The 61,931-nt window shown below is 38.9% G+C and overlaps 1 protein-coding gene across 2 annotated transcripts; it reads right to left on the minus strand.

Moving 5' to 3' along the window:
* Positions 1-13,932: 13,932 nt before the first annotated feature.
* FBXO9 (F-box protein 9) lies at positions 13,933-60,577 on the minus strand. 2 transcript variants are annotated; one of them, XM_053904798.1, is made up of 14 exons: positions 60,336-60,577; positions 58,525-58,709; positions 56,443-56,526; positions 41,309-41,464; positions 38,043-38,100; positions 36,580-36,679; positions 33,275-33,405; positions 32,425-32,539; positions 29,631-29,749; positions 29,324-29,414; positions 28,093-28,188; positions 27,671-27,764; positions 24,291-24,442; positions 13,933-14,542 (listed from the first exon to the last, which is right to left on the minus strand). In XM_053904798.1, the coding sequence occupies exons 2-14, from the start codon at positions 58,525-58,527 to the stop codon at positions 14,434-14,436; spliced, it is 1,308 nt and encodes a 435-aa protein (XP_053760773.1). In that variant the 5' UTR covers positions 58,528-58,709; positions 60,336-60,577; the 3' UTR covers positions 13,933-14,433. The 2 variants fall into 2 exon arrangements, with proteins under 2 accessions (XP_053760773.1, XP_019312966.1); XM_019457421.2 differs by lacking the exon at positions 58,525-58,709.
* Positions 60,578-61,931: the final 1,354 nt, after the last annotated feature.

Raw genomic sequence — 61,931 nt, forward strand, 5'->3', positions numbered from 1 at the left:
AGGAGCCTGCTTGGGATTCTCTCTTTCTCACTCTTCCTCTGCCCCTCCTCTCTCTTGCTCTCTGTCTAAAATAATAAAAAACTTAAAATTATATATATATATATATATATATAGTTTAATTATATTTAGTTTATATAGTTTAATTATATATATATAGTTTAATTATATATATATAGTTTAATTATATATATATATATATATATATATATATATAGTTTAAATTATACTTGAATTAGGCAATACTAGTCTAAGTCATTGGTTCAACTCCAGTGGGAATTCTAGCATGTTTGAGTTTTGATGTGAGTCCTTTAGAACTGGGCTCCTGGCTCTGCTACAAGTAGGTGTTCTGGAGTCAGGCTTACTTCACTACTCAGTAGCTAGGGTAAGCTTGAAGAAGTTTAAATAAACTCTTTTAATGTCAGGGTTCTTAAAATTTGTAAAGTGGGAACAGTAATACCTACGAATTATGAGCATAAACACGATAACCCCTATCAACCAAAGCTTTTTGCTCCATACCTAACACATTTAAGTTCTTAAGAAAATTTAAAAAAAAATTTTTTTTAACGTTTATTTATTTTTGAGACAGAGAGAGAGGGAGACACAGAATCTGAAACAGGCTCCAGGCTCTGAGCTGTCAGCACAGAGCCCGATGCAGGGCTTGAACTCACAGACAGTGAGATCATGACCTGAGCCAAAGTCGGACGCTTAACCGACTGAGCCACCCAGGTGCCCCTTAAGAAAATTTTTAATGTTTATTTTTGAGAGAGATAGAGCATGAGTTGGGGAGGGGCAGAAGGAGAGAGGGAGACAGAGGATCAGAAGGAGTCTCTGTGCTGACAGCAAAGAGCCCAATGCAGGGATTGAACTCCCAAACCATGAGATCATGACCTAAGCCAAAGTCAGATGCTTAAGCAACTGAGCCACCCAGGTACCCCTAAGCTCTAAAAATTTTTAAACAGCTTTATTGAGGCTTCATTTACAAATAATATTCTTAATACTCTTAGTGAACAATATTAAGACTAAAATTTTGTCTAGTGCTTCCTACTGCTAAGCCCTTTGTATGAATTCCCTCTAATTTGTGCGAATTCTACTTTTACCACCTTAGGCAAACCAGGTCACCTTGCTAGATCCCCATTTCCTCGCCTCTACACTGGGATGATCAATAAATGATTTCTAAGATCAATTCCAGGTTGTTCTTATTTCCTGGTTCTATTTCTTCTTTCATCTCCCGAAGATGTGTAATTTTGGTTTGTTTTTAAAATTTTCTTCTACTACCCATACTTTTCTGTTTCCTCTGTGTTCCTTTTCTCTGTTGAGTAAGTTTGCTTCTCTATCTTTTGTGTTAGACTTTCCCTTCACATGTCTTGTCTCCCCGGCTTGTCCGTTGATATTTGAGAATGAGACACTGAATGCTAACTGGAATCTCTGTGTGTTGGGTGGGGTGTGGAGGGTGGTGTTGACTGAGCAGTGAGGGATGAACATATTTTGTTGAGGCAGCTCAGTGTCAGTATCTATAGGTCTTCATATGGAGGATATTTATCAAAGAGGAAGCCTCCACATTCCTGCTTGATGGGGGTAAGCCTGGTAATTTGAATTCTAGGGGCTAACTAGGGATCCTTCCTGCCAGGTCAAACCGTTTCAGTGTGCTGCTTTACCTTCCATTGGAGGTCAGTTGAGTTGGTTTGCTCTTTTTAGCTTCCCCTACTTCCAGCCAAGGTCTCGAGTCTCTGTGGAACAACAGCAGTAATAATAGTACATACAATGGCTGCCACTTATTAAGTACCAACTCCATCAGGCATTGTCTTAAGTGGTTAACATGGAGTGTATCATTTATTCCCCTCCACTCTCTGGGTAGGTACTATTTTTTGTTCGGATATGGAGAGTTTAAGTGGCTTGCTCAAGGTCACAAAGCCATGGATCTAACACTTCTACCCGGAGCCCATGCTCAAAGCCACTATGTCATTTGTCCACCTGCTTTCTATTTCCCAAATACTACCCTCTCTTGTCCATTGATGGTGCCTCTCCTGTTCTCCTTGTCTTTGAAATGTATGCTTTATTTCCTTACTGTCACTTTAGGAGGGTTTCAGAAAAGAGTGGGGACAAATGTGCAGGTTCATTCATCATATATAACCCGAGACAGAAATCCCTTTTTTGGATATAGGCAGCTATCACAATTGGTCACACTGACTGATGGATGGCCAGTGTGAGACTAAGGCCAAACCTGCTGTCCCAGCTTCTGCTTCTGACCCCAATTACACTTTGTAGCCACAGATGCCTCAGGGAGCCCTGGCTCATATATATATTGGTATCATGGTCAAGTTATCTGGAACTGTTGCTGACAGAATCCGCCACTGAGGAAATGATTGCTAGGTTGCAAGATTCAGAGCATGAGACCATCAGCTAAAGAAGACAGAACTGGAAGTATTTTACTGTGGGAGTGAAAAATCACACATATATATTAGAGGCCAGAACAATTAACACCAAAAGGTAAATAGTAGATTTTGTTGGGTGATGTGACTATAGGTGATTTATATTTTTGTCTTTGTGTTCATCTATTTTCCAGATTTTTATGCTGCATGTGTTATTTAACAAGAAATGATTAAGATATTTAAACACATTCTCCCTTTGATTTAGCATTTCTACTTCTTGGAAGTATCCTAAGGAAATAATTAAGGATGTGTGTTAAGATTTAGCCACAGGAATGTTCATTCCAGAAACATTTATACCAGCATTAAGTTAGAAAACAGAAATGTTTAAGGGGAGATTAAAGTTGGATTATATAGCCATTAAGAATATATAATGAAATGTACATGATATTACTATGTGAAGAAAGCAAGCCTACAAAGCATTATGTACAATACAGTCCCAGTTTTTTATTGAAGTATATTTAAGATACAATGATATATTAGTTTCAGGTATACAGCATTGACTCAACAGTTCTATACATTACTCAGCACTCACTGTGGTAAGTGTAGTCCCTCACCATCTGTCACCTTTTGATATTATTACAATACTATTGACTATATTCCCTATGCTGTACTTTTCATCTCCATGAGTGGTTTATAACTGGAAGTTTGTACCTCTTAATCCCCTTTATCTATTTTACTCAAACCCCTCCCCCCACTTACCTCCCCTGTGGCATCCACCAGTTCTCTGTATTTAAGAATCTTTCTCATTTGTTGGCTGGTTTGGCTTTTTTTGTTGTTGTTGTTTATCTGTTTTGTTTTTTTAGATTCCATATATGAGTGAAATCATATAGTATTTGTCTATCTCTGACTTATTTCACGTATCATAATAACCTCGTGTTCATCCATGTTGTGGCAAAGGATTAGATGCCATTCTTTTTTATGGCTGAGTAATATTCCATCATGTGTCTATAACACTTCTTTATTATCCATTAATCTATTGACAGACTCCAGTTGCTTCCACATCTTGTCTATTAAAAACAATGCTGCAGGGGCAAATGAGTGGCTCAGTCGATTAAGTGTCTGAGTCTTGATTTCGGCTCGGGTTATGGTATCACGGTTCATGAGATTGAGCTCTACCTTGGGCTCTGTGCTGACAGCATAAAGCCTGCTTGGGATTCTCTCCCACTCTCTCTCTCTTCCCCTCAACCTCCCCCACTCTCATGCGCTCACATGCTCTCTCTCAAAATAAACAAATAAAAACTTAATGCTGCAGTAAACCTAGAGGTGCATATATCTTTTCTAATTAGTGTTTTTGTTTTCATTGGGTAAATATCCACTGGTAAAGTCATTGGATTATATGACATTTCTATTTTTAATTTTTTGAGAAACCTCCATGCTGTTTTCCACAGGGGCTGCACCAATTTGCATTCCCATCAACAGTTCATGGGGGTTCCCTTTTCTTCACATTCTTGTCAACACTTGTTTCTTGTCTTTTGGATTATAGCCATCTGACTGGTGTGAGGGGATATCTCATTGTGGTTTTGATTTGTATTTCCCTGATGATGAGTAATGCTGAGCATCTTTTCATGTGTCTGGTGGCCATCTCTATGTCTTCTTTGGAGAAATGTCTATTCAGGAAGATCCTCTGCCCATTGTCTAACTGGATTATTTGGGGTTTTTTGGTGTTGAGTTTTAAAAGTTCTATATATATTTTGGATATGAACCCTTTACCTGATATATCATTTTCAAATCTCTTCTCCCATCCCATAGGTTGCCTTTTTGTTTTGTTGATGGATCCCTTTGCTGTGCAAAAGCTTTTTAGTTTGATGTAGTTCCATCAGGTTATTTTTTGCTTTTCACCCCCTTGGCTGAGAAGACATATTTAGAAAAATGTTGCAAGACTGATGTCAAAGAAATTACTGCCTGTTTTCTTCTAGGATTTTTATAGTTTCATGTCTCACATTTAGGTCCTTAATCCAGGTTGAGTTTATTTTTGTGTGTGGTGTGAGAAAGTTGTCTACTTTCATTCTTTTGCATGTGGCTGTCCAGTTGTCCCAGCACCATTTATTGAAAAGACTGTCTTTTCCCATTGTATATTCTTGCCTCCTTTGTCATAGACTAATTGAACATAAAAGTATGGGTTTATTTCTGGGCTCTTTATTCTGTTCCACTGGTCTGTGTGTCTACTTTTGTGCCAGTACAATATTGCTTTGATTATTAAAGCTTTGTAGTAGATCTTGAGATCTGGGGTTGTGATACTTACATCTTTGTTCTTCTTTTCATGATTGCTTTGGCTATTTAGAGTCTTCTTTGGTTCCATACAAATTTTAGAATTATTTGTTCTAGTTCTGTGAAAAATACTATTGGTATTTTGATAGGAATTTCATTGAATCTATAGATTTCTTTGGGTAGTATGAACATTTCAACAATACTAATTCTTCTAATCCATGAGCATGGGATATCTTTCCATTTGTGTCATCTTTAATTTCTTTCATCAGTGCTTTACAGTTTTCAGAGTACAGGACTTTTACCTCCTTGGTTAAGTTTATTCCTAGGTATTTATTATTTTGGGTGTAGTTGTGAATTAAATTGTTTTCTTAATTTCTCTTTCTGCTACTTCATTATTAGTATATGGAAACACAAGCAATTTCTGTGTGTTAATTTTGTATCCTGCAACTTTACTGAATTCATTTATTACCTCTAATAGTTATTTGGTGGAGTCTTTTGTTTTATTATGTATAGTATCATATCATGTGCAAATAGTGACAGTTTTTGTTGTTGTCATTTTAAATGGTGACAGTTTCACTTCTTCTTTGTCAATTTGGATGACTCCTTTTTTCTTTTTCTTGTCTGATTGCTATGCTAGGACTTTAAGTACTATGCTGGATAAAAGTACCAAGGGTGAATGTCCTTGTCTTGTTCCTGTTCTTAGAGAAAAAGCTCTCATTTTTCACTATTGAACATGATGTTAACTTTGGGTTTGTTACATGTGGCCTTTATTATGTTGAGATGTGTTACCTCTAAACCCACTTTGGTGAGAGTTTTTATCATAAACAGATGTCGAATTTTGTCAAGTACTTTTTCTGCATCCACTGAGATGATCATGTGGTTTCATTCTTGGTTTTGTTGATGTTGTGTATCACATTGATTAATTTGTGAATATTGAACCATCTTTGCATCCCCAGAATAAATCCCATTTGATCATGGTGAAAGATCCATTTAATGTATTGTCGAATGTGGTTTGCTAATATTTTGCTGGGGATTTTTGCATCTATGTTCATCAGGGATATTGGCTTTTCTTTTCTTTTCTTTTTTTTTTAGTGTCTTTGGTTTTGGTTCTAGGGTAATGCTGGCCTCATAGAATGCATTTGGAAGCTTTTCTTTCTTCTTCTTTTTTTTTCAATAGTTTGAGGAGAATAGATGTTAACTCTACCTTAAATGTTTGGTAGAATTCACTTGTGGATCCATTTAGTCCTGGACTTTTGTTTGTTGGGAGCTTTTTGATAACCAATTCAATTTCATTACTGATAACCAGCCTGTTTAGATTTCCTATTTCTTCCTGATTCAATTTTGGAAGATTGTATGTTTCTAGGAATTTATCCATTTCTTCTAAGTTTTCCAATTTGTTGGCATATAATTTTTCATAGTAGTGTCACAATCCTTTGTATTTCTGTGGTGTCAGTTTTACCTTCCCTCTTTTGTTTCTGAGTTCATTTTTTTTGTATCCTCTCTTTTTCTTGATGAATCTAGCTAAAGGTTTTTCAATTTTGTTTCTTTTGAAAGAGCCAGCTCTTGGTTTCATTGATCTTTTCTCTTGTTTGTTTGTTTGTTAATTTAATTTTATTTTTTAATAAATTTTCATTTTTTTAATTTTTTAAAAAATTTTTTTTAACGTTTATTTGTTTTTGAGACAGAGAAAGACAGAGCATGAACAGGGGAGGAGCAGAGAGAGAGGGAGACACAGAATCTGAAACAGGCTCCAGGCTCTGAGCCGTCAGCACAGAGCCCGACGTGGGGCTTGAACTCATGGACCGTGAGATCATGACCTGAGCCGAAGTCGGACGCTTAACCGACCAAGCCACCCAGGCGCCCCTCATTTTTTAAATTTTTAATGTTTTTTATTTATTTTTGAGAGAGAGATTGAAAAAGACAGACACAGAATTTGAAGACAGGCTCCAGGCTCTGAGCTGTCAGCACAGAGCCCATCACGGGTCTGGAACTCATGAACCATGAGATCATGACCTGAGCAGAAGTCAGACACTTAACTGACTGAGCCACCCAGGCACCCCTGTTTTTTTAATTTTAGAGAGAGAGCACGTGTGAACAGGGGAGAGGGACAGAGAGGGAGAGAGAGAGAGAATCTTAAGCAGACTCCACACCCAGCATCACGCCCAACGCGGGGCTCAACCCCATGACCCCAAGATCATGACCTGAGCCAAAATTAAGAGTTGGAGGTTCAGCTGACTGAGCCACCCAGATGCCCCTCTGTTGTTTGTTTTTTTGGTCTCTATTTCATGTACTTCTGCTCTGATCTTTATTATTCTCTTCCTTCTACTAACCCTGGGTTTTGTTTATTCTCCCTTTTCTAGTTCCTTTAGGTATGAAGTTAGATTGAGATTTTTCTTGTTTCTTTTTGCCCTTTAAAATTTTTTTATGTTTATTTTTGAGAAAGAGAGCAAGACAGAGTGCAAGTGGGGGAGGGGGGCAGAAAGAGTAGGAGACACAGAATCTGAAGCATGCTCTAGGCTCTGAGCTGACAGCATAGAGCCTGATGTGGGGCTCGAACCCACAAACTGCAAGATCATACCTGAGCTAAAGTCAGACGCTTAACCAACTGAGCCACACAGGAGCCCCAGATTTTTCTTGTTTCTTGAGGTAAGCCTGTATCACTATAAATTTTTCTCTTATAACTGCTTTAACAAAGATTTTGGAGAGTTGTGTTTTCATTTTCATTTTTCACTGGGTATTTTTTAAATTTCCTCTTTGATATTTTCATTGGCTATTGGCTATTTAGTAGCATGTTGTTCAGTCTCCATGTATTTGTGCCTTTTTTTAAAAAAAAAGTTTTTTTTTAAGACAGTCTCTTTAGCAAATGGTGCTGGGAGAACTGGACAGCAACGTGCAGAAGAATGAAACTAGACCACTTTCTTACATCATACACAAAAATAAAGTCAAAATGGATGAAAGACCTAGATGTGAGACAGGAAACCATCAAAACCCTAGAGGAGAAAGCAGGGCAACAACCTCTTTGACCTCATCCGCAGCAATTTCTTACTCGACCATATCCAAAGGCAAGGGATTTAAAAGCAAAAATGAATTATTGGGACCTCATCAAGATAAAAAGCTTCTGCACTGTGAAGGAAACAATCAACAAAACTAAAAGGCAACCAATGGAATGGGAAAGGATATTTGCAAATGACATATCAGATAAAGGGCTAGTATCCAGAATCTATAAAGAACTCACCAAACTCAATACCCGAAAAACAAATAATCCAGTGAAGAAATGGGCAGAAGACATGTATAGATACTTTTCCAAAGAAGACATCCAGATGGCCAACAAACACAAGAAAAGATGCTCAAAGTTACTCATCATCAGGGAAATACAAATCAAAACCACAATGAGATACCACCTCACACCAGTCAGAGTGGCTAAAATTAACAACTCAAGAAACAACAGATGCTGGCAAGGATGTGGAGAAATGGGAACCCTCTTGCACTGTTGGTGAGAATGCAACCTGGTGCAGCCTGCAATGATGTGGAGGTTCCTCAAAAAATTAAAAATAGATCTACCCCATGACCCAGTATTAGCACTCCTAGGAATTTACCCAAGTGATACAGGAGTGCTGATGCATAGGGGCACTTGTACCCCAATGTTTATAGCAGCACTTTCAACAATAGCCAAATTATGGAAAGAGTTAAATGCCCATCAAATGATGAATGGATAAAGAAGATGTGGTTTATATATACAATGGAACACTACTTGGCAATGAGAAAGAATGAAATCATGCCATTTACAGCAACGTGGATAGCACTGGAAGGTATTATGCTGAGTGAAATAAGTCAGAAAAGGACCGATATCATATGTTTTCCCTCATACGTGGATCTTCTTAACAGAAGACCATGGGGGAAGGGAAGGGGTAAAAATAGTTAAAAACAGAGAGGGAGGGAGGCAAACCACAAGAGACTCTTAAATACAAAGAACAAACTGAGGGTGGATGGTGGGGAGAGGAGAAAACGGGTGATGGGCATTGAGGAGGGTACCTGTTGGGATGAGCACTGGGTGTTGTATGTAAGCCAATTTGACAATAAATTATATTAAAAAATAAAAAAATAAAAATAAAAGGTTTTTTTAGTGTTTATCATTTTTGAAAGACAGAGACAGAGCCTGAACGGGGGGGGGGGGGGGGGGGGGGGGCAGAGAGAGAGGGAGACACAGGATCTGAAGCAGACTCCAGGCTCTGAGCTGTCATCACAGAGCCCAACATGGGGCTCGAACCCACGAACTGTGAGATCATGACCTGAGCTGAAGTCAGATGCTTAACCGACTGAGCCACCCAGGCACCCCTGTATTTATGTTTTTTAATTTTTTTCTTGTGATTCATTTCTTGCAATTCATTATGTTATATGAAAAGATGTATATGAGGGGCTCTCTCTGCTGTCAGCATGGAGCTCGCTTCAGAGCTCTTTCTCTCTCTGCCCCTCCCCTACTTGTGTGCACACATCTCTCTCTCTCTCAGAAATAAACATTAAAATTTTTTTAAAAGATGCATACAGTTTCAATCTTCTGAAACTTATTTACTTAATTAAATTTTTATTTTAGAGCACATGAGTGGGGGAGAAAGGCAGAGGGAGGGAGGGAGAGGGAAAGACCGAGAGAGAGAGAGAGAGAGAGAGAGAGAGAGAGAGAGAGAGAGAGAGAGAATCCTAAGCAGGGTCCACACTCAGCACAGAGTTTAACACAGAGCTCTATTCCACTACCCGGGATCATGACCTGAGCCCAAATCAAGAGTCAGACATTCAACAGACTTAGCCACCCACGCACTTCAGTCTACTTAAATTTATTAAGACTTGTTTTGTGACCCAACATGTGACCTATCCTGGAGAATGGTCCATGTGCACTTGAAAAGAACATGTATTCTATTGGTATTGGATGGAATGTACATCTCTGTTAAGGCCTTCTGGTTTAATGTGTCATTCAAAGACACTGTTTCCTTATTGATTTTCTGCTGGATGCTCTAGCCATTGAAGTAAGTGGAGTGTTAAAGCCCCCTACTTTTATTATATTACTGTCAGTTTCTCCCTTTATTTCTGTTGACATTTCCATTATGTACTTAGGTGCTCCAATGTGGGGTGGACAGTTATTCACAATTGTTCTATCTTCTTGTTGGAAGAGCCCTTTATCATTATGTAATAATGCCCTTCTTTGTCTCTTGTTACAAAGTAATTTTGTCTGATCTAAGTATTGTTACATTGATTCCTGCCTCCCCATCCACTTCTATTTACATATATTTTTCCATGCTTTCACTTTCAGTCTGTATGTGTCTTTAGTTATAAAGTGAATCTTTTGTAGGCAACATATAGATGGGTCTTTTTTTTTTTTAATCCATTTAGTCACCCTGTTTCTTTTGATTGGAGCATTCAGTCTTTTTCCATGGAATTATTGATAAGTATGAACTTATATTATTATTATTATTATTATTATTATTATTGTTATTATTAATTTGCAGGTACTTTCTGTTCCTTTATTCTTCTCTTGCTCTCTTTCCTTGTGGTTTGATGGCTTACTTTAGTGTTATGCTTGGGTTCCTTTCTCTTTTTTGTGTATCTATGATATGGTTTGATTCGTGGTTACCATTTCATTCATATATAATGTCTCATGTGTACATCAATTTATATTATGTTAATGGTCACTTAATTTCAAGCACATTCTAAATTTTTATTTGTGTATCCCCTAACTGAATTTTGTGTAAATAACCAATTTTACTACTTTTTGTTTTAAACTCCATACTGACTTTATAAGTGATTTTATCTGTTACCTTTACTGCATGCTTTAACAGTGATTTTTTTTTTTTTTTCTTTCATCATTTCCTTCTAGCTATGGCCTTTTCTTTCCAAAGGATTCTCTTTAATGTTTCTTGTCAGGATATTCTAGTGATGATGTATTCCTTTACCTTTTGTTTGGGAAGTTCTTTCTCTCTCCTTTTATTCTAAGTGATGGCCTGCTAGATAGAATATTCTCAGTTACAAGGTTTTGTTTTTTTTTCCTTTCAGCACTTTGAATATATCATTCTACTCCCTTCTGGCCTGCAAAGTTGCTGCTGAAAACCAGCTGATAGCCTTACAGGGTTTCTCTTGTACGTAATTTTTTTTTCTTGCTGCTTTTGAAATTCTCTCTTTATCATTACTTTTTGCCATTTTAATTATTATGTGTCTTGGTGTGGACCTCCTGTGGTTCATCTTTTTTTTTTTTTTTATGTTTATTCATTTGTTTTTGAGAGACAAAGAGTGGAGCACAAGCAAGGGAGGGGCAGAAAGAGAGGGAGAGAGAGAGGATCTGAAGCGCTGCACTGGGAAACAGAGTCTGATGCGGGGCTTGAACCCACGAGCCACAGGATCATGACCTGAGCCAAAGTCAGATACTTAACTGACTGAGCCACCCAGGTGCCCCTCCTGGGTTCATCTTGCAAGGGGCTCTCTGTCTTTCCTGGACCTGGAAGTCTGTTTCCCTCTCCAGATTAGGTAAGTTTTCAGCTATTATTTCTTCAAGTAAATTTTGTCGCCTTCTGTTTCTTCTCCTTCTGGGATCCCTATAATGCAAATGTTATTATATTTGATGATGTTGAGTTTCCTTAACCTACTCTCATTTTTTATTTTTATTTTTTATTTATTTATTCTGTTTAGCTTGGTTGCTTTCCATTACCACCTTCCAATTACTGATATGTTCTGCATTCTCTAATCTGCTGTCAGTTCCCGCTGGTGTAATTTTTATTTTGGTTATTGAATTCCTCATCTCTGGTTCTTTTTTATTATTTTTATTCTTTTTGTTTAAGTTCTTCCTGAGTTTATCTGCTCTTTTCTCAAGTCTAATGAGTATCTGTATGACCATTACTTTGAATTTTTTATCAGGCATATTGCTCATCTGTGTCATTTAGCGCTTTTGCTGTGATTTCCTACTATTCTTTCCTTTCAGCCATATTCCTCTGCCTCCCCATTTTATCTTAGTCTTTGTGTTTATGGATTAGGGACGTCAGCTGTGTCACCTGGTCTTCATAGTAGTGGCCTTGTGTAGAAGATGTCCTGTGGGGTCCTGGAGCACAGTGTCCCCAGTCACCAAAACCAGGTGCTCCAGGGGTGCCCCTTGTGGGGGCTGAGTGCACTGTGCTGTCGTGGCTGAGTGGTGTTTACCTTCTCCTAGTCAGCAGCAATGAGCCACTTTGCCGTGGGCACACGGCAGAGTTTGGTTCTTGCACTGTTGAGGGGCCTAATACCGGTTTGGGACTTGCAGGTTATGTGCTCAGTAATCAGGTGTCTGCATTCAGCCTTTCTGCTGCGGCTGCGGGCCCTCAGAAGGCCGGGTTTTCTCCCTGTGGTCCACAGAGGCTCTCATTCACCAGCAGGGCCGGACGTCAGAATAAATGTCTGCAGTTCATCCGTCTGCTGCAGTTACGGGTGCACCAAGCAGCAGCGCTTTTGCCTTGCACAGCCAGCCAAAAGGCTCTGCTAATGGAACTGTAGGCACACCGGCATGTGGGGTTCTCTCTCCCTCTCCCCGTGCCAAGAGTCACTTTCGAGTGGTGCCAGTGCCTGCCAGAGCTGCTTCGGTGGGCACCTGCTGAGGCAAGAGGGTTAGGTGATGCAAGGTTTGCAGGGGAATTCAATTCAGGGGTGGCACACAGGGGGCCAGCGAGGTAGGTGGGGAGTTAGTGCTGGTTCCCACCAGTGTCTATCTAGTCTAGGGGAGGGAGAGCCCCTAGCACTCCTACCTTGTCCTCCACTAAGGTGTGAGAAGGGGGCTGTGGAGGAAACACAAGAGGGAGAGAAGCTGTCTCCACAGTTAGTTCTTAGGCCAGATTCCCTAGAAGGGCATCTGGACATCTGAGCAGTTCAAGCAGGATATAAATGCAATTTCTGGAAAATGTTTTTTTAGGAGTCGACATACTGCTCTGTCAGCTTTCCATAGTATTGGTTTGTCCAAATAGAGCAAAGGAAGGACATTCCTGAAGTTGAAAGGCTTCTGCGACAGGACTTGCAGAGAATAGGAGGAAAAGGTTACACAGCAAAAATTCCTCCTGGTTAGTTTTCTTTGGGTGGTAGGATTGCTTTTTGATTCTCTGTATATATTTTTTTATTTTAATTTTTGTTTTAATAAAGCACAGGAGCAGGGGAGAGGGGGCAGAGGGAGAGAATCTTAGGCAGGCTCCACACTCAGTGCAGAGCCTGGCGTGGGGCTGATTCCTACAACCCTGGGATGGTGACCTGAGCCAAAATCCAGAATTGAACGCTCAACTGACGGAGCCACCCAGGTGCCCCATTGTTTGTACATTCTAATATTCTCACAATACAGGTATATTGCTTTTGTATTGAAAACCTATGTACATAAAATTTGAAAAAATAGTATTTTCAGCTGCAAGGTAAATACGTAAAAGTTGCTTTAGTGGTCACCAGAGGGAAGCTTTGAACTTGGTATCCACTGGCTATATGCAGCAGGTCTTCTAATCCAGGCATGGGTGGCAAAGCAGAATCGACTCCCACTCTCCTTAGGAATCTATTTTTCTAGCTCTATTTGATTACGTCCAAATCAGATGTCCTCTTAACCTGTATGTCAAAACTAGTAGTCACATCATAAAGAGCTGCCTTCTCTAAGGCATTTTGCTTCTCTCTCTCTTTTCTACCTTGAGGAAAACATCATTTCTCAGATTGTTACACAAAGCCAACCTAAGCAGAAGTCTCTTCTCACACACACGCTGGATGCTTGGTTTTCATCTTTAACATAACACGTAGTAACTTTCTCCCACACTGAATTGTAGGAACTTGGGAAGCATCTCTTAATGTCAACATGAACTTGAAAGCAACTGGCTGCAGATGCTGATTTCTGAAAGGACGGGAGTCTTCAACCCCAGCTGTGTCTGAATGTCCAACAACAAAGCTGATTCCAGGAGAGTTCTGCCACACACAAACTCTGAGACCACACAGCAATGGCATCATCATCAGGGAGGTAACACAGCACAGTGGCTGACTCTCTCCCCACTTTAATTCTGGACAGAGTTGGGCGTGGGTTGATATGATCATCTGCTGCTCTTTTAGGAACAAAGGTGCCCAGCTGAGTTTGTTGAAGGGCTCCAGGCCAGAGTTCAGTCTTTCTCAATGTCACACATCTGTAAGGTGCCTAGATGAGGCTGGAGTATGGAGAGTGACAATCTGTGGCCACATACGGAGACCACAGATACAAGGAGGCAGATTCCTAGACCTTCGCTGGCTACCCAGGGCTATGTTTTATTCCAACATTTAAAAAAGGCCATCTAAATACATTTTCTTGAAAGAAATGTTTATTATGTTTATTGGTCAAACAGTTTCAAACAAATCCAGAACAAGTTTTCACATTTTGAGCCTTTAGTGCAGAGAGACTATGTCATGCGTGAAAGAAATGCTGGTCCAGTGGAGCCCTTCCCTGATGCAATTAATATTGGGATGATCAGGCAGAAAGAGAATTATGTGACAGAGCTCTGCTCAGAAATCCTCTTGAAAAAGAACAGGATTTAAAGCTCATTTTAAGGTTTGTCACAACATAAATGTGCTTAAACAACTTGTAATCTCAACTTCTTAATTTCAAAACAAAATACCCCAGGTATCAACTATCCCTTTAAATAAAAAAAATAATCAATTTATACTCTTCTTAAAAGAACTCTAACAATGTAAAATAAGTTCCAATTCCATATATATATATATGTACATTTATAACTTAGGTGCTCTTTTGCTCTATATACTTTGATTCATGCAACAGTGACAGAGGACTGGACGGGAGGCCCTAGAGAGGCCTCTCCGAGAAAGCAGTGTAGCTCCTCACTCTGGCGAAGAACAAAGGGGTGTACATCTTGTCAATCTCAAAAGCAGTGACTGCAGTCTCACCAGTTGATCTGCAAGAAAGCACAAAAACACCAGTTACAAGGAAGTTGCAACTTATTTAAAATTCTTCCATCTTTATAGGGGAGGGCTTATCTTATATTTTAGTATTTTTAATTCATCTCAGTAAATTCTACATAACAGAGGCATGATAAAAGAAAACCACAGGCCCCAAATGGTGTCACTTAGACCGAGTTCCCAAACCAGGGCCTAATACATAAGCGAAATGCAATTTCAAATCAGTCAGGAATTTTATGATGGGCGCCCATGCGTCTGCCACATGGGCCCTCTCCATCCCCCAGAGGACGACGTAATCTGCATGGGAAGACTCCCTGTTCTTTCCCTCTAAGTGAAAGCAGCATTGCCTGGGACAAGCCTTTTCCTTTGTTAATAACCTTCTTGTCCCCACCCTCCTACAAAAACCTTCCATTTTGTGCAACTCCTCCGACCTCCCCTCTAATTGTTAGATGGGATGCTGCCCAATTCGTAACTTATTTAAATAAAGCCAATTAGACATTTAAAGTGTACTTGGTTGAATTTTTGTCATTTAACACATTTGGTGGCAGCAACAGGATCCCAGGTGAATTTCCAGCAGCACTTGGGGACAATGAGAAACAGGTATGGTACCTGTGACCCTTTGAGTTCACTGCCTTTCTCACCATTTTCAGGGCTGTGGGTAAGTTCCTCTCAGTTCTGAGTTTTTTGTTGTTGATGTTCAAGCTCCCCATCTAGCTGGTTTTCCTTTACAGGGCAGGTCAGCTTGAGGTGGCAGAAGGGTCTGCCTGAGCCAAGCCCCTAGCCTTGCAGACCACAATTTCCTGGTAGAAAAGCAAGGTTCCTCAGGAATTGGTGGTGGTGTGCACAGGGCCTTCTTACAGGCCGAAACACTGAGGTGCACGTTTGCCAGGATGGTTTTGTGCAGAAAAGGCTATCAATAGTGGGGATCTTGGAGGCCAAAAAGCCGCACGAATTGGTGGGTATGGGTGGAGCATTTAAAGGCTGTTAGAGGGCTCCCCACCTCAAGAAGTCTCCTGGGATAGAAGTTGGTCATGGAACAGGTTAGACAGGCACTAGGTCACCTACCAACCTCAAGAAACCTTCCAGGCAACAAAGTAGACTGTAAAACACACAGTTCCCAACCCCATGGTGCATCCCTTTTAGGTGTTGTTTCAACTTGGAGAAACCCAAAGTCCTAGCTAATGGGATCCTTAAATCCTAATAAGTCAAGCGTGCCATGTTCCAGCACACCTGCTTATTCCCTAAGAACTCTAGTCCCAGAAGTTTTAGATATCCAGCAAAAATGGCAAAATCCTCCTAAGCTTGTTTTGTATCTGAGGAACTTGGCTTGGTAACCATCAGGTTGGGTGCCCGAAAAGGCAGCTGAACACAAATGTGGGTTAACTCCGTGGCTAGGGTCCTACCAAACTGCCACCAGCCCTCAGAGGAATTACAACCTAGAACTACAATGGCCAGTATGGGGAACATGCCTATTAGATAAGATCATTTAAGAAGTACACTTGCAAGCAAGGGTTTCCAAATTAAACAGGATGGGAGACCTGTTTTCTGGCATGCAGAGGCTTTCAAAAGGTTTTAAAATTCCAAAATAGTTTCACTGAAAGATTTTATCACAGGAAGTTAATGAAAAATTAAACACAGAAAAGGTAACTATCTAAAACAAGACTTTTAAGACTGACATGACTCCTACTGCTTCCTCTCTGTCTTCCTTTGGGTACTCACTCTAGTCTGAATTTTTTCTTCCACTCTGAGAAGGCTAATAAAACCATAAACAAAATTCTGCCAAGTTAATGGCCTTACAGGTTCCCTGTTATCTACCTTCAATATCTACCTTCAAAGAAGGGCCCTCATGTGAACCTCTCTCAGAGTTGATGAAGCTGAGGGATTTTTCTCATAAGCTGCTACATTATTCTTTAAACAGTCAAGGGTAAACTGGCAGATACAGATACAGATCTTGCCAAAGTGATCCTAGAAAAACTGGCAGAAGCCAGAAAAAGGTGAAAATTCTTACTGGAACCAGCTCTTCCAAATCTGTCTGCCCAATTAAAGAGAAATAAAATCACACTGTCCCTTCCCTTCTAAATCCAGACCCATTGGTTATTGATCCCTTCTCTCCCAGGGACGGCTATTGCCTCCTTGCTGGTCTTGTTTTGTGTAACTGGTCTTGGTTTTCTGCCTGCCTGGAACATACAGGTTGTTGGTTCTTTCTTTTGGCCATCACTGTGAGTGGTCCTAGATTTGGGAAAGTTGATATCCCCTGCACTCTCTTTGGTGACCCATCTTATACCCGAGGGAGGCTGTTCAGTATTGCCAAAAATACTTAGAATTATGTACCGAGAGGGAAAAAAAAGCAAATTGAGGGCACTGTAGTTGGATAGATGGAGCAACCTATGATTTCATTTAAATTACAATCCAATTCTTTGAAGAACTGAAAGCAACTGGTCCTGATGTTACAAATCTTTATAAAACCAGAAATGTAGCTCTATAGGCAATCATGAGTTCACCTATGCCTCTAGCAATCCCCAAACTTGCCCTGTTTATCTCAAACAGCTTGTACATTATTGGCCTTAAGAAACCAAAGTTCCTCTAAAAGGAGCTTGCATTTTCCCCTGTACCTTTTAAATCTAAATGTTCAATGTTCTACCTGGTCTTCTCCAGAAGCTCTTTAGTCCATCTCGTTAAAATGAAAATTTAAGGGAGATAATTCTTATCAAGAAAAAAATAAAACAGAAAGATTTTTTGGAATTTTAATTACCAAGGACAAGCACAAAACTTAATATCCAAAGACAGATATTAAAAAAAAAAAAAAGCTTTACCCCCTAACCGGGTAACCTTAACCTATTCATCATCTACCAGAAAAACAAACTCACATCCAACTTTCATTAACTAGTAAATCCTGTACTGATTTCATAGCAGAAATTTCAAAACCAGCTCTAAGTCCCTGAGCCTGTCTGTTCACATGTGTCTACAAGTGTGTTATGTGTTACTTTCTATCTCCGCATGGTATTGCTAAAATGAATTTCTAAAAAAGCTCTACGTAGTTGGTTTGAAGGCAAGTGCCTGTAAGGATGGGTAGTCTGAAACTCAGAAAGAAACCCAAATGTTTAAGTTCACAGGTTTTGGGAAAATATTTGATACAAAAACTAGATTATGGTTGATGGCTTAATTAAAACAAACATGTTTTTAGTTATCAACATTAAATATAAAACTTACTCTACTTGAGTTTACTAGCTATTTTAAGTTCACGTTCTCTCTTATAAGATGTAGCCACACAAAACATAATAGCTTAGGATAATGGCTGACTTTAATGTCTAATGTTTAATAAAGTTCTTGTAGGTAATCTAAACATAATTCAGGATATTTCAAAAATAAAGACAAAAGTTTACAAATGAGCTTTTCAGCAATATTTTCCCTAAGTTTTTTATTTTTTATTTGGATAGTCTAAAACCTTGAAGTTTTACTGAGTTAGGTTAAATAAGTTAAAGTCATTAAATATGTAGGTCATTTCTAAATAAGAGAAAATTCTAAAACAATTAGTAAACATAGGCTTATCTACTTTTGGCTTCCTATTACAGAGAAACAAAAAGATATTTAAACAAGCTAATGCTACATTAAAAAATTTAAAAAGGTACATGCTTATAGAAATTCTAAAATATATTCATAAATATGCAAATTAAAAAAATCTAAGCTCACTTCTTAGTTTTCACTAGAAATTAAGGTTTCTTAAGGGTTAAGAATTCTAATATACGTAATTAAAGCCACTAAAAATAATTAGGGAAACATCTGTATATGCCAGGAAAAGTAGGATGTGTTTTTAGTAACAAAAGGTATGAGAAATGGAGATGTGTTTTTTGTTGAGGAAAAAGAAGTTTTATCCTAAAATGAAGCTGGTTGTTTAAAGGGAAAAAAAATTTTAAAAAGGACAAAAAGTGTACAAAGAAGTGGTGGGGCCCTTGGGTAGCTCAGTCAGTTAAGCGTCCAACTTGGGCTTAGGTCATGATCTCACAGTTCATGGGTTCAAGCCCCGCGTCGGGCTCTGTGCTGACAGCTCAGAGCCTATAGCCTGCTTCGGATTCTGTGTCTCCTCTTCTCTCTGCCCCTCCCCTGCTCCTGCTATGTCTCTCTCTCTCTCTCAAAAATAAATAAAAAACATTAAAAAAAAAAAAAGTTTGTAAAAGGTTTGCAGAAAGAATCTTTGAAAAAGAATTTTAATGTGTGGTCAAGCTGGTTAAGATTAAAACTTATTTTAAAAAATGAGTTTTAGGGGTGCCTGGGTGGCACAGTCAGTTGAGTGTCCAACTTGATTTCGGCTCAGGTCATGATCCCAGGCTTGTGGGATCAAGCCCCCTGTCGGGCTCCACTCTGAGTGTGGAGCCTGCTTGGGAGTCTCTCTCCCCCTCTGCCCCTCTGTTCTCATGCTCTCTCCCTTACATAAAAACTAAATAAGTTTTAACACCAAAATAAGATGGTGCAAAATTAGAGTCTGGCTTTCTGTTAAGAAAAACAAAGTTTTCTTGGACTTTGGTCTGCTTTTGATAAGTTGCAAAAATGTCTTTACCTTTTAAATATTAAGTTTCATAATGATTTGTAATCCTATTTAGGCAAGTGCTTTAAAACCCTTTTTAAAAATTTTTGAAAAACTTCCAAAGGACCTGTTAAACTAATGAGGCTTACTTAGTATGTAAATTACATGGAAAGCATTGTCAAATGAGTTAACACTAAGCCTTCTCTATGTTTGTAAAATTGTGGCACATATGGATAAAGTCTACTCTGCTTCCATAAAAATGGCCCCTCATCACGAGACTCTTGTCATCCTGATGTCCTTGTGACATGGCAGCAGCCTGCTTCTAAACTGGAGAAATGGAGCTGAGTAAGCAATGACTGCAAATGAAACCAACACTTGGGCTATGGGAAACCCAAGATGGCCTCGTTCTTTCTGGCTCCCTGGCAAATCCCATTTTTTTTTTTTTTTTAAGTTTATCTATTTATTTTGAGAGGAAGACAGCACAAGCGAAGGAGGAGCAGAGAGAAAGAAACAGAATCCCAAGCAGGCTCTGCGCTGTCAGCACGGAGCCTGATGCAGGGCTCAAGCCCACAGACTGTGAGATCATGACCTGAGCCGAGATCAAGAGTTGGACACTTACCTGACTGCACCACCCAGGTGCCCCACAAATCCCATTTTTCAATTGTTGCATTCCTACCACAGGACATTTAAAAAGACTCAAATTATAAACAGACATTGATAGACTGGTTTTGTAATTTTATAGATGTTTATCAGCAATATTTGACCTGACTGGTCACCACCACTCCCCTCCTCCCAAAAATCTACTTTTGTTCCCAGAAGCCTTAAACCTCCACCCTCTGGACTCAGAATACTTGCAGCTGGACTTCATTCAGTTGCCACTTAGAATGGGTTATCAAGAAATGTGTTTTTGTTATTATATGGGTGGTTTCTAGATGGGTCATGACTGCTGTAAGACAGATGCCCTCGCAGGAAAAAATAAGTAACATTAAAAAATGTGTTTCCCATTTGGGGTATACCTTCCACTTCATCTCCAGTGATCAAAGCAGCCATTTCACCTGACTAATCATAGGAGCCTTAATGAAAACCCTACAAACTTCTTGGAATTCTTAATGAAACCTTACAAACTTCTTGGAATTCTATTAGTACACAACCTTCTGCTGAACCCCTGTTGTCTCATGCTCATATAACCAGCTACTACAAGTCTCTAATGTCTTGTGTTCAAGCCTGACATCAAAAGGTTCAAGAAGCTTCTGGATCCCAGTTCAGAGAAACCTGTTGATCACAGTTTAGAGCTTGGTGACTACATAAACGTCAGAGGAAAACAACCCTCCAGCCCCACTGGAAAAGGACCTTACCAGGAGTACCAGATGCTCCTGACCACTGACCCTGCTCCAAAACTAAAAAGTATTAAGCCCTGCGTACACATCACACAATTAGAGAAGGCTCCACCTGACACCTGGTCCTGTACAGATGCTGGAGATCTCTGTATCAAATTGACAAGGAAAAGACGTAGCTGACATCAAGGTAGACTCCTTCCTTCCCAGATGATGGATCAACACCTCATATGCTAACTAAACGTAAACGCCTTTCTCCTCTTCGCCTTTCCTTCACTCTGGCATTGGCCTGGAAAGTTAACACCCTCATCTGTATCTCCTAGGCCATTGCTAAGGGAGATGGGGTGTATAACCTCTGGAATTTCTCTAAATTTACACTGTTGAATTAAAGAAGACCTATGAAGAGACATTCATGATTCAGATTCACTCCTTTTCACAGGTCCCTATTTTCTTGGTTAGGGATAAATATAAATGAGGCTATGATCAAGAACTTCTTAATTCTCAAAAGTATTGCAAAATCTGCTGCTAAAGCAGTAGCACAACAGAGATCCTTAGACTCTCTAGCCAAAATTGTCCTTGATTATCTTTTAGCTGAACATCTTGTGTTGTGGCCAACACCACCCACTGTGACTGGATTAAGAACACTTAGGGGGAAGTTAAAACTCAATTATATAAGATCACTGAGCAAGCCCCTGGGCTTAAAAAGATGACTCCTTCAGCAGGGTCTTTGACTTGTTTTTTCTTGGTTTGAGTCTTGGAGACCATGGCTCTAAAGTATACTCCCACTATTGGGTATTATCCTTATAGTAATAATCCCTTTGATGCATTATCTTCTCTCAAAATCTTTGAATGTATGTTCACAGCCACTGATCAGCAAGCAAATGATCTCCTAAGACTGGAATGTGAACCTGAAGCTGTGACCTAGCAACATCACAGAGATTAAGGAAAAGAATCAGGAGCTATAGGTACCACACAAAGGATCTACAAAAGCTGTGAGAAGTACAGAATGGTAATTGACAGTTGGTGCTAATGCCTTAAATTTTTATCACATCTCTCAGTTAAGCTGAGAGTCTGATCAAAAGGGGGAACTGTTAAAGGGGGAACTATTAAGAAAACCACAGGTCCAAAATGGCATCATCAGAATGAGCTCCCAAACTGGGGCTTAATACGTAATTTAACTGCAGTTTCCACCTCCCTCAGAAATGTAGTCTTAACTGGTCAGTCAGGAATTTTCTGATGGTACCAAGGAGTCTGCCACATGGGCCCTCTGCAATCCCCAAAGTAAGATGAGGTAGTCTGCATAAGACACCTGGCTTTTCCCTCTAAGGGAAAGTGTCCTTGCTTGAAACAATCCTTTTCTTTTGTTAATAACCTTCTTGCTTGGCTCTCCTATAAAACCTTCCATTTTGTACAACTCCTCAGAGCTCCCCATTCATGAATCTTTCAATAAAGCCAATTAAATCTTTAAAATTTACTTGGTTATTTAATAGGCATATTATTAAAAAATTGATAAATTTAGGGGCACCTGTGTGGCTCAGTTAAGCAGCCAACTTCACAGCTCAGGTCATGATCTCACGGTTTGTGAGTTCAAGCCCCATGTCGGGCTCTGTGCTGACAGCTTAGAGCCTGGAGCCTGCTTCAGATTCTGTGTCTCCTTCTCTCTCTGCCCCTCCCCTCCTCTTTCTCTCTCCAAAATAAATAAATATTAAAAAAAATTTTTTTTAACTGACAAATTTAGAAAAGTACAAAGAAAAATCACTCATAATTCCATCACCTAGACATAGCATATGAATTACAGTTGACCCTTGAACAACGCAGGGTTAAGGGTGCCAACCTCCCACACAGTCAAAAATCTGCATATAACTTTTGAGTCCCCCAAAACAGAACTATTAATGACCTACTGCTGACTCGAAACCTTTCCAGTTACAAACAGTCGATTAATACATATTATGTATGCTATATGCATTATATACTATAATCTTACAATAAAGTAAGCTAGAGAAGAGGCAAAGTTATTAAGAAAATCATAAGAAAAATACATTTAAAGTACTCTATTTATTGAAAAAAATCCACATATAAGTGGATTCATGCAGCTCAAACCCATGTTGTTCAAGGGTCAACTGTACTTCCTTCCAAGGACCTTAACCTGTCTATTGAGCTTTTCTATTGAGATCATACTGTTAGTAATCCTGCTTCTAATTTAACATTCTGACATATGCATTTCCTCCTATCAATAAATACACTTCAGAAGTCATTTTTAGTTCCTGTGTAATATTTCACTGTCTGCCTATATCACAATTTACTTAATAACAATCCCCTTTTTTTGGAGATTTAGGTTGTTTTCACTGTTTGGTAATTAAAAATAATATGATATTTTTTTATTATATCCTTTGAACAAATTTCTAAGAATAGAAATTCTAAGTTAAAGACTATAGACATTTTAAGGATCTTGTTAAAATGTAATTTATAAAGAATTATAGTCCTATAATAGAATTTAATGACTTAAATATTTGCATGATCAACAGCATGATCACAGTTCAGAGGGAGAAGAAGCAGGTGACAAGTTAAACTACTATAGCCTTTTATTTGTCTCCAAAAAGGTGAGAAATAAACAAAGGCTGAAAATTCAAGTGACTTTATAAATACTGTAAGGAAATCAATGTTATCATTAGCAGTTATAGATGACACCTATCATGTCCTTTTTCTCCTAAAACGTGATGCTATTTGTTTGGTTTTACTCTGGGTTTGGTATCTTTCTTTAAAAAGAAAAAAAAAATTCCACTGCACAATTTTACTAAGTGAAGCAAAAGAGGAGGTATAGGACTGGTAGGTAAGAATTAAAAGAAAGAAAAATGCTTTCTTAGTTCTCAGGACCTTTCATATGAGTGGGGGGAAAGTTCCTTGTAAGGTGGGAAAAAGACGCAGAAAGTTTTCGACCCTGTGAAAACTCAAGGCTATGAGGTAGGTTAATAGGAGATGACCTCAAAACTTGTCTCTGAGAATTCTGGATTCAATTTTGGAACGGAGAACCCTCGACCACACACCAATATTCCTTTAAACCTAGCAACAGTGAACCTCAACATCCACACAAATTGCTCTTTCTCTTATCTCTGTACTGCTCCTTTCTCACACACATTCTTCTGCTCATTAACTATTTCACACAGGTAATCCTAACATGAAGAGCTTTAAATTAGGAATGACCTGATAGTTTTGGCTTTCGAACACAGATCTTTTTAGAAGACTTATTACTCTTCTACCTACCATTTTATTAAAATCAGTGTATAATCCCTGAGAATAAACACAATGGAAATAAGTAAAAAAAATGGTAAGACTGAAACCCAGGGGAAGAAAACAGATCTAGTGTTTTAAAAGTGCCTTGAGTAAGTCAACGAGTAAGTAATGCACGGATGGCTTTGAGTGACTGAGTACCATTCTGCTTGAGGAGCTCGACTTTCACTTCCAAAGTGGCGGCACCGGTTCCCATTCCCAGGGGCAATGGAAAGAGCTCCGCCTCCTGGTCCACTCTCAGTTTATCTCCTTTCAGCAAGTTTCTTGGTTTGCAGTTGTTGTTTTGGTTTTTGAATGCCTGACAGAATAACACTGCCATAGAAAAGACTGTCATTTTCTGGGCAGGTGACCCCCACCCAGAAAACGGAAGAACATGACCAGCTTGAACCAGCAGCACTAACTACCACACTGAGAGTTCTCTAGGTAAGTACAACAGACTTGAGCGCATCTATGGGAGCACGTAACACTCTGTAACGTAATGCTGTTTTACAATGTAATGTCAACTCTGGAGGAACTTGAAAGCTATGTGAGGGTTTTCTAAGCCTGACATGAAGTACACATTTATTGTGTAACTCTAGTATTTGTATCACATTCACCTACTTGTATGTAACATGACAAGAATGATGTATCCAGATGAGTTTGTTGAACCTCTGGTGGCCACTGGAACACAGCTGTAGCCCCACATGAAAACTCTGATCTGCTTCTGGTACGGGGACACGACGGAAGTATCTGTATTTATAGTCAAGTGGTTTCTGTAAAAGAAAAAGTATGTAAGCCATAATGAAACCTCAACTCACTGACACGTAGAAATATCATAGGAATACATTATGCAAGAGTGATGCTAAAAGTAACATGGCATCTGCACAGAGCAGAGGTGTCCTGAGTATCAAATAAGAATGTGTATGAGCGCTCTGACAAATGTTAAAGCACTCTAAAGTAAGGTTTTCTATCATCGACTTAGTTAATCATCACAGTAACCCCAAGTGTTAAATATGATTGTACATTGCTAGTTAATGGCTAAAAGAATGAAGACCTAGGGAGGTCAAACAAGTTAATCAAAATTACACAGCAGTTGCAGCGTTGGAAATGAAAACTGCTATCTTCTACATGTAAGCCCAGTACTTCTTTCTACTGAAAACACAATTTTTAAGGAGGCAAAGGGATGAACTGGTGAAAGATGTAGAAAAAGCATAGAGTAGAACTTAACTTTTGTGGTAAGTCAATGAAGAAATAGATGTGGACAAGGTTCATTAGAATCACACTTTTGCAAATACTATTGCTAATGACACAAGAATGCCATCACTATACATGGTTTCAGTGTATCATATTCTGAAGAGAAAATTGGAACTCAATGTAGGCAGTTCCTAAACTCTTTTATTAGATAAAACCTAAATAACAAGGGCCTCACATTTTGACCTTAGGAAGCTCATGGCCAACATCACAACCATAGCAGCCACCTCTGCCCCTCAGACTGCTGCCCAGATTCCTGTAGCCTACCTGAGGCAGGCAGAGAAGCCGGCAACAGATGGCCACAAGGTGAAGGGACTCCGATGAAACCCTGCCCTAACTATCTCAACACATGATGCCAAGGAAGAGAGGAGGATCTGATGGGAGGAAAATGTTCAAAAACTACATTAATTATAAAAGCATTAGGCAAGTCTTTATTCCAACTACGTCACAACCGACTACTCAGGTGTATGGACTCCTTGGGCATACATTTTTAAAACCAGGACTGAAAAACACATATGGAGAAAAGTTGTGAAAAAAATTAGGCCCTCAATGTATTAAAGACAGTTAAAAGTAATCTGGAATGTAATAATTCAATAGTCACATTTGCTTGGCATTTTTTTCCTTATATAAACACAGGAAGATGGCACAAAAACAGACACATAGACCAATGGAATAGAATAGAAACCCCAGAACTAGACCCACAAACGTATGGCCAACTCATCTTTGACAAAGCAGGAAAGAACATCCAATGGAAAAAAGACAGTCTCTTTCACAAATGGTGCTGGGAGAACTGGACAGCAACATGCAGAAGGTTGAAACTAGACCACTTTCTCACACCATTCACAAAAATAAACTCAAAATGGATAAAGGACCTGAATGTGAGACAGGAAACCATCAAAACCTTAGAGGAGAAAGCAGGAAAAGACCTCTCTGACCTCAGCCGTAGCAATCTCTTACTCGACACATCCCCAAAGGCAAGGGAATTAAAAGCAAAAGTGAATTACTGGGACCTTATGAAGATAAAAAGCTTCTGCACAGCCAAGGAAACAACCAACAAAACTAAAAGGCAACTAACGGAATGGGAAAAGATATTTGCAAATGACATATCGGACAAAGGGTTAGTATCCAAAATCTATAAAGAGCTCACCAAACTCCACACCCGAAAAACAACCCAGTGAAGAAATGGGCAGAAAACATGAATAGACACTTCTCTAAAGAAGACATCCGGATGGCCAACAGGCACATGAAAAGATGTTCAACGTTGCTCCTTATCAGGGAAATACAAATCAAAACCACACTCAGATATCACCTCACGCCAGTCAGAGTGGCCAAAATGAACAAATCAGGACACTATAGATGCTGGAGAGGATGTGGAGAAATGGGAACCCTCTTGCACTGTTGGTGGGAATGCAAATTGGTGCAGCCGCTCTGGAAAGCAGTGTGGAGGTTCCTCAGAAAATTAAAAATAGACCTACCCTATGACCCAGCAATAGCACTGCTAGGAATTTATCCAAGGGATACAGGAGTACTGATGCATAGGGGCACTTGTACCCCAATGTTTATAGCAGCACTCTCAACAATAGCCAAATTATGGAAAGAGCCTAAATGTCCATCAACTGATAAATGGATAAAGAAATTGTGGTTTATATACACAATGGAATACTACGTGGCAATGAGAAAGAATGAAATATGGCCTTTTGTAGCAACGTGGATGGAACTGGAGAGTGTGATGCTAAGTGAAATAAGCCATACAGAGAAAGACAGATACCATATGGTTTCACTCTTATGTGGATCCTGAGAAACGTAACAGAAACCCATGGGGGAGAGAAAGGAAAAAAAAAAAAAAAAGAGTTTAGAGTGGGAGAGAGCCAAAGCATAAGAGACTGTTAAAAACTGAGAACAAACTGAGGGTTGATGGGGGGTGGGAGGGAGGGGAGGGTGGGGGATGGGTATTGAGGAGGGCACCTTTTGGGATGAGCACTGGGTGTTGTATGGAAACCAATCTGACAGTAAATTTCATATATTAAAAAAAATAAATAAATAAATAAATAAACATTAAAAGAACAAAAACAAAACAAAACAAAAAAAAAACCACAGGAAGAAGGAAATTATCTTTAGCTTATTTCCAGTATAAACTGATTGATTCTCGGGGTTCCTGGGTGGCTGAGATAGTTTCGCATCCAACTTTTGATTTTGGCTCTGGTCACAATCTTATGGTTCATGAGTTTGAGCACCGCAACAGGCTCTGCGCCGACAGTGAGGAGCCTTCTTGGGATGCTCCTCCTCTCCCTCTCTCTGCCCGTCCCCTGCTCATGTTCTCTGTCTCTCAAAATAAATAAACTTAAAAAATTGAATTCTCTGTAAACGTATCCTTGAGAAAGAATCATCTGTGTGAGCTAACTTAAGAACAAAATCCCTTATGATTCAAAATGAGAACAGCTAAAAACATATTCAGGTATGATTTTACTAGTTATTTCATAGGATATTTTGGGTTTACATTTTCATGTGTAAAAAGCCTGGACTAGAACAAGAAATCATTTAGAGAAAAACAAGCGAATCCATAATTCAAAATACCCCACATTTTAGAAAACCTTCCAGCTCTGTTTAAAGAGATGCTATAAGTCAACATACATTTTGTGAAACGTATAAATTATAAAACACAATTTTGTTATCCTTTCTAATCAAGAATTCTTAAATGAGTAGGGTACTGAAATGAAGAGAGAACTGCCAATTCCACCTTGTATACTCACTTCTTCTTTTTTCTTAGTTATCACAGCAAATACTTTGGTCTGATTGTCTGTATCTTGTGACAAGCGGTAATGACCCAGTAGAATTGCATCAGTTCTAAAAATTAAAAAATACAAGTTAAGTCCATTAATCAGTTATTGTATGTATTTAAATAACCTAGGAAGTAATATATTACAATAGTAGTTACTCAACTTGCCCGAGAAGAATCAACTAGGATGTGAATAAAGCTAGTTTGGTAAGGTTCCAAAGACCTACTGAACTGTCCTCTCTAGAGCGATGCCCAGGAATTAGTATTGTTCACAAGGGCTCTTGCGGAGTGCTGTTTTAATCATGCAGTACTAACTTAAGGAAGCACTGGATGACATTAACCTGCAGGTATCCATATAAAATGTGGGCTGGATAGAGAACTACAGAAAAATACTACCTGGTATTCCTAGTTCTTAAACGAGGAACAATGGACTGAGGCTCCTCAGGGGTTGTCAACATCATCATGTGGCCATCAGGGAAGAACCTTATGTACCTGTGTAAAAAGAAAAAGAACACCAAAAAACACCACACACACACAAAGTATAAAACATGTCCTTGTTTTCTAGCCCTAAACCTGTTCTCTGCTGTGAAATCAAAACAGAAATACCATGGGTCAAAAACTGACAAAACATCATTAAAACAAACACTATTGACAACCTGTGAGGCCAGCACAATAGAAGTGAAGGCATTTTATTATCTTTCTCAGAGGGAACTGTTTAACTTTCAGTTTTACTCCTGAATAAAAATATTCCTCTATTAAAGCACTTTTCCTAAAGCACTAATTAATATAAAAAGTGAGCTCTAATGATAATACACAGTAGTTAACAGGTCTACTTATTCCTCTTTTTTATGTTTATTTATTTTTAAGAGAGTGAGATAGTGCGAGGTGGGGGACAGAGAGAGAGAGGGGGACAGAGGATCCAAAGCAGGCTCTGCACTGACAGCAGAGAGCTCGATGTGAGGCTCAAACTCATGAACCACGAGATCATGACCTGGGCTAAAGTCGGACGGTTAACCAACTGAGTCACCCAGGTGTCCCATGTCTACTTATTTCTCAATGATGATAACATCTGATGGATAGTAAAGATGAATAATAGCAAAAGCTATGTGAAAAGGCAAATGAATGAGTACACCAAAAGCAAAAAACAAGAACTCTAGAACATAAAACAATTCTGGGGCACCTGGGTAGCTCAGTCCGTTAAGTGCCTGACTCTTGATTTCAGCTCAGGTCATGATCTCACGGTTTCTTGAGTTCAAGCTCCACATCGGGCTCTGTGCTGTGTAGAGTCTGCTTGAGATTGTCTGTCTGTCTGTCTGTCTGTCTGTCTGTCTCTCTCTCTCTCTCCCCCCAACACTGTCTCTGTCTCTCTCAAAATAAATGAATAAACTTTAAAAAATTTAAGAAAAGAAAAACATAAAACGATTCTTAGATTTAGAGGCTAGGAGGAATTAAATCATGTGCATTAACCTATTAGTTCTTCAAGTGCAGGTCCTATTATAATACTGGATAAAAATACTGAGGGTCATTCTATAGATAAATGCAAAAGCCACAGAGAACAGCTTCCTACTAATGAACTAATACTTGGAGAGAGAGAATTTTTCACTCACTCAGTTTACTACAGTTGTACCTGTAATATTCCACTTGGTGCCAGGCTCTATAGAAACCATCAAGAGACTGTTCCCCTTGACGAATATATGTCGTTTTGCTGATATACACTCCTATAAAAAAGAAAGTTGTTTTTTTTTTAAGTAGGAACACAAACAAAAATTTTATAGTTACAAGCACATAACATGTTTCTAGTTTTAATTTTACTGTGGTTTCCTTTAAATATGATCAGAGGACTAACGTCTGTTACAGAAAATGAAGACTATGTATTTATCAAAATCAGCAGGACAGACCACTATTTCTTCTCAGTTCTAAAGAGTTCAACTTACCATCAAACCGGACACGGGGCCTTTCTAAAAACATCTCTCTCCAGGATGTGTATGGAACAAGTTTAACACAGCTTCTGCCCCAAACTTTCAAGCAGGCCAAACGCCATATTTCAGGGTCTCTAGGTGATAAAACATAACATCAATTTATAAAAAAGGCTAAGTCCATCTATGCAGATACAAGAAATATCTCTGCTACTAGCAATCATCTTCTATTCAGCAAGAACTTGTTGAGCTCCTACAAGTCACTGTCTGGGTTCTGGAGATAGACTGATAGACATGGCTAAGGCCCTGCTGGTTTATTGGTGGGAAAGCAAACAAAACTAAGAAAACAGAAAAGTTTCAGGTAGTGTGCCCAGTGTAAGAAAAAATGACGCAGGGTAAACAGACAAGAAATGCAGTGGGGAAATAGAGACAATTTCAGATATAGTGGCCGGGAAAGAACCCTGGGCAGAAGCCATAGCAAGTGCAAGGCCCTTGGGTAGGAGTGTGACTGGCACACTCAACAAGGACCATGAGGTTGCAGCAAACTAAGCAAGGTTAACAGACTACATGATTAGAGAGGCAGTCAAGGGCAGGGGAGGTAACAGCTTGCAGGCTATTTAGGTGAGACAGATGCCACTGAAGAGCTCTGAGTATGATTTAATGCTTTTACCGGGTTTTGGGGTTTTTTTCCAATTTAAGTTTATTTATTTTGAGAGAGAGAAAGCATGGGCAGGGGGCAGAGAGATGGGGGAGAGAGAGAAGCACTAGCAGGCTCCACACTGTCAGTGCAGAGCCTGATGTGGGGCTCAAAGTCACAACCCGTGAGATCATGACCCTAGCTGTAACCAAGAGTTGGATGCTTAATCAACTGAGCCACCCAGGCGCCCAGACTTATGCTTTTAAAAGATCACTCTGGTAGTCTGGAAAATATGCTCTAGGGGTGTCACAGTGGAAGCAGGCCACTGCCGTAACTCAGACCAGGTATAACTGTGGCTGACCAAGAAGGGTACTTGGAGAAGGGTGAAATGGTCAGACTGGAGGTCTACTTTTAAGGCAGCACCAACAAGACTGTTATGGGGTTAGTGTAGAAAAACTAAGCAAAAGATATACTGAATATCGACAGGATTCCGATACAGCTCAAAATACTTTTAACTCTATCTGTAACTTGAAATATTCAGTTTTAAAGATGTAAAAAACCACTTGTATCTGAGCCGGGCTGCAAAAAAGGATTAACTACCTCCCCAATTTTTTCTTTTTATGATTATTTTTATTTTATGAAAACACACAGAAGTTTTATCCCTGAAAATTCCCTTTATAATTTTTTTAATGTTTATTTATTTTTGAGAGAGAGAGCGACAATACGTATGGGAGAGGCAGGGAGAGAGGGAGACACAGAATCCAAGGCAGGCTCCAGGCTCCAAGCTGCCAGCACAGGGCCCCATATGGGGCTCGAACCCACGAACTGTGAGATCATGACCTGAGCTGAAGTTGGATGCTTAACAGACTGAGCCAACCAGGTGCCCCTATAATATAATTTTTAAAAAAGTTAATAGATTAACAGTTCTAGAGACTCCAATTTCAAAACTGAAATCTACTTGTTTAATAAGAATTTGTTAAATGGAATAGCACACAGAATCACCAAAAAACAAAGGCATCAGGCAATTCAAATATTTTACCCAAAATACAAGACTCCAAATGAAATTAGGTTGTTAAAAAATAATAAAGTTTAAGAAGTTATAAAAAACTTCTAGATGCTAAGGACAAAGTATGTATTTTTATGTAAGATATCCATGAAAGATGACCAATCTCAAATAATTTTATACTAAGCTAGGATTATTCTTTATGTAGCAATATTTTAAAAGTATAGGATGGGGGTGCCTGGTGGCTCAGTACATTGAGCGTCCGATTCTTCTTTTTTTTTTAATGTTAATTATTTATTTTGAGAAGAGAGACTGCGCGAAGGGGAGTGGCAGAGGGAGAGAAGGAGAGAGAGAATTCCAAACAGTCTCCATGTTCAGGGTGGAGCCGGTGAGCATCAGACTCTCAATATTGGCTTGGGTCATGATCTCAACATCATGAGATGGAGTCCCACATAGCATCACAGAGTGGAGCCTGCTTGGGATTCTCTCTCTCCCTGTCTGCCCCTCCCCCACCTCAAAATTAATAAACATTAAAAAATAAAAGTATAGAATAACTTTTAATGGGCCAAAAGAAAGTTCTAGTGCAATCTAAGTTTAAATCATTACTTAAAAAAAAATTTTTTTAATTTTTTTATTTATTTTTGAGAGAGAGAGAGAGAGAGAGAGCCAGCAGGGGAGGTGCAGAGAGAGGGAGACACAGAATCCAAAGCAGGCTCCAGACTGAGCTGTCAGAACATAGCCTGACACAGGACTCGAACCTGTGAACTACAAGATCATGACCTGAGTCAAAGTCAGACATTCAACCAACTGAGCCACCCAGGTACCCCTAAATCATTATCACTTAATGGGTTTAGAGTTATTCTGAAAATGACTTGAGTTTATTTTTCTAGTGCAATTTCTTTTCCAAATCAGCGAGACTAGCATGCAAACTACCCTGTAGAAGTAATGTGTGTGACTACCTCTGTTCTACGTAATAGTCTATACTCTGGAAACCTAGTGCATTCTACCTTTAAATGCTAAGTGGTTTGAGAAAATCACACAAATACAACTTAGGCCAAACTGTTCATTCTAAATTTTTACCCAGAACATCAATCAAGTTTTTTATCAAAACCAGCAAAAGACCATAATTTTTTTTCACCACTGCCCAAGTTGTTTTAAAACAGGTGAAGTACCTGGCACAGATATAGAATCCTCTGCACACCTGTGACAGCTGCTCTAATGATCTGAGATCCAAGTCACTAGACACCACCCATCGGAAGATGTACATCAGGACCTCCATTGGCAGCACTGCAAAAGAAACCAACCGTTCGGCGACTCTGTTATTTTACCATCTCATTCTCGGTGCAGGTAGCTCTCCGTACTCCCACACATTTGTGAATCACACCCTTAGTACTGCTCAGAGCTGTGCACGCGTGTATTTAATTATCCAAAAGTAATAATGGTTTCTAACATCAAGACACAAATCTTTGTTTTTTTCACTATAGAGCGAATCAGAAGTCACCTTTATAGAGCACCCTTTCCCTCAAAGGATCATTTTACCACCAAGATATATTAAAATACAAGTGTTAGAAAAATAGTCTGATACACACACACACACACACACACACACACACATAAAATCCATATTCCATTCGCTAACACTAAAAACTTATTTTCATCTCCTTGAATCTGGAAAATCCCATAACTAATTAAATAACATTTAACATATGAAAAGAAAAACATTCATTTTTGAACATGTGCCTATCTCAGGCTAAAATGCCTGGTGACACCAATATTCCTCTAATTTTCTTGGACTGCTTCAACACCCTCTTAGATCTTCACTGAACCAAGTTGGACCTCCTTGAATTGTGCTACAAACTGCTTTCTACTTGAGGTTTTGCAAACAGTAATTGTAACTAGCTCTCCCAACATATCTTGAACTAAAGCAATTACCTGGCAAGTTATCTGACCTTGTAAGTCAGGAAACCTTAAATCTCTGGTGAAAGTGTGCCTCGCCGAGTTCTAACAACCTTGAACTCATACCTGATATGTGAGTCTGACTGCTCTCCAGCTCAGGCTGGCACAGTTTGAGCACAGACTCCTGAAACGTGAGCTGCTGCTGGAAGCAGGACAAGAGGTCTGCCATCTTGCTGTCGTCATCATTATCTTCCATGCTGAAAAAGGAGGGAGGTGAATAAACTAAGTGCCTCAGTCCACAACAGAGCTCAGAAACTGAGTTTTCATAGTAGTTTTAAAATCTGCTTCAGAAAAAGTCATCTAAAAGTAAACTATCTTTACTTTTTTGATTTGAAAAAAGTTTATTCTGCCTTGCAAAGGAGTATCATACCCAGTCTTTTGAAGGAAAAAGCAATTTTCATTCTCACCCAGGAAGAACTAGAATTCAGAAGGGCAGGGGCGTGCATGGGTGGCTCAGTCGGCTAAACGTCTGCTTGGTTTCAGCTCAAGTCATGGTCTCACAGTTTCGTGAGTTCGAGCCCATGATGGGCTCTGCTCTGACAGTGCAGAGGCTGCTTGGGATTCTCTGTCTCCCTCTCTCTCTGCCCCTCCCCAACTCATGCTGTCTCCATCTCTCTCTCAAAATAAATAAATAAAAAGAAAAAAAAAAAGAACTAGAATTTGGGATACAATTACTGACATTTAGTCCATTTTATTGTAGAGATTTCTTGAATTAGTGAAAAAGATCATTTCAAATGATTTTAAAAAACTTGTGTAAATATATTCCATACTAGTATGACTATACTCCATTCTAACTGGATAAAAATCAAACATACAGATGTCATCTGTGGTACTTACTTACCAAGGGTTTTGTAACAGATGTGCCTTATCACCCTACCTTAAGAGAGGAAAATATGTAATTTAAAAAAATCTTAGCAGGGTCCACAAATCATCTACCAACATAAACAAATGTGCAGTTTAGAGTTCTGGGAAAAGAAAAAAAAAACCTCTAGCTTTCCATTTTTGCTGAAATTAACCTTAAAAGTGATCAGACTACAAAAAGGCCTAGAGGAAGAGTGAAGTCAAAAGACCAGGAAAGGTTTATTATAATACAACAAAGGCACGTGTGGTTGAGGCCAGATGGACTCAAAGGCTTCTCTACTGACATTTCAGGGAAGGCAAGAAACCAAAACAAAGCCAGGAAAGAGACTTTCAGGGATTACTAGATCAGTAAGAAAACAAAAAAACAAAAGAACAGCTGTATCTTTAAAAAACCTTCATTGCATATGGGCTTGCAGAAAGGGATGGGACAGAAAAGAAATGCTTCTTTCATGTTTTAAGGCAACCTTTCTTAACAGTACCTATATCTATTCATAAAACTGGCTAAGAGCTAGGTCTAAATGACCACCTGAGTTTAAAGACGGTTTAAAAAAGTCCAAATGACTCATTTTGAATATGAACTATTTCACACTGGTAACTCTCACTTGGTGAACAATATACTATTAGCTTCAAAGTTCAAACACACAATTAAGACTGACTTCATTTGGATGTTTTTAATATCCAAAGCCTGTGTGTTAATACTGTAAGCAGTTAAAAAAACAGTGGCAATAAGTACATCATCCATAAGGGGAACTTAATTATTTCATGACAGAGGTAATATAATAATCATTACCAAAACATGATTTTCCTGTGTATTGCTCATTTTAAAAACCTGACATTCCCTGGAAATGCAAGCTGGTGCAGCCACTCTGGAAAATAGTATGGAGGTTCCTCAAAAAACTAAAAATAGGGGCGCCTGGGTGGCTCAGTCGGTTAAGCGTCCGACTTCAGCTCAGGTCATGATCTCGCAGTCCATGAGTTCAAGCCCCGCGTCGGGCTCTGTGCTGACTGCTCAGAGCCTGGAGCCTGTTTCAGATTCTGTGTCTCCCTCTCTCTGACCCTCCCCTGTTCATGCTCTGTCTCTGTCTCAAAAATAAATAAACGTTAAAAAAAAAAAAAAAAAAAACAACTAAAAATAGAACTACCCAGGACCCAGCAATGGCACTACTAGGCATTTATCCAAGGGATACAGGTGTGCTGTTTGAAAGGGACACGTGCACCCCCATGTTTATAGCAGCACTATCAACAATAGCCAAAGTATGGAAAGAGCCCAAATGTCCATCGATGGATGAACGGATAAAGAAGATGTGATATATATATATACAATGGAGCATTACTCGGCAATCAAAAAGAATGACATCTTGCCAAATGCAACTACGTGGATGGAACTGGAGGGTATTATGCTAAGTGAAATTAGTCAGAGAAAGACAAAAATCATGACTTCACTCATATGAGGACTTTAAGAGGTAAAACAGATGAACATAAGGGAAGGGAAACAAAAAGAATATAAAAACAGGGAGGGGGACAAAACAGAAGAGATTTATAAATATGGAGAACAAACAGAGGGTTACTGGAGGGGTTGTGCATGGGGGGATGGGCTAAATGGGTAAGGGGCACTAAGGAATCTACTCCTGAAATCATTGTTGCACTAGATGCTAACTAATTTGGATGTAAATTTAAAAAATAAAAAAATAAAACAAGTTAAAAAAAAAACAAAAACCTGACATTCTCTAATGGGTACAGACACTCCTCCCTTCTCATTTCAGCAAATTAAGCTTTTAATGATGGATTAAGCCAAAAACAGTTTTATAGAATTGTTTTGCAAATAGCTTCAAAAGTACTGGTTTAAAATTCTCTTGAGCTCTGTCCATATAAAACTATCAATGCCACTTCATGACTTTCCTGCAAGTGGCATCTGTCCAAAGAAACAGTTTCTTTCCTGTACCTGTGCTTTTAAGCAAATGTTACAGTCTCAATGTCCTCCTAGACACCTTAAAAGAATAATAAAGTCCTGTTATAATTCAGCATTTTCTTAATAAAATGAAAAACCTTTTTTTAAAAAAATGTATAGCTTCTAACATATAAAAAAGGAGAAAGACTAGTTTGATGAAACCCCGTGTACACATCACCCAATTTCGACGATTATTAACATTTTGTCAACTTTGGCCTGTTACATTTTAATAGGTTTGACTTTTTAAAACAGGTTTCAGAAAGCTGAAATGTGTCTTTTAATTTACTTTCAATAATCACTGGTTTTACTTAAAAAACAAAACAAAAAACTCTTGTTACCTTGTCTTCGTTATATCTGCCTAAAATGTGCATTTCTATATTTTAATCTTAGTATTTCCCTAACTAAAAAAAATTCTACAACTGTATAAACAAGTCTTTATACTAAAGACTATATAATTCAACAGAATTACCACCATCTTCTTATCATGTTAAGAGTCAACAGGGCAAAGATGCTTAACTTTAACAAACTCTATGTATTACTGTCTATCGAATTATATACGCACTAGCTGTTTCCAACGCCATCACCATCTGGAGACCGGGTATAAGTAATCTTGAACTCTATATCAGGTACAAGTTGCATAGCCCTACGATAAAACTTGATGGCTAAAAGAAGAAATAAAGCTAAATTAGCTATGACCGCACATTTTTGTCATTTCCTTTACCTGTAACTGTGGTTTAATTTGGTAACTTTCTTTACAAAGAGCCAAATTCCTTTTTTTCTGTATGCAATAGTTCAATGAACAAACTTATTTCCAAACCTCACTACTCAGAAGTAACCTTTCCTTTTTCTAAAGCTAACACATTATACAGGCTTAAGGATGCTGTATTTCATTCACTCTTCGCTTTTTCCCACATTTTCCCACAGCCTCTTAAGCATTGTTAGAAGTGATCTTAAGTGGTTGTCTTTCTTGGGCTTTGAAAAAGCAATTGTTGTAGCCCCAAGAAAAACACTTTTAAGCAACCTTTTCTTTCTAGGTTGCAGAGTTGAGGATAATCAAATGCTTCCTACTAGGTAGAATAAAGAGGTTTTTTTGAATTTAACCTTCAAATCCAACTTCCTTTAATCAAGCTATTATTTAGCTAAATAACCTTTAAAAGCTACTTTTTTATGAAGTTCCTGGCCAGGTGGTTTAGAGCTGTAATACTTAGTAATCTCTCCCACAAAGCTATACCAACAGAACTTGAGACTTCAAAAGCCTACCAGCTCTTTTTCCCTTAGATGGAGTCTATTCAATTCAATATATTCTGCTGTGTTCTATCACTCTGAGTGAATTACTATACACTAAGTGGAAATGGGACTCTCACAAACTAATGAAGACTGTAGAGGGCTTTCACCATTTGGGCTCTTTTAATATCTCAGGGTAAAAATATCGCTAGAAGAAATGTGCAAATAAAATGCAGTAATCCTGAAAATGTTATTTTTGGGGCATTTTCAAATAATTAAAGCAAAGCATCTTTCCCACACCCCAATTATCAGCTTTACTTTCACAAAATGGAAGCCTACTTACATGCCTAATACAGTAAAATGCCCCATCACTTTATTTATGCATTTCTAATGGATTAATAAGAGACAATTAAAGCTGACAATTATTCCTTTGTGTAAATGTAAATTAGAAGATAGGTTCTTGAAACTATCTTTTATATTCTCCTCCTCTGAAGTCATTTTCATCCATAAAAGAATACCCTGTTTTTAAATGAGAAACAATTATTTTTAAGACTTTAATAATGAAGAATTAATAAATAGTAAAACCTAAATGTAGACCAATATGATGATGTGTCACAGCAATATTCTGGAAAATGTTACACAGAAATATAATTTTTAGTTTTGATTTGTTAAAAAACAATTTCAAATATAAGGTGACTGATGTTTATATACCAAATATAGTCTAGTTAAAAAAAGAATTGGTCAATAAGAGCTGTTATTCAGAAATGTCATGACCATATGATCCTGGGCCCTGAGTTTTACCTTCATAGAGAGCTCCATTCTGTTCTTCTTCTACTGCTTTTAGGAAGAGTTCTCGAGCCTATAAAAATAGTGAAATGCAATTTTTGAAAGTCTGTATTAAAAATGAGTATGCATGTGGGAATGCAAGCTGATGCAGCCACTCTGGAAAACAGTATGGAGGTTCCTCCAAAAACTAAAAATAGAACTACCCAGAACCCAGCAATGGCACTACTAGGTACTTATCCAAGGGATACAGGTGTGCTGTTTCGAAGGGACAGAGGCACGCCCATGTTTATAGCAGCACTATCAACAACAGCCAAAGAATGGAAAGAGCCCAAATGTCCATCAGTGGATGAATGGGTAAAGAAGATGTGGTATATATATACAATGCAGTATTACTCGGCAATCAAAAAGAAGGAAATCTTGCCATTTGCAAATATATGGATGGAACTGGAGGGTATTATGCTAAGCGAAATTAGTCAGAGAAAGACAAATATCCTACGACTTCACTCATATGAGGACTTTAAGAGACAAAACAGATGAACATAAGGGAAGGGAAACAAAAATAATATAAAAACAGGGAGGGTTGGGGCACCTGGGTGGTTTGGTCGGTTAAGCGTCCGACTTCGGCTCAGGTCATGATCTCACGGTCCGTGAGTTCGAGCCCCGCATTGGGCTCTGTGCTGACAGCTCAGAGCCTGGAGCCTGTTTCGGATTCTGTGTCTCCCTCTCTCTCTGCCCCTCCCCTGTTCATGCTCTGTCTCTGTCTCAAAAATAAATAAACGTTTAAAAAAAAAATTAAAAAGAAAAAAAAAACAGGGAGGGGGACAAAACAGAAGAGACTCATAAATATGGGGAACAGGGTTATGGGAGGGCTTGTGGGAGGGGGGATGGGCTAAACGGGTAAGGGGCACTAAGGAATCTACTCCTGAAATCTTTGTTGCACTAGATGCTAACTAATCTGGATGTAAATCTAAAAAAATAAAAAATAAAACAAATTAAAAGATAATAAATTAATTAAAGCCACTTTATTTAATAATAAAAAAAATGAGTATGCATGGCAGAAGGGCAGTCTTGCCAACAAATAGTGCCAGAACAATTGGACATCCACAGGCAAAGTAATGAACTGTGACTTAAACCTCACATCTTACATAAGAATTAACTCAAGGGGCGCCTGGATGGCTCAGTCAGTTGAGCGTCCGACTTCAGCTCGGGTCATGATCTCACGCTCTGTGAGTTCAAGCTCCGCGTCGGGCTCTGTGCTGATAGCTCAGAGCCTGGAGCCGGCTTCAGATTCTGTGTCTCCCCCTCTCTCTGCCCCTCCCCTGCTCATGCTCTGTCTCTGTCTCAAAAAAAATTTTTTTTAATTAAAAAAAAAAAAAAAAGAATTAACTCAAAAATGGATCACAGACTTAAATGTAAAATATAAAACTTTCAACTTTTAGGGAAAAAAAAATCTTGGAGATTTATGGCTGGGCAGACAGTTCTTATACTCAATTCCCAAAGCATAATCCATAAAAGGAAAGGATGATAAACTGGATCTCATCAAAATTAAAAACTTTTGCTCTGTGAAATACCCTGAGGATGCAAATACAAGCTACAAGCTGAGAGAAAGCATTTAAAAGCCACGTATTCAACAAAGGACTGTATTTAGAATGCATAAAGAACCCTCAAAAACTTAACAGTCAAAACACAAGCAATACAATTAGAAAAGACAACATATTGTACAGAGAGGATATAAAGATGGCAAACAGCACATGAAAAGGTATTCAACATCATTAGCCATCAGGGAAATACAAATTAAGATCACAATGAAGTATCACTACATACTTATCAGAATAGCTAAAACTAAAAAGTAACGACAACACCAAGGGCTGACAAGGATGTGGAGACCGTGGGCCACTCATACATTGCTGCAGGGAACATAAAATGGTACAGACACCCTAGAAAACAACTGGGCAGTTCCTTTTAATCAAACAGGCACTTACCATACAACCCAGCAATTGCACTGTTAGGCCAGAAAAATGAAAACTTACATTCATGCAAAAACCTGTACATGAATATTCATAGCTGCTCTATTAATAGCCAAAAACTAGAAACAACCCAAATGTCCTTCAGCCGATGAATAACCAAATTGGGGTATACCATACCGTGCAATACTACTGAGCAAAAAAAGGGAACAAACTACCATTACACACAAACATGGATAGATCTCAGGGGAATTATGCTGAGTGAAAAAAGCCCACCTCAGAAGGTTATACACTAGATGATTCCATTTATACAATATCTTTTGAGTATCAAAATGATAGGAATGGAGATTAGTGATTGCCAGGGGTTATGAATGGTCAGGGGAAGGGGGAAGGGTACAACTATAAAGGTGTTGACAGAGAGAGCCCTGTGGTGCCAACAGTTCTTTATCCTGATCATGGTGGTGGTTAAAGGAAGCTACACATGTAATAAAACTGCATAGAACTATTTACATACATACATACATACAAAGAAGTGCTTATAAATTTGAGAGGTCTGAATAAGCTCTGTGCATTGAACCAACGTCTATTTCCTAGTTTTTGATATTGTACTATAGCTATGTAAGATGTCGCCAACACGGGACCTCCCTATACCTGTTTCTGTAACTGTTTCAAAATAAAAAAACAAAACAAATATGGAAGTTTTTAGTTATCATGGTAATTTCAATTATTTACTGGCAAATCACTTGTAAGAAAAATTGATGTAAAGATGATAGCCTCTATGGAATAGGAAAAATGGAAAGCGTGCTGTGCCTAGTTCACGTAAGTAGCAGCATTCAAAATTTTTTCAGTGTGAGCACTTTCAAAATTTTCCAGAATAAGGAAATAATTAATGCATCATTATACATCTGTTCAACACAAATTTTAACAAAATACTGCATTAAGACCTTTGCAAAGGTATTAACATTTGAACAAGTTTTTTCTCTTTTAGTGCTTCTGCTAATAAATTCAGAGGCATCAATCTTTTAGAAACCAAATGGATCTCAGGGATCTATAAATTGCCAACGACAGTTCCACGAACATAGTGTACCTCCAGAAAGAAGCCCATGAATGGTGGTATCATCCAAAGTACCTAGAAGCAGAAGTGAAGGATGGACATACTGGTATACTTTCACACATGAGGAAAAGTTTTGTTATAATTATAAGTTATGTGCTTATTTCACCAGAATACAACTATAATGATCACTTGCTTAAGACCACGCAAATTCTCATGTGCAACTGGAAAAAAAGTTACTTTGTCACAATGTCCATAATACTTAACTTTTCTTCCTTTGCCAGTTCTTGCTTTCCTTTGGTGTCTGCTTTCAGTAAAGAGCCTTTTGCTGCTGCTCTACAAGGCCGAGTTTCTAAATTGCTAGAGCCTACACCTGGAGCAAGTTCAAACATCCACTGAGCTCGAAACATCTGGAGTTGTGCCTAAGGAAGGAAAAAGTACTTTAGGATTCATTAAGGAAGAGTAGCTTAGCTCTGAACAATTTATCAACAGGTCCAACATCAATTTCCATATAAATAATAGAAGACTAGAAAACATGGTCTTTTAAGTTACTAATATCCATTCGACACGTTATTTTCTAAGATAATGTTCTGCTTAAATCTTTAAAAAAATTATGAAGAGTCACCTAAGTTTGTCTATATAGGAAAAATCTAATGGTATCAGAAAACCAAATTCTGTTGAGCTGAAAAGAGAGGCCATCACCTAGGGGCTGAACTTAGAAGCTTTCAAACATTTGTTACCTGGAATACATCATCTACTAGATATGAAAAGTGCTGTTAAAAATTCTCTAGTTGAACCTAAAACCTTTCTTTCAATAGCCATTCTCTTTTTTAAAAAGGAACTATTGGGGCGCCTGGGTGGTGCAGTCGGTTAAGCGTCCGACTTCAGCCAGGTCACGATCTCGCGGTCCGTGAGTTCGAGCCCCAAGTCAGGCTCTGGGCTGATGGCTCGGAGCCTGGAGCCTGTTTCCGACTCTGTGTCTCCCTCTCTCTCTGCCCCTCCCCCGTTCATGCTCTGTCTCTCTCTGTCCCAAAAATAAATAAAAAACGTTGAAAAAAAAAAAAAAAGGAACTATTTTCTCTTATATATGTAATAGGAATTTTTAAATACAGAAAAAAAGTGAAGTTCCCATTTGTGGTAGACTGCTGTGCTGCCCAGATCCCTTTAGGAATGAAGGCACTGATGAGCCCACCTGCTGGGACTAATACTGGGACTAATACAGAAACAGCCCCCAGCTAGCTGTCAGCCCTTTCAGGTATTGCCTCAGCAAGATTACACCCCTTCCCAGGCAATCCCTACCCAATGACTACCAATGGCTATTAAGTCTGAAAGGCTCTGGTTCCTCCATTCTGAGAACTACAGAATTGACTAAGGCCAATTCTTCCCTCCCTCTCCCTTCCATAGGTGTTGATCCCAAAAGCACTCCCCAGTAAACCTCCCTCATCATAATCTCCACCTTCAAGTCTGCTCTCTGGGAACCCAACTGGCAATGTCCCTCGTCCCAAAGAAGACCATTATCAACAGGACTGTGTATACTATTCCTAGTTTTTTTTGAAGAGGCATATATAAAATACATGTTTTTAAAATAATTTTTCTTGCCATTCTGTTTTAGTTCCCACCCTCCTACTTCTAACCCAAAACACATATACCTCTAACCTATAGAGTCTTTAGTAGCACTGAATGTCTATTAGATGACACATTTCATATAAGTTATCACAAAGTTTTAAATTCAGTAAGATATATTTATCTAATTACAATGAACATTTTTCTATTTCAGTGCACAAGGATTTACCCCATCCTTTTCAATGACTACAGTGTATTTCACTGTTTGAATTCACCATTACTTAACACAAGCGATGGATATTTATGGTTTTATTCAATTTTTTCATAAAACTGTTGTAAAAAAACATTTTTGTACATATGTATGTACTCAGTTTACTCATTATTTTCTTAAGATTAATTTTCTGCAATGTATGTTTTTCATTTTGTTCCATCTTGCTAGTCTGTCCCCCCAAAAAGTTGTAGCAGCTTATACATCATGTGCACTGGTTAAGTGTTCTCCAAGACTGAACAACAATGGGCATTGTTCACCAATCTGATTGTTTTAAGAAAACACCAGTGTAGATCCAATTTGTATTTTAAAAACTATGAGACCAATAATCTCTTCAAATATTTAATAGCTATTTGTATTATTTTTCCATTAGCTATCCATTCATATCTATCTTGTGTCCCTCTTACTAATTTATAAGGATGTTCCATATACTGAGAGTGGGTATCAATCATCTGCCTATATGTGGTAAATAGTTTTTCTAGCTGATCATTTCTCTTGAATATATGTTTCTTCTACATATAGGTTTTAACTTTTAGGTGGTCAAATCCATCAATCTTTATAAGGTGATGGGTTTTGAGTTATGCCTTATATTTTGTTCTGTTTTTTTGTTTCTATTTTTAAGTAGGCTCCACACCCAGCATGAAGCCCAATGCAGGGCTGGAGCTCACAACCTTGAGATCAAGACCTGAGCTGAGATCAAGAGTCAGACACTTAACTGACTGAGCCACCCAGGCACCATGAGTTATGCCTTATTTTGAACACTTTAAACTCATAAATCAAACTATGTAACAGCAATTATTGTCATTTTCAACATGAGTACTCAGAATTTTCCAGAAGGAAATAATTAATGTATTATATATTTTGTTCAATGCAGAATATTATAAAATACTGCATTAAGATCCTTGCAAATGTTAACATTTGAACAAGTTTTCCTCTTTTGGGTTTCTGTTAATAAACTGAGAGGCCAAGTGAAACTCCAGGGTCCATAAATTACCAACAAGAGTTTCATGAAGATAGTGTACCTATAGGAAAGAAGCCCATGAGGAGTGGGGGTATCATCCAAAGTACCTAGAAGTAGCAGTAAGGGATGGATAAACTGGTTCTGCTGTTTGTGGACGATGGTAAGTGGGAGGATCCTGAGCTCACCTCCTCTAATGGACACACCAAGACAACAAGTATATCTACTGCAATTAATTCTAAAAATGACCTGAAGATGCAGAACAGATCTTCCACAGCTAGTTGGAGAGAGAAGGACACATTGAAAAGGGTAGGAAGAACAGAGACACAGTTGGAAACCAAATCCCCAGGGTAATTAACCTCTAACAGGAGGGATATCGCAAGCACAGAGGAGCAAGGGGATCACCCCACAGCAAGCACTCCCAGCCCTGGGAAGATGAGTCCTCATAACATCTGGCTTTAAAAATCCTGAGGCCTAACTCCTGGAGAGTTAAGAGAGCTACTGGATGAGTCTCCACCCTTAAAGGGCCAGCACACTAAAAACCCTACCAGCAAATCGCACAGAAGCAGCACTTTGAAAGTGCCTAGGGTATGCATGAAAGTATTTATTAATTAATGCCAGGACATGTGCCAAAGATGCAGGTACCTGCAGGAGAGTTCTCCTGGAACAAAAGTGCTAATGGGTGCCATTTTTCTTCCCTCCCCCAGTCTGAAGAGCTAGAGACATGCAAGAAGCAAATTCTAACACTATCCGTCTCCCTTGCTAACACTTGTGTGCCCGGCAGCTGCATTTCCCTGTAGACCTCCCGTCGAAAATAGTTACATTTTTCTCCCATTTTTCTCCCGTTGAAAATAGCTACAGCCAGCAGGCAGCCCTGGGCAGGACCAGCACCCCTCCAAAGTGACTCCTTTCGTGGGAATGGAGGGAGATACCCCACAAAAATAACACTTCAATTCCTGCAGCCAGGATCTTAGCTGGCTGTGCTGCGAGAAGCCGTGCCCTTTGGTGTGCCTGCAGCTGTCAGTAGCAGTTAATTGCAGACAGCCAACATGAGGACTGACTCCACCAACTGTAAAGTCTATAGCAGCTACAGTCGGGCATCTAACAGCACCAAGAGCAAAACCCGTCCAGTGCACCTATAGCAAACAGCAGATTACTGAAACCAGCTGGACCTGGAACACTCCAACCTATCAGTATGCCCATATCAATCACAGCTCAGCCACAACAGGAGGGCACAAACAGCCCACACAGAGGACACTCATGGGACTGCCTGGTTCTGGTGACCAGGGGATTGAGCTACAGAGCATCTCAGAACCTCTTCTATACAAGGCCACTACTTTAATGTTTTTTTTTTCAGAGAGAGAGAAAGAGAGAGAGCGCACGCGCGCGCACACACACACACACACACACACACACAAGCAGGGGACGGGCAGAGAGAGGGAGACAGAGGATCCAAAGCAGGCTCTGAGCTGTCAGCACAGAGCCAGACACAGGGGTTTAAGCCCGCGAATTGCGAGATCATGACCTAAGGCAAAGTTGGATGCTCAACCAACTGAGCCACTCAGACTTCCCAAGGCCACTACTTCAAGACTAGGACATGTAGCTGACCTACCTAACACAGAGAAACAGAGACAAAACGAGGAGACAGAGAAAAATGTCCCAAATGAAAGAACAAGACAAAAATCACCAAAAAAAAGAGCTAAATGAAACCAAGATAAGCAATATGCCTAATAAAGAGTTCAAAGTAATGGTCATAAAGATACTCAACAGGGGCACCTCAACTAAGCGTCCGACTTCAACTCAGGTCATGATCTCACAGCTTGTGAGTTTAAGCCTCGCGTTGGGCTCTGTGCTGACAGCTCAGAGCCTAGAGCCTGCTTTGGATTCCGTCTCTCTCTCTGTCCCTCCCCTGCCCATGCACCATCTATCTGTCTGTCTCTCTCTCATATAAATACTTAGAAAATAAATAAATAAAGATACTCAACAGACTTATAAGTGTATGAACTCAGTGAGAACTTCAACCAAGAGATAGAAAATATAAAAAAGAATGAATCAGGGGTGCCTGGATGGCTCAGTCGGTTAAGCGTCCGACTTCAGCTCAGGACATGATTTCATGGTTCATGGGTTTGAGCCCTGCAGTGGGCTCTCTGCTGTCAGTGCAGAGCCTACTTCGGATCCTCTGCCTTCCTCTCTCTCTGTAGCCCCCACTGCTTGCGTGCGCTCTCTCAAAAATAAATAAACATTAAAAAAAAAAAAAGAACCAAAAAGAGCTGAAAAACTCAGTAACTGAAATGCAAAATACATTAGAGGGAATAGCAGATTAGAGGACACAGAAGAATGGGTCAGTGATGTAATGAAAAGCAACCAAGCCAAACGGAAAAAAAGAAATATTAAAAAATGAGAATAGTTAAGGGACCTTTGTAACATCATCAAGTGTAACATTATTTGCATTATAGGGGTCCCAGAAGGAGACAGAGAGACACAAAACTTACTTGAAGAATAATAGCTGAAAAGTTCCCGAATCTGGAATGGGAAACAGATATCCAAGTCGAGAAAGCACATATTGCCCCAACAAGATGAACCCAAGGAGGTCCACACAAAGACACATATTAAAAACGGCAAAAAGTAATGATGAAGAGAGAATCTTAAAAACATCAAAACAAAACAGTTACATACAAGAGAAACCCCATAAGGTTATCAACTGATTTTTCAGCAGAAACTTTACTAGAGGCTAGAAGGGAGTGGTATGCTCTATTCAAAGTGCTGAAAGCAGGGGGGCCTGGGTGGCTCAGTCAATTAAGCCTCCAGCTCTTGATTTTGGCTCAAGTCATGATCTTGTGGTCATGAGATTGAGCCTCTTATCAGGCTCTGCACTGGGTGTAGAGTCTTCTCGAGATTCTCTCTCTCTCACTCATCCTTTGCCTCTCCTGCACTTGTGCTCTCTCTCAAAAAAATAAAAAAATTAATTAATTAATTAATTAAAAATTAAAAAAAAAAGTGCTAAAAGGGAAAAACCTACAACCAAGAATACTCTACTCAGCAAGGCTATTACTCAGAATAGAAGAGATAAAGAGTTTTCCAGACCAAAAAAAGAGTTAAAGAAATTCATCACCACTAAACCAGCCTTACAACAAATGTTAAAGAGAATCCTTTAAGTGAAAAGGAAAGGCCATAACTAGAAGATACTGATAGAAAAAAAATGCACCAGTAAAAGCAAACATAGTTAAGGCAGTAGATGAATCACTTATGAAGCCAGAATGGAGGTTAAACAATAAAAGTGATAAAATCAATCGTACCTATAAAAAAAATTAGTCATGGGATACACAAACTAAAAAGATGTAAAATATGGCATCATATGCAAAAAGCAGGGGACAGGGAATGAAGATTTAGTGCTTTTAGAAAGTGTTTGAACTTGGGGGGCCTGGGTGGCTCAGTCGGTTAAGGATCTGACTTTGGCTCAGGTCATGATCTTGCGGTTTGTGAATTCGAGCCCAACGTCAGGCTCTTTGCTGACAGTCACAGCCTGCAGCCTGCTTCAGATGCTGTGTCTCTCCCTCTCTCTACCCCTCCCATGCTTATGCTCTCTCTGTCTCTCAATAATAAATAAATATTAAAAAAATAATAATTTTTTAAGTATTTGAATTTATATAACTATCAATTTAATATAGACTGGCACAAACATAGGATATGATATACAAACCCCCTGGTAACCACAAATGAAAAAACCATAATAGACACACAAAAAATAAAGAGTAAGGAATCCAAACATAACATTAAAGAAAGCCATCAATCACAAGAGAGCAAGAAAACAAGAAAAAAGAGAGAAAATACAAAAACCCCAAAACAATTAACAAAATGGCAATAAGAATATACCTAACAACAAGTACTTTAAATGTAAATGGACTAAATGCTCTACCGAAAATACAGGGTGGTGAATGGTAAAAGACCCACCACCTATATGCTGCCTACAAGAGACTGACTTACAAGAGACTCACTTCAGAGTCTGGAAGATGGCAGCAGAGTGGGAGGACTCTAGGATCACCTCATCCCACAAATACAACTAGATAACTATCAAATCATCCTAAATACTCCAGAAATTGAGCCGAAGACTGGCAGAACAAGCTCCACAACTATGAAGAAGAAGCCACACAGAAGAAAGTAGGAAGTGCTACAGACACAGTGTGGAAGATAAACAGATGGTGGCCACTGCAGTGGGGAGGGAGCCCCGGTTGTGGAGAAGGGCAAGAGGCAGAGTAACAAACAGGGGAGAGCACAGAGTGGACACCTACTACCTAACTTGCTTATACCAAACCCCAGCACCCCATGCTCCAGAGAAATGGGTTCAAAATCAAATGGCCATCAACTTAATATAGACTGCTATATGCAGAAGAGGTTATAAACAAACCTAATGGTAATCAAAGATCAAAAACCACTAATAAATATATAAAGAATAAAGAGAAAGAAATCTAATGTATCATTAAGAAAACCAACAAACCATCAGACAGACAAAAAAGGATCTGAAAAAAATCTTCAGAAACCACCAAAGAAAATATAAAATGGCAATAAATACTTATCAATAATTACTTTGAATGTAATAAACACTCCAATCAAAATGCACAGGGTGACAGAATGGATAAAAAAACTAGACCCATCAATATGCTGCCTACAAGAGATGCATTTGACACCTAAAGACACCTGCAGATTAAAAGCGAGGGGATGGAGAAACATCTATCATGCTAACAAACGTCAAAAGAAAGCTGGAGTAGCAATACTTCTGTAGGACAAAGTAGACATTAAAACAAAGACTATCACAACAGCAAAAGACGGACAGTGCATAATATTAAAGGGAGAATCCAAAAAGAAGATATAACAATTGTAAATATCTATGCACCCAACGCAGAACACCCAAATACATAAAACAGATAATAACAAACATAAAGGAACGAATCAATAATAGAATACTAGGAGGGGACTTTAACACTCCATTTACACCAATGGACAGATTTAAACAGAAAATCAAAAAGATGGTTTTGAATGACACACTGGAACAGATAGACTTAACAGATATACCCTAATATTCCATCCTAAAACAGCAGAATACAGATTCTTTTCAAGTGCACAAGGAACATTTTCTGGAAAGATCACATATTAGCCCACAAGACTCAACAAATGCAAGAAGAGTGAAGCCATACTGTTTCTGACCATAACACTACGAAACTAGAAGTCAACCACAAGAAAAAATCTGGAAAGACCAAAATACAGGGAGGTTAAATAACATAATACCAAACAATGAGTGAATCAACCTGGAAATAAAAGAAGAAATTAAAAAGTATATGGAAACAAATGAAAATTAAAACACAACAGTCCAAAACCTTTGGAAAACAGCAAAAACAGTTCTAAGAGGGAAGTTTATAGCAATACAGGTCACATCAAGATCTCAAACAAACAACCCAACCTTATACATAAAGGAGCTAGAAAAAGAACAAACAAAACCTAAAACCAGAAGGAAGGAAATAATAAAGATTAAAGCAGAAATAAATGTTATAGAAACTAAAAAAAAATAGAACAGATCAATGAAACCAAGAGCTGCTTCTTTGAAAACAAAATCCATACAGTTGATAAACCTGTAGCCAGACTTATCAAAGAGAGAGAGAAAGAGAGAGAAAGGACTCAAATAAATACAACTGCAAATTGAAGGAAAGCTGAAAGAAATTTAATCAGTAATGAAAACCTTTCAACAAAAGTCCCAGAGCAGATAGCTTCATAGGCAAATTCTACCAAACATTTAAAGAAGAGTTAATATCCATCCTTCTCAAACTGTTCCAAAAAATAGAAGAGGAAGAAAAACTTCCAAATTCATTCCATGAGGCCAGCATTACCCTGATAACACCACCACTAAAAAAGAGAAGTACAGGCCAATATCCCTGATGAACATAGATGCAAAAATCCTCAACAAAATACTAGCAAACTGAATCCAACAATACATTTAAAAAAAATAATTCACCATGATCAAGTAGCATTTAATTCTGGGTTGCAAGCGTGGTTTAATACTTGCAAGTCAATCAACATAATACATAATATCAATAAGAACCATGTAATCATTTCAATTGATGCAGAAAAAGCATTTGACAAAGTACCACACCCATTCATGATAAAAACCCCAACAAAATAGGTATAGAGGGAACATACATCAACATAATAAAGGCCATATATTTAAAACGCACAGCTATATGTATATGGTCAACTGATCTTTGACAAAGCAGGAAAGAATGGCCAATGGGAAAAAGACTCTTCAATAAATGGTTTTGGGAAAACTGGACAGCAACATGCAAAAGAATGAAAATGGACCACTTTCTTACATCATACACAAAAATAAATTCAGAATAAAGACCTAATGTGAGACCAAAACCATAAAAACCCTAGAAAAGAGCACAGACAGTAATTTCTCTGACACTGGCCATAGCAACTTTTCCAGATAGGTCTCCTGAGGCAAGGGAAACAAAAGCAAAAATAAACTATTGGAAGACTCTGTCAAAATAAAAACCTGCACAGCAAAGGAAACAATCAAACTAAAAGGCAACCTACTGAATAGAGAAGATATCTGCAAATGACATGTTTGATTAAGGGCAAGTATCCAAAATCTATAAAGAACTGATACAATTCAACATCTAAAAACTAATCTAACTAAAAATGCGCAGAAGACATGAACAGACATTTTTCGAAAGACACACAAATGGCCAACAAACACATGAAAAGATGCTCAACATCACTCATCATCAGGGAAATGCAAATCAAAACCACGATGAGATATCACCTCATACCTGTCAGAATGGCTCAAATCAACAACACAAGGTGTTGGCAAGGATGTGGAGAAAAAGGAATCCTCCTGCATTTCTGGTGGGAATACAAATTGGTATAGCCAATATGGAACACAGTATGCAGGTTCCTCAAAAAATTAAAAATATAACTACCCTATGATCCAGTAATTGCACTACTGGTTATTTAACCAAAGAATACAAAAGTACTAATTCAAAGGGACACATGCACCCCTATGTTTATAGAAGCATCATTTACAACAGCAAAGATATGGAAGTAGCCCAAGTGTCTATAGATAGATGAATGGATAAGGAAGAAGTGCCATATATATACAATGGAATGTTATTCAGTCATAAAAAGAATGAAATCTTGCCATTTGCAATGACATGGGTAGAGCTGGAGAGTATAATGCCAAGCAAAATAAGTCAGTCAGAGAAAGACAAATGCCATATAACTTCACTCATAAGTGGAATTTAAGAAACAAATGAGCAAGGGGGGAAAAAAAGAGAGGGAGACAAACCCATAGAGAACTCTGAATATACAAAATAAAGTGATGGTTAACTGTTAACTATAGAGAACTGATGGTTACCAGAAGGGAGGTGGGTGGGGCAGAGGTCTTGAGTACACTTGTCATATGGTGAGCAAAGGGTGATGTATGGAATGGTACACCCGAAACTAATATAACACTGTATGTTACCTTACTGGAATTAAAATAAAAACTGAAAAAAAAAAACAAAAACAAAAACAAAACCTATTTGTATTTTCCAAAGTTTACTTTATGTAATGGGACTAAACTGAGACTTTTTATGGGACTAAACCATAAAAAAAAAATTTATTCAGCTATGAAACTGGTGACAAAACATAGCAGCCAAGGTCCGAGAGCATTATCAGGTTTTAACTTTTGCATACAGTATTTAATGCACAGTAAATTTTTTTTGTAATTTGTGTGACAGAAATATTTAGAGATAAACCAATCAAATGTAGTTTTAGTCAGAAAAAAAAAAAAGACTTGCTTCAAATCTAACAACACATACAGACTGAAAGTGAAGACAGAAAAATATATACCATGTAAACAGAAGCAGAAAAAAAAGCAATGCTTGTATCAGACAAAATAGACTTTGAAATAAAGATCGCAGCAAGAGACAAAGACACTACATAATAGTGTAAAAGGGATAAAAGAATCACTCTAAAAGGAGGACGTAACAATTATAAATACCTATGCACCCAATACAGGAGAACTTAAATACATAAAGCAAACATTAACAAAGAAAAAAAATGGATGGTAACACAATAGTAGGAGACATGAAAAATTCATTTATACCAATGGACAAATCATCCAGACAGAAAATCAGTAAGAAAACCAACAAAAATCTATCAACACACTAGACCAGATGGATGTAACAAATATACACAGAATGTTCCAACCAAAATCAACAGAATACACGTTTTTCAAGTGTAAATGAAACATTCTCCAGGACAGAGGACATGTTAGGCCACAAAACAAGTCCCAATTTTAAAAGTTTGAGATGGTTACCAGAGAGGAGGCGAGTGAGAGGATGGGTGAAACAGGTGATGGGGATTAAGGAGTGCACCTGCTGTAATGAGCATCGGGTAATGTATAGAATTGAATCACTATATTGTACACCGGAAAACTATTACTGTATGTTAGAATTAAAAAACTAAAAAGTTTGAGATCATATCAAGCATCTTCTCTGATCACAACACTATGAAACTAGAAATCCATTAAAAGAAAAACACTGGGCAAACTACAAACACACAAAACGGCTAAATAACACCTTACTAGACAACCAATAGATCAACAAAGAAATCAAAGAGGAAATAAAAAAAATACATGGAGACAAATGCAAATGGAAAACACAATGGTCCAAATTCTTTGGGATGCAGTGAAAGTAGTTCTAAGAGGAAAATTCACAGTGATACAGGCTTACTTCAAGAAACAAGAAAAATCTCAAACAATCTAACCTTACATGTAAAGGAACTAGGAGAACAAAGCCCAAAGCCAGTACAAAGGAGGATATAATAAAGATCAGAGCAGACATAAATGAAATAGAGACTTAAAAAACAATAGAAATGATCAATGAAACCAAGAGCTGGTCCTTTGGGAAAAAAAAAAAAAGCGAGCAAGAGAGGGATAAACATTTAGCCAAACCCAAAAAGACACAAAGAGTCGTCAAGTAAGTAAATGCACAAAAGGAGAAGATATTACAACTGACACCACAGAAATACAAAGAATTCCAAGACAATATTTGAAAAGGCATATGCCAACAAATGGACAACATAGAAGAAATGGCTAAATTCCTAGAAACATATAATCCTCCAAAACTGAATCAAGAATAGAAAATTTGAACAGATCAAATACCTTAACAAAATTGAACTGGTAATCAAAACACTCCAATGAACAAAAGTCCAGGACTAGATGACTTCACAGGTGAGTTCTAGCAAACATTTAAAGAAGAGTTAATATTTAGTCTTCTCAAACCATTTCAAAAAACAAAGAGGAAGGAAAACTTCCAAATTTATTCTACAAGGCCAGCATTACCCTGATACCAAAACCAGACAAAGACACCATCTCTGATGACCATAGATGTACAAATCCTCAACAAAATATTAACAAACTGAATTCAGTAATACATTGAAAGGATCATTCACCACAATCAAGTGGAATTTATTCCAGGAATGCAAGCGTGGTTCAATATATGCCAATCAATCAATGTGAAACTTTACCCTAACAGGTATAAAAACCATATGATCATCTCAACAGATGCAGAAAAAACATTTGACTAAATTCAATATCCATTCATGATAAAAACTCAAGTGGGTTTAGAAGGAAGATATCTCAACATAAAAAAGGTCATATATGACAAACCCACAGCTAATATCATACTCAACGGTGAAAAACTGAAAGATTTTCCTTTAAAGGAAAATCAGGAACAGGACAAGGACACCCACTCACCACTTTTACTCAACATAATACTGGAAGTGCTAGTGGCAGCAATCAGACAAGAAATAAAAGGCATCCAGACTGGTAAGGAAGTAAAAAACTGTCACTATTTCCAGATACATATAGAAAAATCCTAAGACTCCACAAAAAATTTTTTTTGAAAAATGAATTCAGTAAAGCTGCCGGACACAAAACGAATATACAGAAATCTGTCACATTTCTGTACACTGAGAACAAAGTAGTAGAAAGAGAAATTAAGAAAATAATCCTAAATGGGATTATTATCATTAATTGACAGAATACTAGGAATAAATTTAATCAAGGAGGTGAAAGAGCTATACTTTAAATTTTTTTTTAATGTTTATTTTTGAGACAGAGAGAGACAGAGCATGAACGGGGGAGGGGCAGAGAGAGAGGGAGACACAGAATCTGAAACAGGCTCCAGGCTCTGAGCGGTCAGCACAGAGCCCGACGCAGGGCTCGAACTCACGGACTATGAGATCATGACCTGAGCCGAAGTCGGACGCTTAACCGACTGAGCCACCCAGGCACCCCAGAAAGAGCTATACTTTAAAAACTGTAAGACATTGATGAAAAAAATGGAAAACAACACACATAACTGGAAAGATATCCCATGCTTGCATAAAGAATTAATATTGTTAAAGTGTCCATACTACCCAAATCAAATCTACAGATTCAATGCAATCCCTATCAAAATACTAACAGTAGTTTTCACAGAACTAGTACAAATAATCTCAAGATTTGTATGGAACCACAAAGACCCTAAGGAGCCAAAGCAATCTTGAGAAAGAACAAAGCTGGAAGTTATCACAACTCCGAATTTCAAGATATACTACAAAGCTACAGTAATCAAAACAGTATGGTACTGGAACAAAAATACACATAAAGATCAAAAGAACAAAGAGCACAGAAATAAACCCACACTTATATGGTTAATTAATCTACAAGAAAGGAGGCAAGAATACACAATGGGGGAAAGACAGTCTCTGTAATAAATGGTGCCAGGAAAACTGGACAGCTACATGCAAAAGAATGAAAGTGGACCACCTTCTTACACCATACACTAAAATAAAATCAACATGAATTAAAGACCTAAATGTAGGTCCTGAAACCGTAATAGTCCTAGAAGAAAACATAGGGAGTAATCTCTTGGACACTGGTCTCAGCAACATATATATGCATATGTCTCCTCAGGCAAGGGAAACAAAAGCAAAAATAAACTATTGGGACTACATCAAAATAAAAAGCTTTGCGCAGCAAAGGAAATCATCAACAAAACAAAAAAGGAATCTACTGAATGGGAAAAGACATTTGCAGATGATAATCCAAAATATATAAAGAATTTATACAACTCAATAATAAATAATCCTATTTATAATGGTCAGAGGACCTGAATAGACATTTTTCTAAAAAAGACAATAGCCAAGAGACTCATGGAAAGATGTTCAACCTCACTAATCATCAGGGAAATGCAAATCAAAATCACAGTGAGATACTGCCCTACCCTTGTCAAAATGGCTAGAATCAAAAAAAGATAAGGAATAACAAGCACTGGCTAAGATGAGGAGAAAAGGGCACCTTTGTGGTGGGAATGTAAATTGTACCAACCACTGTGGCAAACAGCATGGAAGTTTCTCAAAAAATTAAAAATTGAAATAGTGTAACAGTCCAGTAATTCCACTACTGGTTATTTATCCAAAGAAAACAAAAACACTAATTTGAAAAGACATATGTACTTAAAAAGAAAAGTTAAAAAAAAAATAGATAAGATATATGTACCTCTATGTTTATTCCAGCATTATTTGCAATAGCCAAGAAAGGGAAGTAATCTAAAGTATCTAGTGATAGACAAATGGATAAAGAAGATATGGGGTATGTGTGTGTCTATGTGTGTGTGTATACATACATACACAATGGAATATTAATCATAAAAAAAGAATGCGATCTTGCTATTTCTTTTAAAAAAAAATTTTTTTTTTTAATGTTTATTTATTTTTGAGACAGAGACAGAGCATGAACGGGGGAGGGCCACAGAGAGAGGGAGACACAGAATCCGAAGCAGGCTCCAGGCTCTGAGCTGTCAGCACAGAGCCCGACGCGGGGCTCAAACTCACGGACCGTGAGATCATGACCTGAGCCGAAGTCGGACGCTTAACCGACTGAGCCACCCAGGTGCCCAGCGATCTTGCTATTTCTGACAACATGAAATGGACCTAGGGAGTATAATGCTAAAAGAAATCACAGAAAGATAAATACTATATGATTTCACTTATATGTAGAATCTAAAAACAAAACAAATGAAAAGACAAGCAAACAAAGCACAGAAACAGATTCATAAATACAGAAAAGAAACTGGTGGTTGGCAAAGGAGACATGGGACAATGGGTGAAATGGGGATTTAGTACAAACTTCCAGGGTTGCCTGGCTGGCTTTGTTGGTAGAGCATGAGACTCCTGATCTGGGGGTCGTAAATTCATGCCCCACACTGGGTATGGAGATTACGTAAAAATAAAATCTTAAAAAAAGAAAAAACAGAAGTACAAACTTCCAGTTAAAAAATAAGTAAGACACAGAGATGAAAAGTACAGTATAGGAAATACAGCCAATAATACTGCAACAACATATGGTGATAAATGATTTAAAAAAAAAATCTGTAAGATAGCTTTAATTTGCTTATTCTGTAAACCAGTACGAAGGTACAGTTAAATTCAATGCAAATAAAAACCGATATATCTTTGTAAGCATGACCAATTTTTGCTCATGTATGGAAAGTAATGGAATAAGAATTAAATATACACTTGAAGAAACATGCCTGCAGATCTGTTTCAGCAGGGCTTTCATTTTCATCATCTCCTGCTCTGACAGTATCAGAATGACAATCTTCCTCAGCTTCTGCCTGAAGGGGAAAACAAAATAATCATCAGGAATATGCAAACATCAGTTTCCCTTTGTAATCCACATCTCCTTGAGCTACTTGCCCAGTGAAATATTTAGTTGCTTCTCTCTCATCTCCTTCACAGTTAAGTTTAATGATTCCAGTAGAATAAAATTCCATACTTTTTTTTTTTTAACAGTGCAGAATAAACAACTTTACTGGACTCCAGTTAAAATGTTATGGTAGATGATTTAAAACAGCTCTGCTTCAGAAAATAACATTTAGTTGTAGCATAGAGTTCAGCAAATAGTTTTCTTTTCATCCAGCACTTTTAGTCCATAGGTAGATGCCCTTCCTTTTACACCACTGGCATGTTACTAATATGTGAATGCGACTTTTCTCTTATTTTAAATGTCCTGGGAAAGGTCATTAATTAAAGACATGTAATAGTGAATGTTTCTGTAAAGAAGCCTGTTCTGTCTTATAAACCCAGATTTATATATACTGGATTGATTTAAGTGGAAAAAAAATGGGCTGGAATTACTGTGCAATGGTTTGGGGCTTAACAAGGGTCTCAGGTCAGTTTCCTTGCATTTTATCCTTTTATTCTCAATATGTGTTTGCTAAGTTAAACTGAATCCTACTTTCCAGTGAAAATGAAATGCTTCTTCAGTTCAGTCTGTTAGCTAACAGGCTCAGTAGCAAATGGGACTTGCTCAACACTTCATGTGTTCAGTCCCACAATGTGGTAATAGGGGAAATGACCAGAGGATTAGAAATTAGAATAAAACCTACTTAATTTCACTTGTTTCCAAGATGCAAGCTTTATAATTGTAAATTTTCACTGTAATTTGTTTCTAGGACAAAACACATTAACACAAATTTTTGAACTTGGCAACCTGACAGACTTGTACTACTTTACAGCACAACATAAATAAGCCTCATTTCATATCTTATCTCTGGCAACCAGACTCAAAGCAGAGGTGACTTTAAGACTTGAACTAGTTAGTATATTGGAAAGTGCTGGGCACACCGCAAAGGATAAATTAACGAAGATATCAATGAAAGAGGCCAAGATTCTGAATTAATTTCCAGAAAAATGGAAAATGGAAGCATTAATGTATTATCAAATATATTTTTTGGTCTCTTTAAGCTGGGAGCTTTTGTACTAATAGGAAAACCCATAATGAAGGACTTTGAATTTTTTTTTTAATTTAAAAAAATATTTTTATTTATTTTTTAAATTTACTTATTTTGAGAGAGACCGTGCAAGTGGGAAGGGACAGAGAAGGAGACAGCAAGGATCCCAGGCAGGCTCTGTGCTGCCAATACAGAGCCAAATGCAGGGCTTAAACTGAAGAAACTGTGAGATCATGACCTGAGGAGAACCAAGAGTCAGACACTTAACTGATTGAGCTACCCAGGTACCCCAGGACTTTGAATTTATAGACCCCATTGAGGAGCATCTTTCTATCCTTAAATAAGAGGCTGCTTTGTCACTGTAAACACTAAGTGCAGCTAATGGGAGGGGACCTGAGCTCCCTCTGACATCCTCTTAGTAACTCAGCCTTCTAACTCTGGCCTAGCAGTCTTACTAAAGTGACTTCATTCCAGAGCTTCCCCTGCTCTCTCCAGCTCCATGCTCTTGCACATGCTGCTTGCTCTCTCCATATGGAATAACTTCTTCCTCACTTGGTAACTTCTCTTCCTTCAAGGTTCAGTTCAGGGATCATCCCAGTAAGTCTAATCATTTGAACTGCCTTTGTTTCCCTACAACATTCGTGCTTGTATCATAGCATTTAACAGCTGTATTGAGATTATTTTTGTCTCTTTGCTAGAGTCAGTGCATTGGGAACAGGATCAGTCGTATTAGTAACCTTAGAGGGCCAAACACATTGCTTAAGTTGTAGAAAAAGCCTGTCCAGGCTTCACCTTTCACATCTGTGAAGAGAGGGTTGTTGGATTTGATAACCTCTGAGGTACTTTTTCATATGTGACATTTTATGATTAACAGTTTACCATAAATCGGGGCACCTGGGTGGCTCAGTTGGTTGGCCGTCCGACTTTGGCTCAGGTCATGATCTCACAGTCCATGAGTTCGAGCCCCACATCAGGCTCTGTGCTGACACCTCAGAGCCTGGAGCCTGCTTCAGATTCTGTGTCCCTCTCTTGCTCTGCCCTTCTCTCACTAGTGCTCGGTCTCTCTAAAAATGAATAAACATTAAAAATAAATAAATAAAAATTTTTACCATAAATCACCTTACAGGTCTGGTTATATTGGAGATCTAGTATTCGTTGGGGTCTAGCACCAATAGGAGCTCAAAAAAAATTGTTTGAATTAACAAAAAATGTCATGTGGACATACAGAGCATGTCTAAAGAATGAGGAAAAGAAACAGGAAATCTTTAATACAGAAAGCATCTTCTCCCCTGAGTTCCTGCTTTGTTCTTGAATTCCAGTCCTTTATTACTTTGATATTGACAGTATGATGACTATCAAATTTGGGGTTTTACTACATTTTGTCAACTCAAATACTACTTGAAATAAGTAGGTCCCCAGCTGTCACCCAGAGATTTTCATTTTATTTTTCATAATTGAATCGAGCTAAACATCACCTTTGACTTGAGTTGCTTATGTCTTCATCATTTTACTCCTGTTTTGCAGATGGGATTAATGAAATATAAAAAGTTAAGTGCTTGGGGCGCCTGGGGGCTCAGTTGGTTGGGTGTCCGACTTCCGCTCAGGGCGTGATCTCACGGTCCGTGAGTTTGAGCCCCGCGTCGGGCTCTGTGCTGACAGCTCAGAGCCTGGAGCCTGCTTCAGATTCTGTGTCTCCCTCTCTCTCTATCCCTCCCCTGCTCACACTGTCTCTCTCTCAAAAATAAATAAACATTTAAAAAAAAAAAAAAGTTAAGTGCTTAATCCTGGTCGGTCAGAGAACTATTCTGAAAGCTTAAGGGCGTAATCAATTACTGCTTTTTCTATCATTCTGGTTAATTTAACAAAATAAGTTCACCCATCCATTTATTTAATAAAACATCTGAGTGTCAGCTCATTGGTTTAGTATCATTTCACACCTGATTCATTCAATCCTGGTTAGTCTCTCAGATGGAAAATGTACTCAAAGCCAAAGAAAGGCAGTTCAGGATAGAGACTACACATTCCAGCATGCAACAGTCCCATGGAATTTGCGTTGTCAATTTCTGGAGCTTAAGCCAGTCTCTCCATTTGGACCGCACTGACGCTGCTCAGGCCCTCACCGCTACGAAGAGAGACATAATCTCTCTGAACCCACACCGCCAGGACCGCCTGCCAACATCCTACCCATGGCACTTGATGCGTCACGGGGCAGGTGCGTCCTAAACCCAGGACTCCTTAAAGGACCTGAACGGCTTCTCCGTGGGTACTGCTTGCCGGAGGGGTAACAATCAACAAGTTGTCTCCGTTTCCCAAGGTTCCCTCAGCCAATTTCAGATGCTGCAACGGCTCACCTGAACCTACCCTCACTGCTTTTGATAAAATCCCTCGAGGGGCACATCCTGAGCAAACCAAAAAGAGTCATTCTTTTCTGTTGTCCTGCAAACCCGCTCTTTCTCACACCGGATCCCGGCTGCGGGGGTTCAAGCAGGAGGGAACGCAAGGGAGCGGTCGGGGATGGTACCCGCTCCACTCCCTCTCAGGCCAAAGGCCCCACAATGGGTGGCGGCCGAGCAGCTCCTACTCCTCCCAGTCTCCACTTCCCGCTCTCTCGGGGCTCCTCCCAGGCCTAGCCCCTCCTTCACACCGCACTCCCACCTCGCAGTGTCCCTGCGAGCCCCCTCCCGGGTTACCATGCTGGCGAGGCGGCCGGCCGCCGTCGAGGGGCTCTCCGCACCCCCTCTGCACCGCTCCCCCGAGGAGGTGTGCTGGGTGTCCGGGTGTCTACTCCTGTCCGTCTGCTTCAACAGGGCTTAGCAGAGTTCTCGGTCGGAGAAGCGCACCAGGCAGCGGCAGTAACTGCGGGCCCGGCGTACGGCAGCCATCTTCGCAGGGCAGGGGGCCAGATCCGGGCGCGCTAGAGCGACGGCCGGGAACTCGCGGAGCGGAGGGACGCCCGCTGCCAGCGGAGGCCGAGGACCAAGCGAGCACCAGAGCGTCGACGCTGCTGAAAACCCCGGACGCCGCGGAGGAGCTGCCCCCTCTACTGCGGAAACCTGTGCGGACGCACCGAGCATGCGCAGTGCCGCTGCCGCTTGCGTGCGCCTCACGGCTCCCTGGCCTCGAGCGCGCTCCCTAGTGGAGGGGTAGGAGGTGTGCGCGAGGTCGCCTTGGCAGATCACCAATTTGCCGACTTCGAATTCAACCTATGTATTCGTCTCAGTGACCACTTATGCAAACTTGAACAAGCATTATATCAAAAATGTTTATAACTCAAATCTAGGGTTGAGACCCTAAGGTAAACATTCCTTCAGGAACATCGAACTTCGTGCTCAGGAAAGTCGCTACACGCTTTTCGGGGACTCTGGTTCGAGTCCTACGCCAGGATTTCAGGGAAACGGAGAAACCCCACTGCAGTCACAGGCTGTTATAATGGCTAAACTTTTTGCAAGTACGTACTTGGAAGTTCAGGAAAAGATAAGCTTAGTATAGAAGCAGGGCGAAAGAATGCCACGGCAAGATTTGCCTTACTACAAGTGTCTCCGTTTGCATCCCATCATGCAAGAGGGGAGAAAGACGTTGAGACTCCTAAGGCCCTGAAACCCGAGTCCAGAGGAGACGGAGCCCGCAATGTACTCTGGGGTTTGTAGTCCGCTGTTCCGCGTAGAGCGCCGGAACTTATCCGCAATACGAGCCCCACCTCTTAAAGCCCAAACACCTGACTTTGTTTCCTCACAAGACACTCCTTTATCGGGCGATTTATTATTTTGCCGCACTTTACATTGTTTTAAATACGGAAGTTTGCATGCTTTGTAAAAACCTACACTCTTACAGCCCCTTACCTTCATTTGGCAAATGTCTAGTTTCTACTAGTTAGATAACTAACAGTTATCAGGTTTCCAAGAAGCTAGTTCAACGAACCCACAGTTTAAATCTCTTATCCATTATTTTATTCTGGAGATCTTAGACATGCAGTACATCTTTGGCAGAAAAATAGGGGCAAAAAAAGGGAGGGGGTGGCAGAATGGTGAGCTACAATAAGGAAGACCAACGGCTATCTTTTAATATTAGGATCTATCATCCTTTGGATGTGTAAGTTTTTATTTCCACCCTAAATCAGCTACCTAGAAAAAGTACCTTCATGTTTAACGAAGGCCAAAAATTTTAATAGTTTTTAATTTTTAAAGGAAACTTAAATCTTTTAAAGATGACTTTCTTCTCAATGACTTCTTTAAATTGATTTTGCAGTTTAAATAGGAAGGGGGGAGAGCAGATGTAAGGATTTGTAA

The sequence above is a fragment of the Panthera pardus genome, unplaced genomic scaffold (genome assembly GCF_024362965.1).
Source record: "Panthera pardus isolate Hobbes unplaced genomic scaffold, ASM2436296v1 HiC_scaffold_17, whole genome shotgun sequence".
NCBI lineage: Eukaryota > Metazoa > Chordata > Mammalia > Carnivora > Felidae > Panthera > Panthera pardus.

Coding starts and splice junctions, on each gene's coding strand:
- FBXO9 (XM_019457421.2), bottom strand. Junction 29,750..32,424: donor GGATTCTATATCTGTGCCAG/GTACTTCACCTG, acceptor TTTATCACCTAG/AGACCCTGAAATATGGCGTT. Junction 28,189..29,323: donor CACCAAGTGGAATATTACAG/GTACAACTGTAG, acceptor CTTTTTACACAG/GTACATAAGGTTCTTCCCTG.